Source organism: Jaculus jaculus, chromosome 6 (assembly GCF_020740685.1).
Source record: "Jaculus jaculus isolate mJacJac1 chromosome 6, mJacJac1.mat.Y.cur, whole genome shotgun sequence".
In the NCBI taxonomy this organism is placed as follows: Eukaryota; Metazoa; Chordata; class Mammalia; order Rodentia; family Dipodidae; genus Jaculus; species Jaculus jaculus.
This window is the reverse complement of record NC_059107.1, coordinates 92,432,003-92,502,728: the sequence shown is the minus strand read 5'-3', so window position 1 is coordinate 92,502,728 and position 70,726 is coordinate 92,432,003. Positions and strand designations below refer to the sequence as shown.

General features: G+C 50.3%; 1 protein-coding gene across 1 annotated transcript; it reads left to right on the top strand.

The window, feature by feature from the left end:
• Positions 1-23,387: 23,387 nt before the first annotated feature.
• On the top strand, positions 23,388-67,486 carry Faim2 (Fas apoptotic inhibitory molecule 2). The gene is made up of 12 exons (XM_004649816.3): positions 23,388-23,722; positions 26,290-26,491; positions 30,560-30,663; positions 31,021-31,085; positions 31,932-31,985; positions 42,727-42,777; positions 43,078-43,117; positions 44,575-44,612; positions 45,138-45,225; positions 45,431-45,526; positions 47,299-47,352; positions 65,855-67,486. Exons 1-12 carry the CDS (start codon positions 23,708-23,710, stop codon positions 66,002-66,004), a joined length of 957 nt encoding a protein of 318 aa, XP_004649873.2. The 5' UTR covers positions 23,388-23,707; the 3' UTR covers positions 66,005-67,486.
• Positions 67,487-70,726: the final 3,240 nt, after the last annotated feature.

Below are 70,726 nucleotides of genomic sequence, written 5' to 3'. Positions count from 1 at the left end.
AGCCACCTTGCACGTAAGCTCATCTGTCAGGCCCTCTGGCCTTGCTCTTGACTGGCAAACTCTTCCCCCACCTCCATCCCCTTCGATCCTTCCCTTCTTCCTCCAGCAAGACCAGCCCTACCCAGCCAGCCGGTGGCCCGCGCCTTGCCTCCCTGCCTGGTCCCCGCCGCATCCTCCTTCCACGGCACCTCCAGCCACGAGAAACTGCGATTGTTTGTCTTGTTTGCTCGCTGCTCACACCCCAAGCCTGCAGCACTGACCTGGCGGAGTAAATGCTCACGAAGCACCCGGGTTGAACTTGCTGAACTGCACGTGGAAGGACCTTGGCAAGCGGCGCGCTCTCGGGAGCTTTCCATGGCGCTTGTGAAGACGGACCCAGCGAGTTCCCTTCCCCGGACCCCCTGAGTCATTGCCCCAGGCTTCAGCTAGCGGAATCCCTGCTCAGGCGCAGTGCCCTGGCTGATCTTGCTGAGGTTCCTAGCAGGGTCTGCCGCTGTTCACGGTCACATCTAGGTAGGGGCTGAGTCAGGAATCCTGAAGTTCCCTCCAACCTGAGCTCTTTCTAGATCTTTGAGCCTGGAAACCCTCCGCTCAGAAGACTAATCAGAGGCTGTGCCTGGTGCCATTGCTTTGACCAATTTTGCCCTGATCCAGTGCCTAGGGACAACAAATATTTCTTGGTCTTTTAAAAAAGTTTTTAATCTTTATTTTTTATTTTATTTATTTATTATTATTTTTTGGGGTTTTTTTTTTTGATGTAGGGTCTCACTCTAGCCCCAGGCTGACCTGGAATTCACCATGTAGTCTCAGGGTGGCCTTGAACTCACGGAGATCCTCCTCTGAGTGCTGGGATTAAAGACATGCGCCATCACACCCGGCTCTTTATTTATTTATTAGAGTCAGAGAGAGGGAGAGAACGAGAGAGTCAGAGAGAGCCGCTGCAAACGAACTCCAGACACATGCATCACCATGTACATCTGGCTTCCGTGGGACCTGGAGAATCAAACCTGGGTCCTTAGGCTTCGCAGGCAAGTGCCTTAACTGCTAAGTCATCTCTCCAGCCTGCAAGAAATAGTTCTTTTACTGCTTCCTGTTCCTTGTTAGCAGAGAAGTCTTGAGTGGACCTGGCCATTTTCACCTCCCATTCTCCAATGAAAGAGAGCTGAACAGGGCTAGAGAAATAAGAGCCATAGGCTGTCCCTGACTCTACCAATACCATGAGTTTTGGAGCAATGTCTTGTGGTGACAGCAGCCACAGTTTATCATTCTGTGTCCCACGCAAGTCTCATGCCCATTCAGAAGTTTGTTTCCTAACGTCTGAGATGAACTGACTCCAAGGATGAACAGAGAATTCCCCCGGGTAATGTGTCGCTGGAAGTTCCTTGCAAACTACAGCTCACTATGCAAACCCAAGTCATGCCATTGTAGGCCCACTTAGCGGACACTCCCCTGAAACCCTCTACCCAAGAACAAAGGCTTGGAACCCAGGGCTCCTCCTCAGTGACCCCAGCCCCTCCCTATACCTGCTGCCCCTCCTCTGTCCACACCCTTCCCCATAGCCAGAGTTAGTCACTAGCCTGAGCCCCACAGTGTCACACCTCACACCTTTACACAGATTACCCTCCCTGCTTCCCTTGTCTCTGCTTGACGGGGGAATTGGTTTAGACCTTGCCTGCCTCCTCCCTGCTGAGTGACCTCACACAAAGTTGCTTAAGTCTCTTAACTTTAGTTTCCTCATCAGCAAAATGCAGATGGAAATAAGAACCTTCGTCCCCGCCACTCCTGAGGGCATCGTGAAGATATAGAAGGGCCGGAGAGCTAATGCTGCCACTGCTATCCTGAGGGGTCTTATCAGTGCCTCTAAGGCCACCCAAGAAAGCCCGAGGCAGCTGGGGACTTTCCTGTCATCAGGAAATGGCCAGCCAGCAGAACAGAACTATAATGGCAATGGCAGTGGGTCTCCGGAGAAAGTGGAGGGTGTATGCTCAGGAAGGGGTACAGAGCGCAGCAGCTCAGGGGGAGAGATTGCAATTGCAACAAGGCTGGCCCAGCCCACCCGTGTTCTGCTCCTGAGGGTCCCTGGGACCTGCCCTTGACTCCACTCTGCCAGCTCTCTTGTCCCCTCCCTGCTTCCCATGTAGGTCTTTGTACAGCCACCAGTCACACAGTCAGTGTTGTGGGTCCTGGTGTGGGCAGTAGAGTCAGGCTATGTGTCTGGCATGGTTCCTGGCATGCATCGATACATGACAAGTGATCACCATCACTCAGGAGAATGTTGGGCTTTGGAGTCAGATCACCCTGGGCTCAAGGCCTCGCTCTCCCACTTGCTAGAGTGTCACTTGGTTGCAAATTGTCCCACCACTCTGGGCTTCCCATCTTCCTCTTCTCTAAAACAGGGTGACAAGAATAGATCCTACCCCATCGACCTGATAGGACCAATGCCATCATAGGTGTTTTTTGTCATTGTAGTTGTTTTCCGAGGTAGGGTCTCACTGTAGCCCAGGCTGACCTGGAATTCACTACGTAATCTCAGGGTGGCCTCAAACTCAAGGTGATCCTCCTACCTCAGCCTCCCGAGTGCTGGGATTAAAGGTATGTGTCATCATGCCCGGCTTTTTTGTTTGTTTGTTTTTCGTGGTAGGGTTTCACTGTAGTTCAGGCTGACCTGAAATTCACTCTGTATTCTCAGGGTGGCCTCAAGCTCACAGCAATCCTCCTACCTCAGCCTCCCAAGTGCTGGGATTAAAGGCGTGAGCCACCACACCCAGCTTTTTTTTTTTTTTTTTTTTTTTTGAGACAAAGTCTAAAGTATCCCAGGCTGGCCTGGAACTTGCTACACAGGCAAGGATGACCCTGAACTCCTAATCCTCCTGCCTCTACCTCCCAAGTGTTGAGATTATAAGTGTGTGCCACTATACCTGCTTTATATAGTGCCGAGGATCAAGGCCAGGGCCTCATACACTAGGCAAACATTCTACCATCTGAGCCACTTCTCCAGCCCTTCTTTAAAACATCTTTACATCTTTAAAACACTCAGCACAATGCTTAGATGACTATGAACCTTGGTAAGTGTGAGTTATTACTAACCATCTCCCTACTGGGGGGTCGGGTGGGGTGAGGAAAGAAAATTAAATTACTTGATCCAGACATTCCGCTTGTAAGTAGCAGAGTCGGGATTCCACATATGGACAACTTGACCCAAAGTTAGAGTTCTCTTGACTCTTCCATGCTGCCCCTTATTTTTATTACTTCCAGCCTCTATATTTAAGCCAGGAAAATATTTTTATTTTCATTTTTTAAAATATTTAATTAATTTATTTGTTTAAGATAGAGAGAGGCAATGGGCGCACCAGGGCCTCCAGCCACTGCAAGCAAACCAGAGGATGCTCCACCTTGTGTATTTGGCTTATGTGAGTACTAGGGAATCGAACCATAGATCTTTATGCTTCACAGGCAAGTACCTTAACTGGTAAGCCATCATTCCAGCCCTGTTTTGTTTTGCTCCTTTTTTTTTATGTAGACCAGGCTGGCCTTGAACTTACTATGTAGCTGAGGATACCCTTGAACTCTGATCCTCTGCTTCTGCTTCCCATGCGATGGGAGGTTACAGGTGTGCATTAGCATTGCCTGACTTCCAGAAAAACAGGGTTTTTAAAAAATATTAATTAATTAATTAATTTGCAAGCAGAAACAAATAGAAGAGACAGACAGAATGGGTACAACAGGACCTCTAGCCACTGCAAACAAACTCCAGATGCAAGGACCTTTGTGCATCTGGTTTTCTGTGGGTACTGGAGAGTCAAACTTGTGTTGTTAGGCATGGCTGCTGAGCCATCTCTCCAGCCCTGATTTTTTATTTAATTTTTGTTCTGTTTTGTTTTTTCGAGGTAGGGTCTCACTCTAGCCCAGGCTGACCTGGAATTCACTATGTAGTCTCAGGGTGGCCTCGAACTCGTTGTGATCCTCCTACCTCTGCCTCCCAAGTGCTGGGATTAAAGGCATGCACTACCATGCCCAGCCTTTATTTAATATTTTTAAAATATATTTTATTTATTTGAGAGAGTGAAAGAGGGAGAGAGAAAGAGAGAGAGAGAGAGAGAGAGGGAGAGAATGGGCATGCCAGGGCTTCCAGCCACTGCAAACAGACTCCAGACACATGCACCTCCTTGTGCATCTGGCTTACGTGGGTCCTAGAGACACTAACCGGGATCCTTTGGCTTTGCAGATAAAGGCCTTAGCTGCTAAGCCATCTCTCCAGCCCCCTGCTTTTTTTAATGCTCCAAGTATAATGCAATAAATTGAACATTTCTTGTATGTATTTATTAACCTGGGTTTTTTGTTTTTTTTTTTTCAAGGTAGGGTCTCACTGTGGCCAAGGCTGACCTGGAACTCATTCTATAGTCCAAAGTTGGCCTCAAACTCCTGGCAATCCTCTTACCTCTGCCTCCTGAGTTGAAACATTTCTAAATCCATAATTTATCTGAAGAAACATAATTGAATATTTTAAGAGGGAAGCAGCTCATTATCTTTTACACTGTGAGTTTTTTTTTTTTAATTATTTATTTATTTATTTATTTATTTGAGAGCAACAGACAAAGAGAGAAAGACAGATAGAAGAAGAGAGAGAGGATGGGCGCGCCAGGGCTTCCAGCCTCTGCAAATGAACTCCAGACGTGTGCGCCCCCTTGTGCATCTGGCTAACGTGGGACCTGGGGAACCGAGCCTCGAACCGGGGTCCTTAGGCTTCACAGGCAAGCGCTTAACCGCTAAGCCATCTCTCCAGCCCTTACACTGTGAGTTTTAAAACTGGAGAGATGGATTAATGGTTAAGGTACTTGCCTGCAAAGCCTAAGGACCCAGGTTCGATTCCCCAGGATCCATTTATGCCAGATGCACAACATGGCGCATGCATCTGGTTTGTTTTCAGTGGCTAGAGGTCCAGGTGTGCCCATTCTCTCTGTATGCCTGCCTGCCTCTCTGTCTCTCTCTCCTAAATAAATAAATTAATACATATAAACAAAACTGTAAGTAAAGGGAAAGACAGATACATTTTGCCCTTCTTGAGCAGTTTATAAAGTGAATGCACAGTAACTAAATAGTGAATAGAGGAAATTTATGTTGGTAAAAGTATTTCTGCCACCAAATCCAACAGGAGTGATATAATCTCAGTATTTTGTGTCTCCCTGCTGAAGTGATGGGCCCAGGAAGCAATCCTCAAACTGCCACTTGTCAGCTGATGGAAAAATGTCACAGCCCTGTGGAGTGCTCATTCCAAAGCTGAGCCAGATTTTATCAAGCTCTAGATAGAGGGGCCCAATCAAACTCCAGGCTGGGGAAAGCAGGGAACATGACCTGGATTCCTTGTGAAATAAATTACAAGGGAGAACAAAAAAGAGAAAAAGCAATCTAGTAAAAAAAAAAAAAAAAAGAGAAGGAACCAAAAAACGAAAAAACAAACAAAACAAAAAAAGATTGACACATTAATCATTAACATATATAAGCTGTATTTAGATCCTAGGTTAAACAAATCATCTTAGAAATCAGAAAATGGGAAGATAAGAACAGTAATTTATTCCTTTTGGGTGTAAGAAGATTTTTAAAAAGTCTTCTTAGGCTGGGCATGGTGGCGCATAGTTTTAATCCCAGCACTCAGGAAGCAGAGGCAGGAGGATCACTGTGAGTGCGAGGCCACCCCGAGACTACAGAGTGAGTGCCAGGTCAGCCCAGTTGAAGCTGGGTTGGCTGTGAGTTGATCATCATTGAAGTAGGATGATTCGGGCATGCAAGTTTTTATATCATTCTCTCCACTGTTGTAAATATTTGAAATTTGCTATAATAAAAAGTGAAAGAAATGCCGGCGTGGTGGCGCACGCCTTTAATCCCAGCACTCAGGAGGCAGAGGTAGGAGGATCGCAGTGAGTTCGAGGCCACCCTGAGACTACCTAGTGAATTCCAGATCAGCCTGGGTCAGAGTGAAACCCTACCTCGAAAAACCAAACCAAACCCAACAAACAACAAAAAAAAGTAAAAGAAAATATAAAGCCTATTTTGTCTTTATGAGTATGTCCAGGTCTTACTCCCTGCTGAGCCTGACTTTCCCAGATGCTAAAGAGGCCTAACAATGTCTGATGAAAATCGACTCTGAGTACTCACTCACATGCACCAGGCCTGTTCTAAACACATGACTTATTTTCAGTCATTCAAACAAGAGGATCTAGCCTGTGCACACTTGAAAGCTAAGGAATTAAAACTGAAGACGTCAGCAAGCGCAGGAGCTGCGATCTGGGGTGTTCTAGCTGCAGAGTCCTGGATTCCCATGCTACCGCAGGCTGCAGAGTTAACAGTCTACCTGTCTAAGCCACTCTGGCACACTGCCTGTACACTCGACCTGCAAGGCATTTCAGCCTTGCCTGCTAATAAGCTAGAATGAGGAAGGATGAAAAGATAGGGATGACTGGGGGCGGGTGGCGCATGCCTTTAATCCCAACACTCAGGAGGCAGAGGAAGGAAGATCACTGTGAGTTCAAGACCTCCCTGAGAGACTTCACAGTGAATTCCAGGTCAGCCTAGACTAGTGTGAGAGAGTACCGAAAAATAATAAATAAATAAAAAATGACAGGGACAGTTCAGGGGACACTAGAAGGGAAAAAGCCCCCTACCCTGGGGTCTAGTTTCTTTATTGCTGAGAGTCAATAGACTATCTCATAACTGACAAAGTGAAAGTGCCCAGCAGAGATAATGTGTTTTCCTAAAGACAGCTTAAACAAGGGTTTAAAAATAAGCAAAGTATGCTTACTTAAGGTCAGGATGTTTGTAGCCCTGAGTTTTGATAATATCAGCACTTCTCTCTCATCCCTAGCCCCAGATAATGTACTTCTTAAAAATCACCTTACGGGCTGGAGAGATGGCTTAGTGGTTAAGCGCTTGCCTGTGGAGCCTACGGACCCCGGTTCGAGGCTCGGTTCCCCAGGTCCCACGTGAGCCAGATGCACAAGGGGGCGCACGCATCTGGAGTTCGTTTGCAGTGGCTGGAGGCCCTGGCGCGCCCATTCTCTCTCTCTCCCTCGATCTGTCTTTCTGTCTGTGTCTGTCACTCTCAAATAAATAAATAAACAAAAAATATTAAAAAATATATATATATATATAAAATCACCTTACACGGGGGCTGGAGTGATGATAGCTCAGAGGTTAAAGGTGGTTGCAAAATCTGACAGCACAATCTGATGCACAAAGTAGCACATGCATCTGGAGTTTGTTTGCAATGGCAGGAGGCCGTGGAGTGTCCATTCTCCTTCTCTTCCAAATATATATATATTTAAATCACAAGGTGAGCCGGGTGTGGTGGCGCACACCTTTAATCCCAGCAGAGGCAGAGGTAGGAGGATCGCCGAGAGTTTGAGGCCACCCTGAGACTACATAGTGAATTCCAGGTCAGCCTGAGCCAGAGAGAGACCCCACCTCAAAAAAAATCACAAGGTGCTTGTACTTTAGAAAAAAAAATCACCTTACAGTTTCATTGACAAAAGGAAATTCTTTGAGATAAAAAAGTAATATAAAAATATTTTTAACTTTCAAACTTTACTTAAATTTTGTTTGCTTAGGGCTGGACAGATGGCTCAGTGGTTAACAATCCAAGTTAATTCTCCAGTGCCCACATAAAGCCAGATGCAAAAATGTATCTAGAATTTATTTGCAGCAGTTTGAGGCCCTGCCATGCCCATTCGGTCTGTCTCTCCCACTCCCGCCGCCCTGCTTACAAATAAATATTTTAAAAGATTTTTCTTTGCTTAATCTTTAAACATTGTTTAAATGACATCCTTAGCAGGGCATGGTTGTGCACGCCATTAATCCCAGCACGTGGGAGGCAGAGGTAGGAGGATCTCTATGAATTTGAGGCCACCCTGAGACTACATAGTGAATTCCAGGTCAGCCTGGGCTAGAGTGAGACCCTACCTCAAACAAACAAACAAGCAAAAAAAGAAAAAACACGAAAAAAAAGGAGACATCCTTGGGGCTGGAGAGATGGATTAGTGGTTAAGGCATTTGCCTGCAAAGCCAAAGGACCTCAATTCAATTCCCCAGGACCCACGTAAGCCAGATGCACAAGGTGGCACATGTGTCTGGAGTTCATTTGCAGTGCCTGGAGGCCCTGGTACATCCATTGTCAATCTCTCTATCTGCCTTTCTCTCTCTCTCTCTCTCTCTCTCTCTCTCAAATAAATAAAAAAGTTAAAATAAATAAATAAAATGACATCCTTGAAGCAATGTAACTTAGAAAGCCACAGGAATATATATATATATATATATATATACATTCACACATTATGTAACGTATGTATACATATAGAACCATTGTAAAGCTACCTAAGCACGTCTCTCTTGAGAAGCCAGCACCATGACTTCAAAGTGTACTGTCCCTTTCCTTGGCTGTATCTAAGTACCTAGTGAACTCATTAATTTTGCTTTAGTCTGACTTGTCCTGACATTCCTTTCTATAGCAGTCAAGGGTGCAGCTTGACTTGAGTGGAGGTCCCTAAGAGGGCAGGCTTCTTCAGGCTTTGTTTCCCTGCTGCCTCGGACAAGAAGAGGCTCGCTGAGGGTGGGGACCATGGGAACTTGCCAGTGGGACCCCACCTCGAGAGTCAAGGTGTGTGAAGAGGCTGCTCCTAGGTGTCACTGACCCATGAACTGGCTGAGGGTGGGGCCCAGACTTGAAATGGGGGCAGGCTGGGGCTACTGAACTTCTCTCTCCTCCTTCCCCAGCTGTGGGCACAGCCTTTACCACCCTGGCCTAAGTATGGGGTGCTACAAATCCCCTAGGTGTGCATTTCCCTCTTTTTCTCTCTTGACCTCTTTCTCTGTCAAATAAATAAATAAAAATAAGATGTTTCTAAATTCTGTTTAAAAATATTTTGTTTATTGATTCATTTATTTGAGAGAGAGGCAGATAGAAAGAGAGAATAGGCACGCCAAGGCCTTTAGCCTCTGCAAACGAACTCCAAACGCATGAGCCCCCATTGTGCATCTGGCTTATGTGAGTCCTGGGGAATCGAACTGGGGTCCTTAGACTTCGCAGGCAAACACCTTAACCACTAAGCCATTTCACCAGCGCGCACACACACACACACACACACACACACACACACACACACACATATTTTAAGGCCCAGGCTGGCCTCCAAAGCCAACTACAGGAATGGGAAATCTGCTCTGCTGAAGGGGGCAGAGATAGATATAGGCTATACACTGTGAGTGAACTTGGGGCTTTTTCTGCCTGTTTCCAGCTATCTTCCAAAAGTACATATATGGGTGTAGAGTTTGGCCTCCTGGCTGTCTGGGAGATTATAACCTAAGGGATTTAAAGATTCAAATCTCCAGAAACAGTGAGCCATAGAGCCACCGAGGCTCACCAGTCCTGGCAGCGTCACAGCACAGTTCTGTCTGGGTTCTGTCCCCATCCTAACCCTCACCTCATCATTGACTGTCTGCATGTTTCTGAGTCCTAGGGCAGGCACTGTGGCCCTGCAGATGCTAAGGTGGACAGAGTGTGGTCCTGCTTCTCTCAGATTGCTGCTCACAGCTTAGGGAAGGAAGAGTAATGAACAGTGACATCTGGGCAGACCAGAAAACATGTAGTTTCCCTCCCTTTTCTCAGGGGCCTCCTTAGGCTTAGCTATGTCTCCCATGTCCAGCCATCTCCAGCCTGATCCGGGCAGATCTTATTCTAATGCCTCACATGCCCCGATCTCTTTAGGTCTCCCAGTGCATTCTCTCTTAAAAGAATGGGGAGAGAGGAATGTTGCATTTTACATCAGCTTGGTTCAAAAGAAAGAACTATAACATGAGACATAAATGCAAGTCATGCATGCAATTTAAATTGCTCTAATAGCCACATTAAAAAAATAAAAAGAACAAGTAAAATCAATTTTAGTAATATATTTTATTTAGCCCAACATACCTGAAATATTATCCTTTCAACATGTAATCAATACAAACACTATGAATAAAGTATTTTGCATTTGCTTTCATAGTGTTTTTAAACCGCAGGGTGTATTTTACATTGATAGCACATCTCAATTTGGACTAGTCACACACTAAATGTTCAATAACCTCATGTGGCCAGTGGCTGTCATGTTGGACAATGTAGGCCTATTCCATCCTGGGACTTACACAGTATGCTTTGCTTCAGTTTGGAGCTGTGAACTCAACTCCATTGCACAAGAAACAGGTTTCAGGGCTGGAGAGATGGATTAGCGGTTAAGGTACTTGCCTGCAAAGCCTAAAGACCCAGGTTCGATTCCCCAGAACCCACTTAAGCCCTCAAACCAGAGTACTCCTTAGAGGTCATGCTGCCCAGGCTTCCCCCTTTTTCTCTCTGCCCCTCTCTTCCCTGCCTTTGGGTATCTTGTGTCCACCTGGTTTCAACTAGAGGAGGCCAAGGGGTGTTCAGTTTCCTGGGCACACATACCTCACTCAGGTCAGTTTGCCCTCAGTTCTGTCACAGCTACTCCCTTGGTTTTCTTTTCTGGGTACTCTGAGACCCTACCATGCCTCAGGTGTGACAGAACACTTGGAACAGTGTATATAGGCTGGATGTGAATATATGGAGTCATGCATTGGCTGGGGCCCTCTTTGGGAAATGGAACTCTTGACCAAGGTCAGAAAACAATCTATAAACCTGCCTCATACCAGCAACTATCCGTTGTTCCTCAGGAAGGTCTTTTTTAAAAATGGTGCTGATCAAACACTTGCCACAGGCTTCGAGATCTCTCCCTGGCCTCGTAGTCCATGCGAATGAACAGGCTTCACACCGTCTCCTCTACAAGACTCCACTGAAATATTCACGAGGCTCCTGGCTGAGGAAACTTTGTTCTCAGCTCAGAAGCAAGGGAAGAGACCTGGTACTTGCTCAGTGCCTCCAGCATGTCACACTACACAGGAAGCTTCCTGGCTCAATGGAAGAGCTTCGTTAGCCCCATTTAACCTCAGGGACCCCGATTTCCTGAGGCAGGACTGCATGGTAAGTGGGAGCTGGGTGCCCTGGCTTCTGATTGCTGGAGCCGCCTAGCTGGTTCCATCCGCTTCCAGCTGGGGCAGCCCTAAGCAAGTTACTAACCCTGTGTGAGGCTCAGCTTCCTGTGAAATGGACATCCGAGGGACTACAGGGGACAATCATGGTAGCGCACTCACCACAGGCCTAGCTCACATGGAGCGCTCAGTCGCATGACATGGCTGGACAGTGAAGGGGCTTGGGGCCGAACTGAGGACCTTCACCCAACCACCAGTTCAAGGCTCCAGGAATTGATCTCACCTCCCCTGTCTTCTCCCTCTTCTCCTCCTCCTTCTTTTTAAAAATTTATTTATTTGAGAGAGAAAGAGGGAGAGAGAAAGGCAGAGAACGGGTATGTCAGGGTGTCGAGCAACCACAAAGACACTCCACATGCATGTGCCACCTTGTGCATCTGGTTTATGTGGGTCCTAGGGAATTGAACCTGGGTCCTTAGACTTTGCAGGCAAGTACCTTAACCACTAAGCCATCTCTCCAGCCCGTCTTTCTTTCTTTCTTTCTTTTTTTTTTTTTTTTTTTTTGAGGTATAGTCTCGCTCTCTCTCAGGCTGACTTGGAATTTACTCTGTAGTCTCAGGGTGGCCTCGAACTCACAGTGATCCTCCTACCTCTGCCTCCAGAGTGCTGGGATGAAAGGTGTGTGCCACCATGCCCTGCTCTCTGATTTCTTCTTCTGGTGCTCAAGCCTGGTGCCCTTCTAGCCTTCACCAAATCATAGCCATTTTCTAGAAATTAGCTTATGTACATGAATCTCCTCTGCCTCCTCTGACACTTGAGGACAGTTTGCCCTACAGAAATCAATGGTGTGCTGTCCCTTTTCCGTCATGCAGTAAGAAGGACCTTCTAAAACGGCAGACCTTCCATGGTCACCTCTCCCTTCAGCCCCTTCTTGCAACTCCCAAAAGTTTTCCCTAGCTTACATGGCCGGGCAGGGTCTGCCCACTTCCCAGCCTCTGTCATGGAGCTCCTGTGCCTGGCTTCCCCTCCTTGTCACACTCCCTCCGTCTTGCAGGTCTTTGGAGGCTTTTCTGAACAGCGCTCCCCCCACCCCATCTGAGCCACAGTCATTCTCTCCCTGAAGACAGGCAGGACTTTGCATCAGGATGAGTCCATGTGGGAACAGGCATTCGTGCGGGCTGTTGAGAGCCCGCTTCCTCCTCCACGCTGTACAGTTCACACGAGCCCAAAAGAGATCCCTTGATCACTGCTGCCCTCCTGGCTCACCACATGATACTTGGACCTGATACACTTGGTTGGATGAATACGGGTGTTGGTTGGCAGCCAAGCATGTGAAGAGCAACTCGCAATGCTTCTGGGCCAAGCTGTGCTGGGGAATGTCCTTGTCCAATGCGCTGAGGATCTCCCAAGTCCTTCGGTCCCAGCAGGAAGGGCTAAAGAGGCCTGGCTAAGTGCGGGACAGTCATGGAGCCAACACTGACACCTCTCTGCTTCTTCCCAGCGACCCATCAGTCCTCCCAGCCAAACAGTGCCCCTTTATAGTCAAGATCACACCTAAGGCTTGGCTCTTCAGACCTAGCCTGGCACCACTTTCCCCAGCCATCCCTCAGTGGCCTAGAACCAGTGCTTCTACCTTCTTCCTCCAGAGACAGTTTGCTTACCAAGGGCTTCTTGGATCCTGAATGCTTACCTCGGGGAATGGATTTCTTTTCTTTTTGCTTGTGTGTGTGTGTGGGGGGGGGGGGTTGGATATGCACCTGTCTGTGCCCTTGCCGTGGGTGCCCTATAAGCTTGCCTGCAGCTGGGAGGGTAGGTGCCAACTGCACTGACCAGGGTGGAGCTTCGGGTGGCTCTGATGTTAAGACTCATTCAGTTCTTAGATATACAAATCAGCCAGGCATGGTGGCGCATGCCTTTAATCCCAGCACTCGGGAAGCAGAGGTAGGAGGAGCACCTTGAGTTCGAGGCCACCCCGAGACTCCACAGTGAAATCCAGGTCAGCCTGGGCTAGAGTGAGACCCCACCTCGAAAAACCAAAATCAAACAAAAAATATATATATACAAATCAATACCCAGCCCACCTTTCCACCAGCCCTTCCAGCTCTTGCAACCAGGTGGGACCTCTTCTTTGTCTGAAGCCTCCAAACCATCAGTCATACACAGCTCTGCCTGAAAGGGAGCAGAGGATAGACAGCTGTCTTATCTATACCTGACATTCGAGAATCTGACAGCTCTTTGCAGAATGCAATCCTAGATGGTGCTGGTTATAAGTTTCTGAGCAACAATGAAGATGGTTCCATTTGACACAAAGAAGCATTCGACTGTGGGTCCTCCCACAGCTCCTCGGCAGCTGGCATGGTGCCAGTGCATGGGGATTCTTCACGAATGTTCTGAATGGATGTGTGTGTGTGTGTGTGTGTGTGTGTGTGTGTGTAAGTTTTTCAAGGTAGGGTTTCACTGTAACCCAGGCTGACCTGGAATTCACTATGTAGTCTCAGGGTGGCCTTGAACTCACAGTGATCCTCCTACCTCTGCCTCCCAAGTGCTGGGATTAAAGGTACACATCATCATGCCCAGCAAATAAATTATATATATTTGCAAGCAGAGAGAGATAGAAAGAAGAAAGATAGAGAGAATGGGTGCACCAATGCCTCCAACTGCTGCAGATGAATTCCAGATGAATACACTTTGTTTATCTGGCTTTATGTGGGTACTGAGGAGTCAAACTCAGACCATTAGGCTTTGTAGGCAAGTGCCCTAGCTGCTAAGCCACTTCTCTAGTCCTGGAAAGGATGCGTGTCAAGATTACCACATGCCAGGCCCTGTGCTGAGCCCTGTCCATAGTTCATCTCACTGAGTCCTCAAAATCACTGACAGCCCCTACTTAGGAAGCCCCGTAGGCTGGGACATCAGAATAGGTACTGCTTTATACACCTCAGTGAGTGATCTACAGTAGGTCTTCAGCTAATCGTCACTGGAAGCTGAACGTAGAGGTCATGTCTACAGTCTCAGAACTCAGGAGGCTGAGGCAGGAGGATCACCTCAGGTCTGAGATTTCACTGGTTTCTGCAAGGAAACCTTGTCTCAAAAAAAAAAATTGGCCGGGCGTGGTGGCACATGCCTTTAATCCAGCACTCGGGAGGCAGAGGTAGGAGGATCGCCGTGAGTTCAAGGCCACCCTGAGACTCCATAGTGAATTCCAGGTCAGCCTGGGCTAGAATGAGACCCTACCTTGAAAAACCAAAAAAAAATTATTACTGGGCTGGAGAGATGGCTTAGTGGTTAAGGAGCTTGCCTGTCAAATTGAGGTATGCAGGTTCCATTCTCCAGGTCCCACATAAGCCAAATGCACATGGTGGCACATGCATCTGGAGTTCGTTTGCAATGGCTAGAGGCCCTGGTGCACCCATTCTCTTTCTCTCTTTCTCTCTGCCTGTAATAAAATAGAAAAAAATACCTAACTCTTAAAAAAAAAAACTATTACTTATTTATTTATTTTTATTTACTTATTTTTGTTTTTTTGAGGGTCTCTCTCTAACCCAGGGTGACTTGGAATTCACTATGTTGTCTCAATGTGGCCTCAAACTCATAGCGATCCTCTTACATCTGCCTCCCTAGTGTTGGGATTAAAGGTAATATGCCACCATGCCTGTCCTTATTTTATTAATATATATATATATATATACATACATATATATGTATATATATATATATACATACATATATATTTGAGGTAGGGTTTCACTCGAGCCCAGGCTGACCTAGAATTCACCATGTAGTCTCAGAATGGCCTTGAACTCACAGCAATCCTCTTACTTCTGCTTCCTGAGTGCTGGGATTAAAGGCATGCCCCGCCACGCCTGGCCAAGCCTATATTCTTTACTATTGTACTCTACCAGGTACAAGGGATAGGGTAGGGACTTGAAGATCAAGATACATAGCCTGTACCTTTAAGAAACATTCTATCCGGAGGACAAGCAGAAAGGCACACAAAGCAGCAAGTTACAGAACCCGTGACCATCCCAGGAGCTGGGCAGGGCTGGCACAAAGACCAGGGAAAAGAAACAATGTGTAAGGGCTTCCTGCCAATGACTGGTTCGGCCTGGACTAGAACACGGGTTCCCAGAAAACTTTCATTTGTCCATGATTCTGCTCTGCAAGGGGCATGAGCCAGGCCTAGGAGAGAGGGGAGCAGAGCATGCAGGGCGCCAGGCTTGCTGGACAAAGCCTGAAGACCCCTTTCCTGCTCCACTTCCAGCAGAGCCAAGGCATGGGGTGGAAAGAAAGGCAGGGATGGGAGCATGCACCCACACCTTGCCAGCAATCCCCAGAGTGGTAAAGAGGAAGGCTCAGGATGTCGCTCTTTGCCAGGACCTGGACTTGCAGTGCCCTGCATTTTGGAGACCGTATCTGGGGAGGCAGTGTGTCCTGGGGAGAGAAATGGGGGCCCGGGATGGACTTCCCACATGCAGTGGATGTGCTACCAGGCTGACAGCATTGGAGTTGAGGGTGAGGGAGGGAGAAATGGCTCGTATGAATAATAGTTGGGTGGGGGGAGGCAGGAGCTTCGGGAGAATCACAGCCTTTGAAATCGACAGGGAGCAGCATGGCAAGTATGGTAGTGTGAGCAGGGCACCAGCACCACCTCCTGTGGGCACCCCGCTTCTCCTCCATCACTGGCATCACAAGCACAGGGGAGTGGAGGTGGGGGTGACGGGTGCCTCTAGCGCAGGCTGAGCCACATAATGAAGCCTTGTCTTGAGTCTTAAAAAAAAAAGAGGGGGCTGGGCGTGGTGGCACACGCCTTTAATCCCAGCACAGAGTAGACAGAGGTAGTAGGATCACCATAAAAATTTTTTTTGGGGGGGGCAGGTGTGCCAAGCATTTTATTTTATTTTATTTTTTAATTTTTATTAGCATTTTCCATGATTATAAAAAAATCCCATGGTAATTCCCTCCCCCCCACACTTTCCCCTTTGAAATTCCATTCTCCATCATATTACCTCCCCATCTCAATCATTGTACTTACATATATACAATGTCAACCTATTAAGGATCACCATAAATTTGAGTTCAAGGCCACCCCGAGACTTCATAGTGAATTCCAGGTCAGCCTGGGCTAGAGCGAAAGACCCTACCTCAAAAAAAGGTGGGGGGAATTGGCGAGATGGCTCAGCCGTTAAGGTGCTTGCCTGTAAAGCCTAACGACCAGGTCTCTAGAATCCCCAGTGTCCAAGTAAAGCCAGATGCACAAAGTGGCACACACATCTGAAGTTAGTTTGCAGCAGCCGGAGGCCCTGGTGCATCTATTTTCTTTCAGTCTCTCTTTGCTTGCAAATACTTTTTTATAATTGGAGCTGGAAAGATGTGTTAGTGGTTAAAGCTCATGCCTGCGAAGCCTAAGGATCCAGGTTTGATTCTTCAGGTCCCACAGAAGCCAGATGCACGTGGTGGTGCCTGCATCTGGAGTTCATTTGTGGCTGGAAGCCCTGATGTGCCCATTCTCACTCTCTCTCTCTCCCTGTCTCCCTCTCTCTAATAAATAAAAATAAACCTTTAAAAAGGGGGGCGGGCTGGGGAGTTGGCTCAGCAGTTAAAGGTATTTGCTACCAAAGCCTGCCATCCAGGGGTTAGATTCCAAGTGCCCACCTAAAGCTAGATGCACAGAATGACACATGTGTTTGGAGTTCATTTGCAGTCACAGGAGGCCCTAGTGTGCCCCTCTCTCTCCCTCTCCACCCACCCCCTTTGCACGCAAAAAAAAAAAAAAAAAAAAATTGTGATGGCGCACATACTTGGGAGGCAGAAGTAGGAAGATCGTGGTGAATTCGAGGCCACCCTGAGATTACATAGTGAATTCCAGGTCAACCTGGGCTAGAGTGACACCATACCTCGAAAAAAGCAAAAAAAAAAAAAAAAAAAAAAACCAGGACTGGGGCTGGAGAGATGGCTTAGCGGTTAAGCGCTTGCCTGTGAAGCCTAAGGACCTCGGTTCGAGGCTCGGTTCCCCAGGTCCCATGTTAGCCAGATGCACAAGGGGGCGCACGCGTCTGGAGTTCGTTTGCAGAGGCTGGAAGCCCTGGCGCGCCCATTCTCTCTCTTTCCCTCTATCTGTCTTTTTCTCTGTGTCTGTCGTTCTCAATAAATAAATTAATTAATTAATTAAAAAAAAAAACAGGACTGGAGAGATGGCTTAGTGGTTAAGGCATTTTGCCTACAAAGCCAAAGGATCAATTCTCCAGGACCTACATAATCCACATAAGCGCATTCATCTGGAGTTTATTTACAGTGACTGGAGGCCCATTCTCTTCCTCTCTCTCTCTCTCTTTCTCTCTCCCAAATAAATAAAATTAAATTTAAAAGAAATATATAAGAAGAAGGAAGAGGAGGAGAATAGAAAAGAGCAGAGCTTCTCTCTTCACTTACAGAGTGGTGGGCACTGGTGTGGAGGCCTTGGCAGAGAGGTGGTGCTGAATAACGCTGTGCCACCTCAGAGTCTGAGAACATCCCACCTCCTCTCCCTGCCCCTGGCTGTGTGTGGCTCCTGAAACCCTCTTGGGCAGAATAGAACCTGTTCTCCTTACCCTAGCTTGGCCCCTAGCATGCCATGTTACTTTGGGTTAGCCCTCAACCTTTTGGCCTGGCACTTCCACGTCTGTAAAATGAGAAGTGGCTCTGTCCACACCTTTGTCCCTTTCCCCTCTCTGGCACTGGCCCCAAGCAGAGCTGGCTGGCAACCTGAGCAGAATGTTGAGTGGGATGGGCTGTCACGGTGTGGCCCTGAAAGGAGAGAGGAAGTGGCCAGGGCACACAATCTCCCCACCCCCTAGCAGAACGCTGAAAATCCCGGAGCCTGGTCTGGTCTTTGAGTCTATCTGCTTTTCCCTTTGGCAACTTATTGAAGAAGATGAGGTTGTGGGGGGAGGCCAGTGGAAGGGAAAGACTGCCACTGCCACTAGACTCCCGCCCCACCTGCTGACCCACCTGAGTGCTTGCTTCTCTCCCTGACCGCTTTCTCCAAGGATGTCCTCGCGTACTCTGAGGTTCAGCCGCTGTCCACGCACTAATCAGCCAGATTCCTGAACCCCAGGTCCAGTCTAGTCTGGCTGCCTACTGATTATGTAAGGCCCTCCATCTGGGCTTTCGGGAAGGAAGCCTGTGGCACACTTGCACAGCACAGTGCATGGGTCTTCTCAGGCTGCGCAAGAGACTTCCGGGACGCTCCACCCAGAGACCTGCGCCTTCCCCAGCACCTCTGCCTCCAAGTCTCCATCACTCTGATGTCCCCTGTCCCTTCATCATACACCTAGCCTCCTCCCAGGTCCTGGAAACCTGCCCCAAGCTGCCCGTATCTGTCTATCCTTCTATACTTGGATCACTTATTTGCTTTTATTTAGTGTGTGTGGGTGCATATGGGGACCAGAGAATAACCACAGATGTCTTTCAAGCACTGTCCACTTTTATTTGAGAAAAGATGTCTCATTAACCTGGTGACGAGCTAGTTATTGAGCCCCAGAGATTCACCCGCTACCACCTTCCCAGCACTGGGATTACAAGAATGCACCACCATGTTGCATTTTTATTTATTTATTTATTTATTTGAGAGTGACAGACAGAGAGAAAGAGGCAGATAGAGAGAGAGAAAATGGGCACACAAGGGTCTCTAGCTACTGCAAATGAACTCCAGACTCCTGCGCCCCCTTGTGCATCTGGCTAACGTGGGTCCTGGGGAATCGAGCCTCTAACCGGGGTCCTTAGGCTTCACAGGCAAGTGCTTAACCGCTAAGCCATCCCACCATGTTGCATTTCTTTAAAATAATATTTTTTGCTCATTAAGTTGAGAGGGAGAGAAAGAAGCAGTGAGAGGGGCAGATAGAGAGAGAATGGGCACACCAGGGCCTCCAGCCACTGCAAACAAAATCCAGATGCATGTGCCACCTTGTGCATCTGGGTTACATGGGTCCTGGGGAGTCAAACCTAGGTTCTTTAGCTTTCCAAGCAAATGCCTTAACCACTAAGCCATCTCTCCAGCGCTTTTTTTTCTTTTCTTTTTTCTTTTTCTTTTTTTATGAGTGAGTGAGAGAGAGAGAATTGGCATGCTAGTGCCTCCAGCCACTGCATTTGAACTCCAGACATGTGTGCCACCGTGTGCTCATGCCTTGTGCATTTGGCTTACATGGGATCTGGAGAGTCAAACATGGGTCCTTATGCTTTGCGGGCAAGCGCCTTAACCACAAAGCCGTCTCTCCAGTCCTCATACCTGGCATTTTTAACTGGGTTCTGAGAGTTGAACTCAGGTCCTCATGCTTTCAAGGCAAGCATTTTACTGACTGAGCTATCTCCCCAGCCCCTGAATCACTTGCTTTCCGTTACCAAGCACACATACAGCATTTGTCAAATGTGTGGCTCTGTCCTAATCACCTTACCAATCTTAACTTCCTTAGTTCTCACAACCTTCCACGTCTGTAAAACTGAGGCAGCATCTTGTCTAAGGCCAGGGCTGAGGCCCAAACAAGCTAACTAAGCCTGGCACCGAAATCATAAGAATGTCCATAGGCTCAACCCACCCCTTCACCCACCCCTACCCACTCCTTTCATATGCTGTTCCCAGACTAAACCTGCTTCACCTTCAAGAACAAAAATGATTCCAGCAGCATCATTTTTCTGAACCATGACTTTGTATGTGTCATTACTCCATTCGCTGTTAAGATGTTTGCCTACAAAGCCAAAGGACCTTGGTCAAATTCCCCAGAACCCATGTAAGCCAGAAGCACATGGTGGCACATGTGTCAGAAGTTTGTTTGCAGTGGCTGGAGGCTCTGGCATGTCCATTCTCTCTCATAAATAAATAAATAATTTTTTAAAAAACACCCTTGTGGGGGCTGGAGAGATGGCTTAGCAGTGAAGGCATTTGCCTGCAAAGCCAAAGGACCTCAGTTCCATTCTCTAGGACCCACGTAAGCCAGATGCACAAGGGGCCACATGCATCTGGGGTTCGTTTGCAATGGCTGGAGGCCCTGGCATGCCCATTTTCTCTCTCTCTCAAATAAATAAATGAAACATATTTTTTAAAAAACAACCTTGTGGGGCTGGAGAGATGGTTTAGCGGTTAAGCGCTTGCCTGTGAAGCCTAAGGACCCCGGTTTCTTGGCTCGGTTCCCCAGGTCCCACGTTAGCCAGATGCACAAGGGGGCGCACACGTCTGGAGTTCGTTTGCAGAGGCTGGAAGCCCTGGCGCGCCCATTCTCTCTCTCCCTCTATCTGTCTTTCTCTCTGTGTCTGTCGCTCTCAAATAAATAAATTAAAAATTAAAAAAAAAAAAACAACCTTGTGAGATATAGAGATGGCTTAGCAGTTAAGGCTCTCACCTGCAAAGCCTAAGGACCCAGGTTCCATTCCCCAGTACCCATGTAAGCTAGATGCACAAGGTGGCTCACGTGTCTGGAGTTTGTTTGCAGTGGCTGGAGGCTCTGGCGTGCTTTGTCTCTCTATCTCTTGTTCCCGCTCACTCTCCCTCAAATAAATTTTAAAACTTAAAAAAAAAAAAACTTTGCAATTCCTCTTAATTCCCCTCCTCCTGCAAACAAAATAACACCCATCTCCTGGCTTGAAAATTCAAGGATGGCACCCTACGGCATCCCTAGCACCTCAGGGAACCCCTTGCTGTTTCTCGAGCTTTCCTGCCTTGCCTGCACAGCGAGCGGAGGGGACCTGAATGGAACTGAAGAAGGCTCCTTGAAGAAGGGCTGTGAGTGATCCCTTCCCAGCGTGTGTCCCACAGACAGAAGCATAAACACAACAGATGTGTGAGTGGCCGATGAGGATGGAAGCCAAGGATTTCACTAAGCACCAACGGTGGAAGGAACCCTTAGGGCCACAGCAACAGCTGACACCAGGAGCTTCTTGTTTGCTGGGCGTTCTGTTAAACTTTAAATACAACATCTCTCTGCACGGCTGAGGTCAGTGCTCACCGGCCCATTTTACAGAGGAGGGAGCCAAGGATCTGAGAGAGAAACTCACTTGTTTCAGCTTTCAAGTAGGGCACGTAGGATCGCCTCTGCCGGTGCTTTGACCATCACTCCTAGCTGCCTCCAGACACCAGACAGGTGCACACAATGACACTATCATGTGCACTGATGACATCAAAATGTCTGCGAATGCTGGGCGAGGTGGCGCACACCTTTAATCCCCACACTTGGGAGGCAGAGGTGGGAGGATCACTGTGACTTTGAGGCCACCCTGAGACTACATAGTGAATTCCAGGTCAGCCTGGACTAGAGTGAGACCCTACCTCGAAAAAACAAAAAAGAGGGAAAAAAAAAGCCTGAGAAATATAAAGCTTTTGCCTAATGTACTTTACTTGCCCAAATATTTGTTCACCAACTACATGTGCCAGGCGCTGTTTTAACCCACAAGTACAGACCAGTGTAAGACACCCCCAAAGTAGGCTCCTCCAGAAAAGGCTGTAGGTGATCCCTTCCCAGAGGCTGTTGCTGTTGCTGACATTCTTGTGGAGAGAAAAAGAGAATGAGAGGACAAAACAAAATTTAAAGTCAGAGGTGACAATTGTCACTGAAAAATAAAGCTGGAGGGCTGGAGGAATGGCTTAGCCAGTTAAGACATTTGCCTGCAAAGCCAAAGGACTCAGGTTCGATTACCCATGTTAGCCAGATGCACAAGGGGGCGCACACATCTGGAGTTCATTTGCAGTGGCTGGAGGCCCTGGCATGCCCATTCATTCTCTCTCTCTCTCCCTTCCTCTCCCTTTCTCTGTTAAATAAATAAATAAAAAGAAAGGAAAGCTGGAGCAGGAAAAAAGAACTGTCTAGTGTGCTGGGTGGGGTACTTGGGCCGACAGTGTGCCTGTGTAAGATGAGGCTATGTCTGAGAGCATTAAAGCAAGCCACACTGTGTTCCAAGAAGACCCAGCAAGTGCAAAGCCCCGAGCTGAGTGCGCTTGGCCCTGTAAAGGGGAAGCAAGATGCTTGCAGAGTGAGGAGGGAAGAAGGCACAGGGATCCTTAAGGCATGAACATTCCAAAGACACCACCATGTGAGGCTCCACACAGTAATGGCCCCTATCTGGGAAATATTAACACCTATAATTGATCTAGTGCATTCCGCACACCAGCAGCACAGAAAGCTTTACTAGGCACCATGCTTAAGTCTAACGCAGAGACAGGCCAGAAATTCCACCAGCACGCTGTGACAGAAGCTACATGGGGCGCTCAGAAACCGTGGAACAGGGGAGCAGCCTGCAGGGCTTGTGGAGGAAGGGGCCCTTGAGCCCATCAAGCAAAAAAAAAAAAAAAAAGAGAGAGAGAGAGAGAGAGAGAGAGAGAGAGAGAGAGAGATTGAGAAAGAAAAGAAAAGAGCTCTGAATGCAGGAGAGCTCCTGGAGCCACTCTGGGGACCAGGACAGCTCACGGGAGCAGAGGCTTGGGCTGCAGGGACCAAGGATGAGATGTTAGGGATCAGAAAGTAAGTGGCCACCTCTCCTGGCCCCGGGTGGTGGCTTCGCACCCACTCTAACTCTAATGGGTCCTGACCCTTCTCTCTGCAGCTCACCCTGCACGGTGGGAGACCACACGGAACCCTGCGGTCAGAGATCCCTCAGTCACTGAGCACGCTCTCCCTGGCAGGGCCTCCCGTCTTCAGTGGGCTTTCTACAGCAATGCCCATGGCATGGACAGTCCAAGGAGTGCACAGCCTTCCCCTTCCCCTCCTTCTCAAGGCAGGCACCACACAGCCAGTGAGTGACTGAGTCTCTTGAGACTGCAGATCCCACGGTGGCGGTGACGCTGCCGCAGCTGCAGAAAGTGGGGGGCCGGGTGATGACCGAGCCCCCAAGGAAAGGCCAGGGATGGAGATGGAGCGGCGTTGAAAAGGGGGGAGGGGCTCCGACATAGAAACAGAGACGTCTCTAAACGTCCCAAGAGCTGACAACAACAGAAGCTGCGCCCACCCAGCCATATCTCTGCGAGTCAAGAGTCGAGAGGGCGATTGCTCCCATTTCACAGGTGGGGAACGAAGAAGGAAGAGTGGTTCCAGGCCTGCGCAAGGCCCAGGGGAACACAGGGCCCAGGGGGCCCCTGTCCGGTTAGGAGCAGGCAAGGTAGACAAGCCGTCCTAGACTCTCCCGCTCCGCAGCGGATGATGAAACACACGAGAGGGGTGTAGGAGCTGGGGGCAGAGATCGAGACGCTTCCAGAGAGGCAGGGGCTGGAGCGTGTGGGTGCAGAGATGTTGGGGAGCTGAGGCCTGAGTCGGGTTCCGGTTCCTGGCAGCCTAACAGGCAGCATCAGCTAGTCAGGTGTCAGGGAGTCCCCGTGCCTGCTCCCGCCCGCCCCCACGGACCCATCCACTGGCTGCTCCCCGGCGCCGAGCTCCCCGCTCCCCGGGGAGGGATAAAGGTCCTGGGGAGGGAAAGCGTGGGGGGGGGGTGCACACCTCCGTCCAGCCTCTCGAATCCGCAGCGTCCTGTCTGGTCCGCAGCATCCTCTCACGGCCCTCCCCCTTCCCCCGGAGCGCGGATGGTATGCTCCGAAATCTGCCTGGCCCCGGGGCCCGCAGTGGATGTTGCTAGAACCCACGCGGAGGAAGGAAGAGGAGACGCAGGCAGGCTGTGGTGACCCAAGCGGCCGCCTCTGCCTCAGCGACCCCTTCCCTCGAGAGACGGCACCATGACCCAGGGAAAGGTATGGGGGCACCTTCCCCGCCTGCACCATCCTTCATCCTTTGGGCTCCCCCCACCCCCTCCAATCTCCCTGTCATCCTGAACAAGCTTTCTGGACCACTTTAAGCATCCTCCCCTGGCTCCAGGGCAAAGGTCCTCTGTGGTCCTTGCTGAAGTCAGAGGACCAAATGGCCCATTTGAAAGAATGGGCCAGGTTTTCTTGTCCCAACCCCAAGGCTCTCCTCCCCTGCCTTGTCTCCCTCCCACCTCATGCTTTAGCATCACAAGGCTCTTCACAGGTGCCCTGCCCTTATAAGGAGTCAGCTTGGGTGAGACAAGTGTGTGTGTGTGTGTGTGTGTGTGTGTGTGTGTGTGTCTGTCTGTCTGTCTGTCTGTCTGTCTTAGGGTGAGCCTAGCGGGGCAGTGCCTATGGTTATTCCTCCAGTACCAGATCGAACCACTTTAGGGGCATTTTTCACACACCCCTGCAGACACCCCCAACTCCATGATTCCACATCTGGGTATTTGGATGCAGACCTTATGGTTGGGGGTGACTGGCCACCCTGTATCAGGATGCTCTGATCTTTGTTTTTGTTCTGATGGGAATGGGTAAAAATGCCCCCCCCCCCTTAGTTTTAGGTATGAATTCCAGGGGTGGGACTGGGCAGAAACAAGGCTGGTCCAGGAGGGTTATGTAACATCAACAGCCTGTGGAATTATACAACCACTAGGGCCTAGGGAAAGGGGGGAGGGTCCTCTGGCCCTTTGTTTAGAAGTACTAAGGATTGGGCACAGGAAAGCCCTCCCTACATACCCCTTCTTCTCTCTAAGACCAGCCTCGGAGCCAATAGAATGCCCTCCGTGGGTCGTCGGACCCTCCTCTCTGTCTTTTAAAGCTCTTCATGGCCTCAAAATGATGTCATTGGGTGATACCACCTCCTGCCAATGGCTAAGCGTCATTTGGGAATGCCATGTATGGGTGTCAGGGAAGGTGGGGCCCAGAAGGCTCTGGGGTGGGGGAATGCTGAGTGGCTGGGTTAGGGGCTTCCCAAGGCTGCCTGACAAGGGGAGTGGGCGTCGGAAGGATGTGTTCTTCCGGGCCTGGGCTGCTGGTCTCTGAGGAGGCTGAGCAGCGTGATGAAGTGAAGCCTCCCCTTATGCTCCCACTCCACCCGCCAGCATGAGCCAGGGCTGCCTTCCGTCCTGGGAGAATGGGTTTCTCTGCCCTTGGCCTTCTGTCCTCATCTCCTTAGAGGTTTTCTGGAGGACCACTCGCCTCCCCGAGTCCCGTGGTCCTTGGACTGGTGAAGAACCAACCTGTGGGCCCCTCGTTTGTCCACCTGCAAGTAGCCCCGCTGCCCTCCTTGTGGCCTTTCAGCCCTGGCTTCCTGCGACCACAAGGCCACAGGCCCTTTCTATCACTCTGCTTTCACGCCGTGGTTCTAGGCCATCTTTTCTTCTCTGACCCTCACAGCTCCCCTCACCCAAAAGTAAGCATGTCATTGTGGCTAGGGGTCATTCTCTGAGTGTAAACACACTGGCATTCTCAACCTATCCTGAGTGTGTGTTTTCCTCTGGGCCTCAGTCCCCTGTCTTAAGTGAAGGATGAGACTAAACTAGAAATCTGTGGTCTCTTCCAACAATGACATCCTTCAGTTCTATTCTGTTTGGGAACAGTGTGAGGTTTTTGCAGAATGAGGGCAGCTTGTCCTCCTTCCATCTTACAGGCCCTTCCTTTTTTTCTGCCTTTCTGTGGCACCTTCTCTCCTCCATACCACTCTCTGTAAATTTCCAGCCCAGCAGAAGGCAGTCCATTCAAGTGGGTGGTGCCTGGGCCCTGCAGCCCAGCAAGCCATGTGTGGCTGTGTGACCTTGGGCAAGTCACTTTCCTCTCTGATTCTCAGTTTCCTCCTTTTATTTATTTATTTATTTTTTCTTTGAGGCAAGCCCAACAGACTGGCCCTTTTTTAAAATGTGTGTGTGAGAGAGAGAGAGAGAAAGAGGGAGAGAGAATTGGCATGCCAGGGCCTCCAGTTGAACTCCAGATGTGACAGCCCCTTGTGCACGTGTGTGACATCGTGCGCTTGCATCACTGTGCGTGTGGTTTACATGGGACCTGGAGCGTTGAACGTGAGTCCTTAGGCTTTGCAGGCATGCGCCTTAACCGCTCAGCCATCTCTCCAGCCCTCAGTTTCCTCTCTTTCAGCAGAGGTTGAATACAGTGAGCAAGGTGGCAGGGTGATGAAACAGGACAACTGTCATTCAGTAATAGTCTTGAATATTTCCCGGGGATCAGGCTCCTCCCTGGACTCCAGGAAAACACAGGACCACAGACACCCAGCTTGTTTCCCAGGGGGCCCTGTGGCCACCCAGGGTGGGGCACTCCCATGAATGTTTGGCTTCCTGTCTTTGCCCCAGCTCCACCGTGCACCCCAGCTGGCCTCACTCTTCCTGAGCTCATTTCTGCCAGCTCTCATGTGCACAGGTGAAAGAACACGCAGGAAGGTTCCAGGAATGGAGGGGCTGGTGAGGAGGGCTTGGAAGGCTCTCTTTCCCTGGTGACCGTCTCCCTCTGCCTCCACTCCACAGCTCTCCGTGGCTAACAAGGCCCCGGGGACCGAGGGGCAGCAGCAGCAGGCGGCACATGGTGAGAAGAAGGAGGCCCCAGCAGTGCCCTCGGCCCCACCTTCTTATGAGGAGGCCACTTCTGGGGAAGGACTGAAGGCGGGGGCCTTCCCCCCAGCCCCCACGGCTGTGCCTCTCCATCCAAGCTGGGCCTATGTGGACCCCAGTAAGTCTCTCAGTCATTTGAGGTGGCAATGACAGGGCAGGAGGACGCTACTCAACTGCTTTATGAACCCAGTGGTTGCGCAAAATACGCTGCCAGAGGCTCTGGAGAACTGCTGGGAGTAGGTCAAAGAGGACTCTGGAAAGGGGGCGAAGGAACGTCTTTAGTCAGGGTGCTTCCGACAGGGAAGGGGGAAGGTTCTACAAGTCACTGAATTAGGTTAAGTAGAGGTGATGGATGGGGGACAAGAGCCGAGGTGTTGCCTAGAAAAGCCTACCTAGGAGGATGAGATGCAGACAGGTGATTTGGGGGAGATGAGAATGGTCAAGAAGGGGCAGTTTGGGAAAAAAGTGGGGACTGGGGAGATGGCTTAGCGGTTGAGGCACTTGCCTGCAAAGCCTAGGGACCCAGGTTCGATTCCCCAGTATCCATGTAAAGCCGGGTGCACAAAGTGGTGCATGCATCTGGAGTTCGTTTGCTGTGGCTAGAGGCCCTAGTGCCCACTCATTCTCTTTTGCGTGTGCTCTCTCTCTCTCTCCTTGCAAATAAATAAATAAAAATAAAAAGAAGGACCAGTTTTAGACTACCCTTGCCTGGGTAGGATGCCCTCCAAGTGGGGGTGTGCCATTTACAGTGACTGGTCTGAAACTTTAAGGAGCTCAGATCCTCTTGGAGGCCCCAGGGTTGTTAGCGGCTGAGCCTGGGGTTTTACTTCCCAACCTCTTTTCCATGGCCTTTCTCTAGCCTTTGTTGGGGGCAGGAGGGCATGGTGTGGGTAAGGTGTTGGGAACCATCCCAGTGTCACTTGTGGCCAGACCCAAGTCACAAGTACACTCACCAGCAGTGACAATTCCTAGGGTTGCAGTCATGGGATCTCAGGCTGTTGGCAAAACAGACTTCAGCAACTTTGCTGAGAGCTATAAAGCTGACCTGGAATTCAGTATGTAGTCTCAGGCTAGCCTCCAACTCACAGTGATTCTCCTACCTCTGCCTCCTGAGTGCTGGGATTAAAGGTGTGCGCCACCACATCCAGCTAGAAGATCTCTGACATCCTTAGCCTCTTTAGGGTCATCTCTGTGACCCTCAACCTCCCCTCCCCCACTTTGCCATCCTCACTGCCTGCAGGGTTCTAGAAGGGATCTGGGGACAATGCCTTAGACAGACCTCTGTTTACAAGGAGTAAGTGGCCACCATGGTCCACACCTCCTCCAAGCCCAGAGCCCAGAAGCCTCACCCCAAAGTGAAATACGGGAAGGTCACTAAAGGTGTGGTGTGGGGGAGCCCTGCCCACTGCTCCAGGTCAAGTCCTGTGCCCCCTGCTTCCTGTGGTATAGCTAGTGGGTTGGCAGGGGAAGCAGGCAGATTGTGTGAGATAAGTGGAAAAAGGCTGGGTCTTCAGACCCCAATTTAGGCTAACACAACTGTCCCGCTCCCTTCCCACATTTTTCTTTTCTCCTGTCTTGTTTGCTATGACCACCTACTTTAAGGAATATTCTCCAAGGAACTAGTAAAGGAGGAAGGCCCATCTGCAGTCAGCAGGTGACAAACGTTTACTCGTATGATCCAGGCAGCGTCAGGTCTTAGCTCATTCCGGGGATGCAGAGTCCTGCCAGGGTCTCTACCCTCCAGGGCTGACTGTGTAAATGGACACTGACACTGATGCTTGGAAGATCATCTGCCCCACCTGCCAGTCAGGGAAGGCTTCCTGGAGGAAGAGGTAGCCACCCAGAGCCCTGCAGAGCGCTATGAATTAGTCTGTGAAGGCACAGAAGGGGAGAGGTCCAGGGGCAGACAGGCAGGTAGCTAAACAAATGTACTCAAGCCAAGAAAGTGGAGGGGTGTGCAGGGGGCTGAAGAACTCCCCCCACCCAGGCTGTGAAGCTTTACTAAAGGAACTTGAACTGTGGGGCATCGTGGTCACTCTGTAATCCCAGCACTTGGGAGTTAGAGGCCAAAGGATCAGGAGTTCAAGGGCATCCTCACCTACAATGTGAGTTTGAGGCCAGCCTTGGATACATGACACTGTGTCTTGAGAAACAAACCAAACCAAAAACTACTTGAAGAGGCTGAGGAGGTGGTTTCAGGGGAGAAGCGCTCCCTGGGCAAGCATGAGGACCTGGGTTTAGCCCCCTGGAACACGGGTAAAGCTTGGCGTCGCAGCGCATGTCTGTGACCCCAGTCCTCTTCTTGCATGATTGGAAATGGAGTTAGGAGAATTTCCCAGAAGCTCAAGGGTCAGCCAGTCTGGTGTTCCTAGCAGTGAATGAGAGACCCTGTCTCACACAAGGTGGAAGATGAGCACTCATGTACAGTGTGGCACGTGCACACTTGTACTTACATGCATGGACAGGCGCATACACATCAGACATACACTTAAAAAAATGGAGTGGAGAGATGGCTTCATGGTTAAGTGCACTTCCTGTGCAAACATGGAGGTCTGAGGGAGCCTGAGACAGCCAGAGTTCAAATCTCCAGATCCCACATAAATGGCAGGATGTGACCATGCGCCTGTAACCCCAATCCCGAAGGGGACAGAGAACCAAGAATCATAGAAGTCCCCTCATAAGCTCCAGAATCAGTACAGAGACTCTGGCTCAAAACAAGACTAGGTGATGGGGCTGGAGGTATGGCTTAGCGGTTAAGGCATTTGCCTACAAAGCCAAAGGACCCAGGTTCAATTCCCCAGGACCCACGTTAGCCAGATGCACAAGGGGGCATATGCATCTGGAGTTTGTTTGCAGTGGCTGGAGTCCCTGGCATGCCCATTCTCTCTTCTTCTTTCTCGGTCAAATAAATAAATAAATATAAATAAATAAAACTTTTTTTAAAAAAAGACTAGGTGGAAGAGTGATGGAGTGGGCCACCTGGGCCACCTCAATATCTATCTCTCTCTCTCTCTCTCTCTCATTCATACACACACACACAGAGGCACAGGCCACATCACACAAATACACACACATCACACCACACACTTACACCACACCACACCATACACACACACACACACACACACACACTCACACATGCAAAACAAAACAAAACCTTGAACTTGAATGATGGAAGGGGGAGCCACTGAAGATCTCCAACAGTGCAGTGCCATGGTCAACTCTGAAAGACCAAGATGGGCTGGTGCTGAGGCCAGACCAAGTGGGGACCATGGAGGGAACTAACATAGACATATTCCAGGGCTTGGGAATGGCCCTGAAGAGGGCACAGGGGGGAAAGCAGTATTATCCTCAGCTGGCACAGAGCACATGGGCTTTCCTTTTGATCTCTCTTGGCCCCTGATAAGTGGCCGCCATCCCTGTACCTGAACATACTTCAAGGCTGGTGACTTAACTCAAGGTCACACAGCCCCGGAGGATGATGCTCCACCTGTGGGTCTGTTAGACAATGGAGTCTTTGCTCTTGCAAAGGCAGAGTTCTAGGACCAGGCCAGACCTTCACCCCTACTCTTACCCTTCCTGACTTCCTTTCCCCCAAGCCCTAGTTTCCTACTGGAGCAGCAGGAGACCGGGCACCTCCACTCAGGCCCAGCTCCTGCCCAAGGGCCTCAGAGCAAGCAAGGCCAGCAGCACCTTTGGCCCTGGGATGTGCTGACCAGCCTGGGGAAAGGCTGTCCGTTGCTGATCTTTGGCCAAAGAGAACCAGAGTGACTAGAGAGGGGGTGGGAACACAAGAGAGAAGGGACATACTTGGATGGCAGAACTTGGCCCCCACAGCCCCAGTCATGGGAAAGGGAGAGAGACAGCTCATTCCTGGGGTCCAGAGCAGGGAATGCAAGAAATGACCACAGCCGGGCGTGGTGGCGCACGCCTTTAATCCCAGCGCTCGGGAGGCAGAGGTAGGATTGCCATGAGTTCGAGGCCACCCTGAGGTCATCCTGGGCTAGAGTATGACCTTACCTCACACACACAAAAAAAAGTGATCAAGGAGACACAGGTGGGGTGGGCAGGGTGGACCTGAGGGGGTGTTTAATAATGAGGCTGGAGAAAAACACTTTGGCGGGCCCAGAGAGCGAGGCTGGCTGCAAGGTAGCTCTGAGTAGGACCGGCTGGTGTTTCCATGCAGGCAGCGGATCCGGCTATGACAGCGGTTTCCCTGGCGGACAGCATGAGCTGTTCACCACCTTCAGCTGGGATGACCAGCAAGTTCGCCGTGTCTTCATCAGAAAGGTAAGAGTTTCTTTCCTAGGCTCTGGGACTAGGAGCTCGGTGGGGGAGCCCTTCTGATGACCCGGGGCCAGCCTCTGCCAGCAGATACAACCCGACTCTGGTCTGTTATCCCAGCTGACAGCTCCCCGGGTCCCATGTGGCGGGGGTGAGGGGGGGAGCTTCTGCGGGGCAGACTCTGGAGCACCTTTGCTGCCCTTCAGCTTGTCCTGAGTCTGTCCACTGACCCCTATGAAGGAGGGCAGAGTGCCCGGATGTAGGACTGGATTCAAGTGAGTCCTGGGAAGGAGCTGGGGTCTCTCTGAGCCTCTCTGGGAGCCTCAGACAAGGTTCCTTTAACTGACCGCCTCCCTCTCTCAGGTCTATACCATCCTGCTGGTCCAGCTGCTGGTCACTTTGGCTGTTGTGGCTCTCTTTACCTTTTGGTGAGTTGATGGTATGGACTGGCACCTTCCAGGGGAGGCCATGGCCAGGTGTAGGGGGCAGGGGACCCCATCAGACCTCTCTTGCAGTGTTCACCTGGAGAAATGGGGGCAGTGGATCTCCTTGGGCTGGGAAAGAACACTGAGTGTGTGCTATGTGAGAAGTCCCCATCCGATGTGGAGTGGACGCAGCGCCCCCCAGGTTGTAGGTGTCCGTGAGGCTGTCGGTCAGCTCTGATACCCTGTCTCAGCTTGGCCTGGGCCTTTAGGAACCATGTCTTCTCTCCCTAAAAAAAAAAAAAAATCGGGCTAGAGGGATGGGTTAGTGGTTAAGGCGCTTGCCTGCAAAGCCAAAGGACCGAGGTTCAATTCCCCAGGACCCACATAAGCCAGATGCACAAGGTGGCGCATGAGTCTGGAGTTCACCTGCAGTGGCTGGATGCCCTGGTGTGCCCATTCTCTCCCTCTCTCTTTCCCCCTTTCTCTTTCTCTTAAATAAAGAATTTTTAAATTGTTTTTAAAAATAAATTATTTATTTATTTATTTGACAGGGAGAAAGAGAAGGAGACAAAGGAGGAAAGAGAGAGGGAGAGAATGGGCATGCCAGGGCCTCTAGCCACTGCAGACGAACTCCAGATGCATGTGCTACCTTGTGCATCTGGCTTTACATGGGTACTGAAATTGAACCTGGGTCCTTTGGCTTTTCCAACAAGTGCCTTAACCGCCAAGCCGTCTCTCCAGCCCTTTCCTCCTCTTTGAGTCTGGAGAACCATGTGGTACATGGGCACGTGTAGTAGCAGAAACAGGTCTCGGGCCAGCTCTGACTCTCTGTCCTTTCTTTCTCTGTAGTGACACCGTCAAGGACTATGTCCAGGCCAACCCAGGCTGGTACTGGGCATCCTAGTGAGTATACTTCATCCAGACCCCTTCCTAGAGAAGCCCACTGTGCCTCTGTTGACAGAGCCAGACCAGCGTTCCCCACAGAGTCCTCAGTATGGCCAGGGGAGCCTGTGGGGCTGTTCAGGTCTGACAGGGCAGTGGAAATGGGAGTAGGTTGTAGTGTCTGAGCAAGCTGGGAAAGGGGCAGGGCCATGGCTGCGGAGATCCGGTACCTTGGTCCTATGGTGGGGGGCTGGCGTACGTCAACTCGCACTAATGAGAATGGTACTGCTCTTATTAGCATTGTTATTAATGCTTGTGAAACTATTAATCATAAGAGCCATCACTTAAGGAGTGATAATTAAGGGCTGGGTATTGTGCTTGGTGTACAGTATTGCATTGATCCTCAGAACTACTGGGTATGGCTGGGCGTGGTGGCGCATGCCTTTAATCCCAGAACTCGTGAGGCAGAGGTAGGAGGATCACCGTGAGTTCGAGGCCACCCTGAGACTACATAGTGCATTCCAGGTCAGCCTGAACTAGAGTGAGACCCTATCTCAAAAAAAACAAAAAACAAAACAACAACAACAACAAAAGCCTACTGGGTGGGATTACCCCAGAAAACTAAGGCTCAGAGATATTGAGTCATTTGCCCAAGGTCACACAGCTAGTTAGTAGTGGAGCTAGGATTCAAATTCAGGGTTCAGGTTAAGGCTTGTGCTCCTAATCCCTCTGTCTGGCAATCTCCCTTCACCCCTCCAGCCATTTGGCTCCGGCTAGTCCTATAATACTCTTTCTGGAGCATGGTAGGTAATTTGAGAGACGAGGCTTGAGTTTGTATGTGATTCTGGCTCTCCTTTTTGGGTAAGTAGAGAGTGATTTTGGATAATTCCCAGCCACAGCCACCCGAGGCTCAGAGAACTGCTCTCTCCATAGACTCCCTCGGTTCCCATTGTGAACCTGCTCCATAATGGGCTGCTGGGGAGGAGGCCTGTGCCTGCAGGGGAATCTAGTAGGCGGCTTGGGGCTTGGGTGATATGCAAAGGAGCCAGGGCTCTGAGCCCAAGCACAGGGTGACCCTCATAGGATGGACCAAAGGACTGGCCAGGAGAGGAGTGGTTAGAGAAGAAAGCGTGGGAATGAGAAGAGTAGAGGTGTGTTTGGTACATTATGGGCTGGACTGGCAGAGGGCCAGGAGGACATCTCAGCAACAGGGCCCTTGTGGGGGGTGCTGACCTGGCATAGGCACCCGCACAAGATCCCTGTCATCTCCCTCCTCTGGCCCAACCTGCGCCTGAATTGGAATCTGCTGGGGAGCTAGGCTCAACCCAAAGTCCCCTGGGCCATTAGAGCCCAGAGCGCTCTCAAAATTGGCTTTATAGTTGGTACAAGCTAGCCACAGGTTCAGTGAGGAGACTTCCAGGCTCGGAGCCTTTCCTAGGGCACAGAAACAGGGGTACGCCACGGCCCAGCAGGAGGGCTGAGTCCTGGGGAGTTGAGAGGCATTGTGCGTCTAGCTAATGAGGCCCCAGGGACCACCACCCTGGCCAGCTCACCCAGCAGGTTGGCATGGCTCCTAGCACGTCAGCACCACCTGACAGCCTTGGGCCCCCTGAGAACTCAGAAACAGTGTGCTTGAGGCCCTGATCTGTGAGGGGGTTTGTGGGACTCCATGTCCCGAGCAGATAGTGGCAGCAGAGAGCCCTCAACAAGTGGGCAGACCCCACCCCACGGTGCGCTGGGGGTGTGGGCGGAGGGGAAGGCGGTGAGCATCCAGCCTAGGGCTGGGGAATGAGGCTTCTGGCAGAGAACAGAGGTGACGATGTCTGACTCGATGTCTGACTCCACGGTGAGGGCAGGTGGAGAGGCATAGGCAGTGGGCATAGACTGTGCTCTTCCTGGGATTCCACAAAGCATTAAAAATGCTAGGAGTGTCGGGTGAGGTGGCGCACACCTTTAATCACAGCACTCGGGAGGCAGAGGTAGGAGGATTGCAGTGAGTTCGAGGCCACCCTGAGACGACATAGTGAATTCCAGGTCAGCCTGGGCTAGAGTGAGACCCTGCCTCGAAAAACCAAAAAAAAAAAAAAAAAAAAAAAGCTAGGAGTGAGCAGGACGGGGTGGGGCACACCTTTAATCCCAGCACTCGGGAGGCAGAGGTAGGAGGATTGCTGTGAGTTCGAGGCCACCCTGAGACTACAGAGTGAATTCTAGGTCTGCCTGGGCTAGAGTAAGCCCCTATGTGGAAAAAAAAAAAAAAAAAGCTAGGCGTTCCACCACCGGGTTGCCACCCTCTTCCTGCACAAAGTCTACCTGGGGTTCTGTCCTACTTCTCCTCGCTCACTCCTCCACTCTCTCCATCCTGCCCTTCAGCCCTAGAGGCTCCCTCACCTCTCCCGGAACACCAAGTTCTACTCCCTGAGGGCACCATTCTTACTTCTTCCTTTTGGGACAGCAATGATAACAATGAGACTAAAACACCTCTTTTTTTTGATCTGTGTACAAGGCACTGAGCCAAGTGCAAGGTAATTTTCATCCATCCTTTCAATAACCCTGCCAAGCAGGTACTATTATTATCTCCATTCTACAGATGAGGAAATCAAGGCAGAGAGATGTTATTGCTTCCCGTGCATAGAGCCAGTATTGGAAGCCAGGGCTGTCTGATGGTGAAGTCCGCAAACGTAGCCCCTGCACCCTGCTGACCACAGCACGGGGCGCAAAAGCAGGGCGAGTTAAGGGAGGCCTTTGGGTTTGGCCCCTGGCCGTTCCTTGAGTTCACTCCCCGTCCTGGCACTAAACCGATCATCCCAGGCCCCAGGCTCAGCTGTGACATGTAGCCAGCTGCTCTCTCAACCTTTATGACTCATTCTTAGCCCCTAGGATGCCAGCCCCAACCGCTCCACCAGCCATTGCTTTCTCAAGGTCCCTGTGGTCTCCCTCCTCTGGGTTCTCACCTTATTGTCTGATTGCTCCCTCTGAGCCATGGCGTCCGTGATGAGAGGAAACCAGACGGCGGGGCAGAAGCATGAGGTTAGGGGTGGAGTGGAAGTGAGCCAAGGAAGCTGTGGGTCAGGCAGCTTCTAATGACAGTAAGAGCAGCTCCCGTCCATGAGCTGAGCCCGCCGCCTAGCCCTGCTGGCCCTGTGTCCCCCATCAGGCCTGCCAGAACCAGTGAGCTGAGCTGCGATCAGCCTTCCCTGTTCTACAAAGCAGGGAACTGGGGCTCATCTACTAACATACTTACCCACCGCCACGAGAAGCAGCATGAGGTTCGGATGCGGCTCCACAGTTTCTGGTTCCTCCGTCCTTCTTCCTGCCGCCTTATTTTATTTTTAATTATTTTATTATTTATTTATTTATTTGAGAGAGAGAAAGAGAGAGAGAGAGAATGGGTGCTCCAGAGCCTCCAGCCTTGCAAACAAACTCCAGATACATGCACGCCCTTGTGCATCTGGCTCATGTGGGTCCTGGAGAATCAAACTGGGATCTTTTGGCTTTGCAGGCAGATGCCTTAACCACTAAGCCGTCTCTCCAGTTCCGTCTTTTTTTTTTTACATTTACTTTTTAGTTATTTGAGAAAGAGAGAATGGGCACGCCAGGGTCTACAGCTGCTGGAAATAAATTCCAGACACATGTGCCACCTTGTGCATCTGGCTTACATGGGTCCTGGAGAATCAAACCTTGGTCCTTTGGCTTTGCGGGCAAGTGCCTTAACTGCTAAGCCATATCTCCAGCCCTTGCCACCTTATCTTAAGGGTTGAAGTACTTTGGAAAACAGGAAGGGAGATGAGGTCATTGCCTTGAGAAAGCTTCAAGCCCAGGATGGCAGGACCCACACCACGGGTTCTATTATTTTTTTTTATTTTTATTAGCATTTTCCATGATTATAACAAAATATCCCATGGTAATTCCCTCCCTCCCCCCCACACTTTCCCCTTTGAAGTTCCATTCTCCATCATATTACCTCCCCATCACAATCATTGTACTTACATATATACAATATCAACCAGGTTCTATTATTATCATTATTGTTGTTGAACAAACTGACCAGTGAGACTGCCAGAGAGCAATGCCAGAGTGTTTGTTACTGGTTGATTCTTCTGTTCCACATGGGCAGGGTGGTCAATGGCTGTGGCAACTGGTACCACCCAGCAGCAAAAACCCAGTCACAGGGTCAGTAGCACTAAAGAATAGGAAAGGGCTGGGCATGGTGGTGCACACCTTTAATCCCAGCACTTGGGAGGCAGAGGCAGGAGGATGGCTGTGAGTTCGAGGTCTCCCTGAGACTCCATAGTGAATTCCAGGTCAGCCTGAGCTAGAGTGAGACACTACCTCAGAAAAAAGAAAAAAAAAAAAAAAAGAATAGGAAAGGGACTCCCAGTCAAGATGGTGTCCGCCTAACCACACTTCAGCTCCCTGGGGAATATCAGACAGGAGCAGGACCCAAGGAGATAAACTACCCATCCATTGCACTTCAGCCAGACCCCAGCTGGAACCACAGAGGAACTGGGATGATGAGCAAGAGAGCTGCTTTCTCAGTGAACCTGATATCAGCACAAGGGTGAAGGGGGTAGACACTAAGGACACTCACCAAAGTATGTGGTGAAAACACCTACCAAAGCAGAGATCCAGAGGCTCCTAAGAGCCCCTTACTGAAGTAGACTTAAAAGGCACCTAACATGGCTCAGGGAATTTTGCAGAAGAGGTGCGGAAAGATTGTTAGAGCAGCTGGGCGTGGTGGCGCACACCTTTAATCCCAGCACTCGGGAGGCAGAGATAGGATCACCGTGAGTTCGAGGCCACCCTGAGACTCCATAGTGAATTCCAGGTCAGCCTGGGCTAGGGTGAGACCCTACCTCGAAAAATCAAAAAAAAAAAAAAAAAAGGAATAGGAAAGGGGCTGGGCATGGTGGCCCGTGCCTTTAATCCCAGCATTTGCGAGGCTGAAGTAAATTCGAGGCTAGCCTGAGGCTACGGAGTGAGTTCTAGGTCAGCCTGGGCTAGAGTGAGACCCTACCTCAAAAATAAAAAAGCTAAGCTGGCTGTGATGGCACATGCCTTTAATCCCAGTACTCAGGAGGCAAAGGTAGGAGGATCGCCATGAGTTCAAGGCTAGCCTGAGACTACATAGTGATTTCCAGGTCAGCCTGGACTAAGGGGAGACACTACCTTGAAGAAAAAAATAAAAATAAAGAATAGGGAAGGGTTAAGATGGAGAGGTCCTGTTCAGTAAAACTTGTAGGCTTGTTTCCACCCCCACACTCTTGCACCACCTGTTTTGTTGTTTTGGTTTGGCTTTTTTATTTCATCCAGAAAAAAAAAAAAAATCAAAGCGTGCCTATCTGGTACAAGGTCCTGAGTTAGATGGTGGGCAAAAGAAATAACTAACATATAAGCTGACCCCCAGGTACTGCACGAGAGCAAGGATCAGGGGAGCCGAGCTGGCCCGAGGTTGGGATGCTGTGGCGTGCTCATGGAGTACACAGGAAGCCTCTGCAAGAGGAAGCCTCTGGGGTCCTGTCAGCAGATCCCTTCCAGCAGAAATAGAGTGGTGGGCATGCTTTGAGGGGTGCAGAGCAGGTTGCGATGAGAAGGGCGGAGTGGCAGGGTGGAGTATGTGGTGAGAACAGAAATGAGCAGTGGTGGGTGGATCGTGCCCAGTATTACCAAGTCTTCAGACCCACGATCTGGTCTGCCTGTAATGTGGAGGGCGGTGGGCAAAAGCTGAAGGCCAGGCCGGAGAGTGAAGTCAAAGGGGTCACCCAATCCAGAGGGAGGCGGTGGGCATGGAAGGAAGAGCTGAGATCTGAGCTGCCTGAGCAGGAGGAGGAGCCCGGGTGATTAATTGGGTGCGGCAGGGCGAGCGGCAGCTGAAGGCCTCTGGCTAGGTGGCGTGCTGGATGCGAGGAGCCCTCAGCATTAGGGGTGCGGGAGAAGTTGCAGAGAGAGCGCAGAGCTCGGGTCCTGGGTGCCATGCATTGCCGAAGAGCCGCTTCTGCTCACAGGCAGAGGCGCCAGTCTAGGGCTGAAAAGAAAAACGAAGACCTGAAACAGGGGCTGTGACTCCGGTGGGCTGGCGAGCCCTCCTAGGCAGAGTAGGAAGGGAGAAAGCCTGCTTTGAAGTAACGAGGCCTCTTCAGAGGCTCCTCGGAGAAAACTTAGGAGTGGCCAGAGCTGGAGGAGGGGACCCAAAAGTGTGTCACTGTGGAACCAGAGAAACAAAGGAGTGACCAGACATTGAGAAGTTAGGTGAGGTAAGGACCAACAAGTGGCAATTGGACTCAACAAGGTCACTTTGATGTAGCCAAGCCAGCTCACTGAGGCTAGCTGAGGCCAGGTTTGCTGGGCAGGTTGGGGAGGTGGAGAAGACGCTATGCGGGGAGGCCACTGTTCTGAGAAGCTGGCCTCACAGGGCAGCTGGAGTTGCTATAGCTGGAGCTGGGGAACATGGAAAATGAAGATGGAAAAAGCCTGAGGAGGTTTGCATAGGAGGAGAGGTGTGAGCTAAGAGGTTAAAGCAAGCCATCACAGAGCTATCAAAGGGGTGGAACCCAGAGCCTGGGTTAGAAAGACTGACCTGGGAAGAGGGACGGAAGAGCCCACAGCACCGCGTGAGGTTGGCAGGTGGGCAGGTTAGGAGCCACACCTCATTATCTCACATCTTTCTGGAACACATCAGGCAGACTGTGCAGAGAGTGAGGCAGCCTGGGAAGTTTGGGGACTGAAGAGATTGGAATTGCTGTTTTGGAGGGTAGGTGAGAGACCTAGAAGGAGACTGGGAAAGGATGGCAGTGATGTGCTGAAGGTCCCGTGGCCCATGTGTTTGATGGTGGTACTAACCCTTCTTGGGTCCTCATCGGCCATCTTCCAGTTCCTTCCCTAGCCTCTGCTCTTTTGCTTTTCAGAGAACCCTCAGTGGTCAGCAGTCCTGAGCCACCTCCCCAAGAACATGACCACCGGATGCAGAAATTCACTCCATAGGTGCCACTTCCTGCTGGGGCCAGGTGTGGTCAGGCTGTGCCTGTGCTGAGCCCACAGCCTAGTAGGACAGAACAATAATACAGCAGCTAGTAAGCCAGATGCAAATGGTGATGGAGCTGGGGGAGGGAATGTGAGGCAGTGGTTGTAAGCCTCAGCACCTGGGTTCTAGTCCAGCTTCTGCAGTAAGGTAACTTGCATGACCTTGGACAAGTCTCCTGACCTCAGTTATAAAAGGATGAACATGCTTTATAAAGAAGAGGGAATCATGTTGGTTCATATTTGTTAGGCACTGAAAAACAAAAACCTTTGCCTAGGCTGGGCGTGGTGGCGCACGCCTTTAATCCCAGCACTTGGAAGGCAGAGGTAGGAGGATTGCCATGAATTTGAGGCCACCCTGAGACTACATAGTGAATTCCAGGCCAGCCTGAGCTAGAGTGAGACCCTACCTCAAAAAAAAAAAAAAAAAAAAAAAAAAAAAAAAAGCCTTTGCCTAGCATATAGAATGTCCTATATACAAACTTTTAATTTTATTTCATTTTTTAAATTATATTTTGTTTTTTTATTTTTATTTGAGAGAGACAGACACACAGAGAAAGAGGCAGATAGAGAGGAAGACAGAGAGAATGGGCATATCAGGGCCTCCAGCCACTGCAAACTAACTCCAGATGCTTGCGTCCCCTTGTGTACCTGGCTAACGTGGGTACTGGGGAATAGAATCTCAAACCAGGGTCCTTAGGCTTCACAGGCAAGTACTTAACTGCTAAGCCATCTCTCCAGCCCTTAATTAATTTTTTTAGATAGGACCTCATGTAGCCCAGACTGGCCTACAAGTTTATTACATAACCAGGGATGACCCTGAACTTCTGACTCTCCTGCCTTAACCTCTTGAGTTCTGGGAGTGGGCCACCAGACCCAGCCTGAGCTTTTAAAATAAGTTCTCTTACCCAGGTGTGAGGAGGATCACTGTGAAGTCAAAGCTAGTCTTTGAAATCGTAACCCAAAAAGATCCTACCTCCAAAAACTAAAAAGAAAAGTATAAAGAAATAAATGAATAAGTAAATTTCTCCGAGGCTGCTTTGGAAGAAATGGGAGCTTTTTTTTGTTGTTTTGTTTTGTTTTGTTTTCCGAGGTAGGGTCTTACTAGCTCATGCTGACCTGGAATTCACTATGTGGTCTCAGGGTGGATGGCGATCCTGATACCTCTGCCTCCCGAGTCCTGGGATTAAAGGCGTGTGCCACCATGCCCACCTCCGAGAAGCAAGCATTTTTAACAGTTGAGCCACCCTAGCCCCTCTGAAACCATTTATTACTGCAGTCAGGTTTGCGTTGCTGGGAGAAATCACCCAACCAAGAGTATTGTGTGGGGAAAGGGGGCTGTTTTGGCTTACAGGCGTGACGGGAAACTCCATGATGGCAGGGGAAAACGATGACATGAACAGAAGGTGGGCATCACCTCCTGGCCAACATCAGATGGACAACAGCAACAGGAGAGTGTGCCAAACATTGGCAAGAGGAAGTTGGCTATAATACCATAAGACCACCCCCCAATAATACACTCCCTCCAGGAGGTATTAATTCCCAAAGATCCATCAGCTGGGGACCTAGCATTCAGAACACCTAAGTGTATGGGGGTCACCTGAATCAAACCACCACATTCCGCCCTTGGCCCCCCATTAACTGATACATGATATAAAATACAATGCATTCAGTCAAACTTTAAAAGTCCCCGTAGTTTTCGTCAATCCCAATGATGTTCATATATCCCCATAGTCCAAGTCTTTTAACTGAGCCATAAAAAAAAAAAAAAATTCCTGCCAGGCGTGGTGGTGCACACTTTTAATCCTAGTACTCGGGAGGCAGAGGTAGGAGGATCACCGTGAGTTCAAGGTCACCCTGAGACTACGTAGTGAATTCCAGGTCAGCCTGGGCTACAGCGAGACCCTACCTCAAAAAACAAACAAACAAAACATTCCCCAAAAACCCATAATGGCACAGAATAAACATTCACACTGCAATAGATGGCAGTGGACATAGCAAAGAAATATTCAACCAATACAAGATTTAAACAGGGCAAACACCAAACTCTATAGCTCCAGGTTCATCATCTCTAGATAGTAAGAAGTCTCCAAGTCTGGTAATTTTTTTTTTAATTTTATTTATTTATTTATTTGTTGAGAGAGGGAGGGAGGAAGAAAGACCACTGCTAAGAACTCCAGCTGCGGGCACCACCATGTGCATCTGGCTTACGTAGGTTCTGGGAGTCAAACCTGGGTCCTTAGGCTTCACAGGCAAGCACCTTAACTGCTAAGCCATCTCTCCAACCCCAAGTCCAATAATTCTAACCAGAAACAAGTCTCTGGAGTTCCAATTCCACCCCTCCAGCTAGGCTACTCACAGTCCCGAAAAACTTATCCAGTGCTGGTAGCTCTCCTTGGCAGCCATCCCATAGTCCTGGCATCTCCATTGTGTGTCTACTGCAACCCACGGTCCATCCACATGGCTCCATCAGGCCTACACGCAGGTAATCCAACAAGCCTGCTTCACACTGCCCATGACCATGTCCAAAATACAAGTCTGTGTTGCAAATTCAATGACCCTCTCTTTTGTGCAGTTGTTATACTCCATAATGCCAGCTGGGTTGCCAACTTGTTAATCCACAGGGGAATAAAGCAGACTTTGAAGAACAGCACACTCCTTCAGCATTCAGACCCCTTCCAAAGACTGCATTCTTCCTGTTGTATAAATGCAGGTCAGCTGACCCAATCTTAATGGTTGTATTCTCTCAACTCCAGTTGAATGGGAAGATTTTGGGCCCAAAGATTTCATTTCTTTGCCATATCCCTCTGCTCACATCAGTCTTTCTATGCAATGCAACCTTGCACAAGTTCTCAGGACACGGGCATAACAACAAGTTTCTCACACAAACTGCTTCTAGCCCAGTCCAAACAAAGCTCTTTCTCACCCCCATAAGCCTAACCTCACAGTCCATAGTTCTTACTGCATTCAGGTCTTTTAACTCTGACCAGAATGGCCCATCAAGCTATACTTACATCCCTGCAAGACATCTCTTAGGCCAAGATTTCAAATTCATCTACATTCCTCCACAAAGCAGTTACAAGAGGCCAAAGCCACAGAATCAGGTTTCTAGCAGTAACAATCCCACTCCTCTGGTACCAGCTTTACTTTTGCAGGCAGGTTCACATTGCTGGCAGAAAACACCTGACCAAGAGCATCTTATTGGAAAAGGGTGTTATTTTGGCTTACAGACTTGAGGGGAAGCTCCATGATGGCAAGGGAAAATAATAACATGAACAGAGGGTGGACATCACCTTATGGGCAACATCAGGTGGACAACAAGAACAGGAGAGTGTGCCTAACACTGACAAGGGGAAGCTGGCTGTAATACCCATAAGCCCGCCCCCAACAATACAATGCCTCCTGGAGGCTTTAATTCCCAAATCTCCATCAGCTGGGAATCTAGCATTCAGAACACCTAAATTATGGGGGATACCTGAATCGAACCTCCACATGTATGAAGAACCGCTGTCCCCTAGCACCTAAGATTCAATATTGCTAGAAGCAGGCTTCTTCTACCCACATCCTCTCTTCTGGAATGGGACCAGCACTCTGGCCACTGTCCGGTTCTAGGATGCCCACACTCTTCCTGTTGCCCCTGCCATCCTGCCTGGTGCTGTATGTGCAGGGGTGAGAGTAAGATGAACGAGGACTGGGAAGAAGGCCACTGGGAGGGACCAGCTGATGTGTCCACTTGTGTCTCTCACAGCGCTGTGTTCTTTGCAACTTACCTGACCCTGGCTTGCTGTTCTGGACCCAGGTATGATGTGGCTTGAACATCTCCTTGTCGAAATATAAGTAGGACCTTGAAAGGCCTAGTCCCAGTACTGTCTGCCACCAGGATGCTGTGTGCCCCTACAATTGATCAAGTGGGCCAGCCCCTCTGTCTTTCACAATCCACCTCTGAGGTGGGAGGAGGGTGGATGGACTGACAGGGGGGTGCATGGGGGTTTTGGATAAAGGAAGAGGCTCCAAGGAGGGTGCAATGCAGTGCACAGAGCCCCGCCCCCTCCACCCCGCAGCAGTAACTGTCCTCTAAAACCCATGGCTTGCCTTACAGGAGGTACTTTCCCTGGAACCTGATTCTGCTGTCCATCTTTGTAAGTCAATGCGGTGGACTTGGGGATGCTTTTGAGGGCCAGAAAATCTGGACAGGAGATGTCCACTGTGAAGTCTGTAAAGAAGCAAAGGTGTTGGATTCACCCACCTCTTCTACCAGGACATTGCCACCCTCCCTTTCTGTTTTTATTTTTATTTTATTTTTATTTTTATTTTAGAGAGAGAGGGAAAGAGACAGAGGGAGAGGCGAGAGAGAATTGGCCCTCCAGGACCTCAGCCACTGCATTGGAACTCCAGATGCTTGCACCACCTAGTGGGCATGTGTGACCTTGCGCTTGCCTCACCTTGTGTGTCTGGCTTATGTGAGATCTGGAGAGAGATCAAACCTGGGTCCTTAGGCTTCACAGGAAAGCGCCTTAACTACTAAGCCATCACTCCAGCCCCTTTCTTTTCTTTTCTTTTCTTTTCTTTCCTTTCCTTTCTTTCTTTCTTTTCTTTCCTTCTTTCTTCATATATTTTATTTATTTATTTATTTGAGAGAGAGAAAGAGGTAGAGAGAGAGAATGGGCACGCCAGGGTCTCCAGCCACTGGAAACAAACTCCAGATACATGCACCCCCTTGTGCATCTGGCTTATATGGGTCCTAGGGAATCAAACTGAGGCCCTTTGGCTTTGCAAACAAATGCCTTAACCACTAAACCATTTCTTCACCCCTCCTTTTTTGGTAGATAATTAATTTTTTATTTTTGTTTATTTATTTGACAGAGAAAGAGGGGAAGGAGAGAGAGACAGAGGGAATGGGCACACCAAGGCCTCCAGTGACTGCACACGAACTCCAGATGCATGCACCCCCTTGTGTATCTGGCTAATGTGGGTCCTGTGGAATTGAGCCTGGGTCCTTTGGCTTTGCAGGCAAACACCTTAACTGCTAAGCCATTCCTCCAGCCCAGTTAATTAATTAATTTATTTATTTGAGGGGGAGCAGATAGAGTGGGCACACAACAAATGAACTGCAGACGCATGTGCCACCTTGTGCATCTGGCTTACATGGCTCCTGGGGAATCGAACCTGGATCCTTTTGCTTTGCAGGCAAGCGCCTTCACCGCTAAGCCATCTCTTCAGCCCTCCATCCTCCCTTTCTAAATGGGCTGCCCCTCCCCCCACCACACACACAGTCTGTTCATTATAGTTGAGGTTCATATGGGAGCCATAGAGCTAGGATAATGGAGAGTCGAGGTTCTCACTGGGCTTGGGGCTGGGGAGCTGCAGGGCTGCCTAAGAGAGAAGGGGATGGCCGACCTAAGGTGCCTGCAAGCTGGCAGGGTGGGGGCAATGCCACCGAGCCAGGCTTGGGTCCTGAACATAAACCCGTGTAGGTAGAGAAAGCTCAGCATTGAAGGAGCCGGGGAAGGGGTGGAGGCCTGGGGTAGACCTTGTGGATATCTGGGCCCCCAACTCTGAGTTCTGGATCAATCCCTTACCCTGACTCTCCTTTCAGACCCTGTCCATGGCCTACCTCACTGGGATGCTGTCCAGGTAAATGGGGCAGGAGGAAAGAGAGGAGAGCCCCAGACAGGCTTGCAGTCAGGGTCCGGATATTCCTAAGGGGAGCCACCCTGTCCTTCCAACCAGTGCTTGGATGGTGGAATGGATCAGGCGGGCAACTGTGGCCTAGAATCCCTTCCTCGAGGACTACCTGGCCAGTGGCTCCTGGACCTGGCCAGGTCAGTAGGATTTGGGTTAAGGGATAGTAGGGAACAAGCTTAAATGACAGCTTGAAAGCTCCAAACTCCTTATGCTGCAGTTATCTGTAACCTGCTCTCCAGGCATCAGCACGGACACCCAAACTCCACTCTTGTGCCTATTTGAAATCCTTCCAATACAGTAGTGAGTGTCCATGGACAGAGCCTGGGGCAGAGAAATCCTGGGAAGGCTGAGAAGGGAAGGGTCCTGGGGATGGAAAAGCTTGGAGCCATGGCTCACAAGATCAGCTTCTGGCTGGAGAGGGAGGGTTGGGGGAGAGCAGAGCCGTACTCACCCCCTCCCCCACCATGCCCTCAGTTACTACAACACTACATCTGTCCTGCTGTGTCTGGGCATCACGGCCCTCGTCTGCCTCTCGGTCACCATATTCAGCTTCCAGACCAAGGTCAGCGCTAGAGCCTATGGGTGGGGGTGTGGGGGGGGGACAAGCATGTGGGGTAGGGGAGCATCCAGGGCCGGGGATGGGGATGGGGAGAGGTGACCCCGGGTCTGAGGAGGCCACACTGGGTGGCGGGTGTGAGTGCAGGAGCTTGGGGGGGGGGGCCCAGTTTGTAGCCCAGTGCTGATGGCTGGCCTCCTGTGTCCTGCAGTTCGACTTCACCTCCTGCCAGGGTGTGCTTTTCGTGCTTCTCATGACCCTGTTCTTCAGTGGGCTCCTCCTAGCCATCCTCCTGCCCTTCCAATACGTGAGTGTCCAGCTTGGAAGCCCGTGGGGAAGGCGGGCAAGGTTCACTGCTAGGGGTGCCATGCCCTCTCATCCCCTCCAGGGCAGGCCCGGGGCCAAAGCCTCATGGTCTGCCATCCTGTCCAGCCCTCCTGGCACCTGCCCCAGGCGCGTTGGCAGTGTACACTGGCAAACAAGGAGGCTTTTCTTGGCAGGTCTGGGCACCTGCCCAGCTCTCCAAGCAGCATCCGGCTTCACCTTTCCCATCCTCCCCTGCAGGTGAAGTGGGGGGAGGGGAAGGCTGAAGCACGGGAGGACGTACTGCTACTCCAGGGGACCTAGTAGGTCCAGAGAATGTCCTTAGGAGATCAACCAAGGCCAGAGAGGCCGGATGTGGCTGGCCAGGCAGGCAGGGGGTGAAACACCAGGATATGACGGGTGGGGAGCCTTTTCCCCACTTCACAGCCAGTGCACCCACCCACTGGAGCTCACTTCCCAGCTCCCCTAGTGGCATCCCGCCTGCCTGGGAGAATGCCAATCAAGACTTTGCAGGGGCTGAAGCACACTGGGGACGCAACAGGAGTGGGGTGGGGTTTGAATACTGAGAACCCGAGAGAGGGGAGGAGGGAGAGAACAAGCCCTTAGACCCCTGCTGAGAGCTCCGTAGCCATGCCACCAGCCAGCCACGGTCAGCATCTGGTCTCCGGTTGTCCTTTGTCTGCTGGGGCTGGGATGGCATCCCCCATTCCCTCTAACCCACCTCCAGCCTGCCCAGCCCCAGCCGCTGGCACTTGGCACCAGTCTAGGACATCAAGATTGGTTCTGGCATTTCTTTGGCTCTTCCCAGGATCCTGTTGACAAAGGGAGGGGCCGGAGCTGGCCTGGGGGCCCTCTGTGTATCTAGGATGGGGAGGGGGTTACAGGAAGGGGCCCCAGAACTTCAAAGAACCCTTTATTTACTCACGTTGGGCTGATGGGACGCCTTTGTATCCAGACATCTTCGGGGAAAGCTTTCTGGGAGGGCCCCAAACTGGGCACAACTTTCACATGCAAGTGAATCTTTCACATGCAGTCAGGTGGCCCTGCGACCTGGAGAGGGGAAGTTTTGGGGAAACAGAGGTTAGAAGTGGTCCTGCTCTGGTCTCAAGAGCCTGGGCCAGTATACATAGCTGGCAGAGAGTTGAGATACCTTCCCCCCTCCTCCCGCACACAGTTCTGGCTCCTTTCATCCAAGCCCTTTACTCATAAGGCAGTCAGGGAGTTTCCTGAAGTGGGGAAAGACATACCCCAGACGAGGCAGGGACAAACAGCCACAGCAGAAGCAGGAGCAGCCTGGAGCCAGGCCCAGGCTGGGAGGAGGATAGGCAGATAGGATGAGTCACCCTTGGCCAGCCTGAGCCCGGGGCTGTATGTTGAGGCAAAAAGTTTCAAGGCTGTTGGGAACTCAGCCTATGAATTTTTGTGGGGTCCCCTCACTGCATCACCATCAGCACCTAAAAAAAAAATCATCCAGGGGTGGTGGCACATGCTTTAATCCCAGCATTTGGGAGGCAGAGGTAGGAGGATCGCCATGCATTCAAGGCCACCCTGAGACTACATAGTGAGTTCCAGGTCAGCCTGGACCAGAGTGACACCATACCTTTAAAAAAAAAAAAAATCACAAGCGCTCTCAGTCCTGGGGCTTCTTTGCTAAAGAGTGCTAGCTCACATTCTCCATCCACTGAACTGAATCCTTACCCTGGCCCCTCTTGCTGGCTACGGCTGCGTCTTAAACCTATCCTTCCTCTCTCATAGGTGCCCTGGCTCCACGCGGTGTACGCCGTTCTAGGCGCGGGGGTGTTTACATTGGTGAGTTTGGTCTAGCTTCTTTCTGGGGGCTGCTTTCTCAGCTTTGTGATTCTCTGTGCATGCCCTGCCACCTGTTTTTCTTTCGGGGCACTTGAGGATGGGGCTGGCACACTGCTTCATTCAGGGAATTCTGTTGACTGTCCAAGACAGACTAGCTGAGGGTGGGCTGAAACAGGAAGGAGTTTACAATAGGGTAGAAACTACAGATGGGGGCAAAGCTAAGAAGAAGGACTCTTCTCTCCTTGGCAGGAGGCAGGGGAATATCCTGCACCGTGGACCGAGTTAGAATTGTTCTAAGGCAATCTGAGAGGGCTGGGAGCCAGGGAGATTGCAGGGGCCTGGTGAGAGACACTGGGGGAAAGATCTTGTGCTTAGATGTTTCTCACCAAAGTGAGAGTGCTGATGGTGATGACAGTTACATTAACAGTTAATATCTAATTTTATTTACTTATGTACTTATTTTGTTATTTTTGTTGCTGCTTTTTAGAGGTAGGGTCTCGCTCTAGTCCAGGCTGACCTGAAAATCACTGTATAGCATCAGGGTGGCCTTGAACTCAGGGCAGTCCTCCTACATCTGCCTCCTGAGTGCTGGGATTAAAGGTATCTTATTTGGCTTTTTAAATTTATTTATTTATTTGAGAGAGAAGGAGACAAAGAGGCAGATATATATACAGAGAGAGAATGGGCATGCTGGGGCCTTCTGCTGCTGCATACAAACACCAGACACACGCGCCACCTTGTACATCTGGCTTATGCGGGTCCTGGGGAATTGAACCTAGGTCCTTTGACTTTGCAGGCAAGCGCCTTAACCACTAAGCCATCTCTCCAGCCCCTTATTTGGCTTTCTGAGGCAGGGTCTCACTATGGCGCTCAGGCTAGCCTCACATTTGAGATACTCTTGCCTCCGTCTCCTGAGTTAGAATTATAGATGTGAACCCCCGTGCCTGGTGCAGCCCTGGCTTTCTGTGTGCACTGAATTCTCACCCCAAGTCCATCGGGTATGTTCTACTGTTACGTGATCGAGATGAGGAAACGGAAGCTCCAAGATGGCAGACAACATTCCCAAAGCCACTCAGCATCCTAGAAAGTGCAAAACTAGAACCTGGACATCTAGTTCCAGAATCCCACTCAAGGTCAGAGACTAGAAGGGAGGTGCCTGGAAGTAGATGCCAGTGCCTGGAAGTAGTGACCAGGAACAGACACTTGCCCCCTCTCCCGAGCAGCTCAACATGGCCTCTCACTCAGGTGGGCTCCAAGTACCTGAATCTTGACAGCACCCCAAGATGCACCCACAAGGGCAAGCTGGTACTGGTGATATCTTTGTGGCGAGGCATCAAAGGAGACTCATTGCCAGCCTCTTCTCCCTCTCTGGCACGTTCAGTTCCACTAAGTGACCAGAGTTTCCAGCTTAATCACAGTAGGCTCATAGGTGTCCACTGCCACCCAGAGACAGAGAGAGAGGCAGCATTGATGTAACAGTTGTCTTCCTTCCACGTGACATGGTGGTGCATGTCTGTAATCCTAGTACTTGAGAGGCTGAGGCAGGAAGATTGAGTTCAGTGCCACTCTGAGCTACATGAGACCCTGTCAAACAAAAAACACAAAAGGAGAGCTGGGTGTGGTAGCGTACACCTTTAATCCCAGCACTTGGGAGGATCACCGTGAATTCAAGGCCACCCTGAGACTACACAGTGAATTCAGGTCAGCCTGGGCTAGAGTGAGACCCTACCTTGAAAAAAAAAGAATTTCCTTCCACATTACAATCCCTGGTGTTAAAAAGCTTATTCCAGGGCGTGGTGGCACACGCCTTTAATCTCAGCACTCAGGAGACAGAGGTAGGAGGATCGCTATGAGTTCAAGACCAGCCTGAGACTACATAGTGAATTCCAGGTCAGCCTGGGCTAGAGTGAAACCCTACCTTGAAAAAAAAAAGCCATCTGACTACAAGTAAGGGGCAAATCTGGGACAGACTCATGTGTCCTGTGTCCACCTCGGTGCCATCTCCAGTGCCTCTATGGAAGTCCTCAGAGAGGACAACTTATGTTGGTTTGAGCTTGGGTTGAGGATGGGGAAGGATCTCCAGCAATTCTCTTTCTCTTGCATCATGGGAAAAATGACATGGGTCACAGCTGTGAGCAGAGGTTTTGGGGGGTTAGATAGAGAATCAAGGCAGGAATGGGAATATGCTATGCTCATATTAGGATAATTCCTTTCCACAGTTTTTATTATTTAATTTATTTATATGAGAGACAGAGAGAGCATGTGTATGGGTGCACCTGGGCCTCTTGCCACTGTAAACAAACTCAGGCGAGCACCTTCACCACTGAGTCATCTCGTCAACCCCCACACTCAAAATACATGTGCCACATGTGCATCTGGCTTCTTTACATGGGTACTGGGGAATTAAACCCAGTCTGTCAGGCTTTGCAAGCAAGTGCCTTTAACCGCCGAGCCTTCCCATGGCCTTTATTGAGCACCTGCTATGTGTGAGGTGCTGTACTTTGTGTCTGAATGCTATGGTCAGCAGAAGCCAAGTGCCTGGCGCAGAGTGCATTCAGCGAATATGGTAGAAAGAACCAAGGACTTCCAGCCTTGGAACCCGAGGACTGGCAGGGCTTCAAGCCTTCCTCTTACGGAAGAAAAAACCATGTTCCAGAGAAGTTAGGAGACTGGTCCACATCTCCTGGCAAATCAACTCAAAGTGTGACTTCCAGCAGATCCCAATCTACCTGAGATGCTTCCGATTTCATCACTGAAGTCCCACTTCTCAGGGGAATCCTTAATTCCCTCCCAGCCATGCCTGTTTGGTGATGATTGGAACTGAACCCAAGGCCTTGCCCATGCCAACTACGCAAGCGCTCTGCTGCTGAATGGCATCCCCAGCCCCTCCCCACAAGCCATGCCTTCCAAAGCAAACAGCAACGGGGGCAGGGAAACAGCCTGGGGTGAAGGCAAGGGGCAGCATTGGGGCAGCAAGCTGAGCAGGGCCATCAGGAGGTGTCAGAGGGCAGCATTTGCCAGGAACAGAAGGCATCAAGCCAGAGCAAAGGGAGCTGGTGGAATTGGGGGAGGGTGAGCAGTCGTGAAGGGTCAGGGTGTGGACTTTGTGGCTTCCCAAGGGTCAGGTCACAGCAAGTGTGAGAACTATGCAGGGAGGCTGTACCTACAGGTATGGCTGGGTAGATGGTAAGCCCTTCAATCTGTTTAATAATCCCTTGTGTTATTAGAATAATAAAAATAATCCCAGCCATCCATCCCACCCGTTACATTCTGCAGAACACTTTCACACCAAGAACCTCATTGGCTGCCCACCATGATCCAGAAAGGGAGGCAGGGCTGAGGTCCTTAGAACTGCCTGGAGCACTGGAAGTCCTGGGTGTTAGTTACGGGGCTGACAGAGTTTCGTGGCCAGTGAGCATCAGATCTGGGTCCAAAACCTAGGTGCCCTGTGCCCTATCTGGCATCCACAGCACCTCTGTGGTTATCCTTACCCTGTTGGCTGGAGGCTAGGAAAATCCCTCTCTCTCTCTCACGCACACTCTGCTTCTTTCCATGAGCGTATATGTGCAGATGTGAGTCTCTGTTTTGTGTGTATGCATGCTTGTGTGTCTCTCACTATTTCTCGTGTGTATGTGTGTGCGTACATAAGTTCATGTGCATGTGACAGTGAAGGCACATGTGTGCCAAGGGCAGAAGACAACTTTCATGTCAGTTCTCGCCCTCCCACCTCATTTTGAGGCTGGGCTTCTCTGTCCCTCTCTCCGTCTCTCTCTCATGCTGCTATTGTTCCTTGCTGTGCAAGGCGGGCTTCCAGCAAATTCCAGCAAATTCTGACTCCACCTGTCATCTGCCTGTCGCTCTGTCAGTAGTGTGTGCAGTGTGCTGGAATTACAGAAGCCTATCTCAGTTTCCGGCTTTTTACATGGAATGTAGGGATTAAAATCCGGTACCCAGGCTTGAGTGGCAAGCTCTCTCTCCATGGAGGCGTCTCTCTGGCACTTACACACCCACTGTCTCTCTCTCTCTTCCTGTCCCTCTCTCTCTCCCTCCCTCCATTGTCATCTATCTCACTACTGACAGGATTGTTCCTATTAGCATGGAAGCACACTGTCATTTCTCCCATCTGAAGAAAAATAAAGAAATAAACCAAAGCACTCTTGACCCGCATCCCCCTAAAGCCCCTCCCCCATTCTCTGTTCCCCAAAAGTAGCAAAATTTCCTCAGAAAGAAATCTACACTAGTCACCCATAACTCCTCCCTCTCTCCTACCTTTCCCTCCTCCCAATGGGTCTGATCCCATTCTGCCTGTGTGCGTGCGTGCGTGCGTGCGTGCGTGTGTGCGCATGTGTATTGAACCCTTTTGCATGCTAAGCGTGTGCCGTGCCGCCTAGCTCCATCCCCAGCCCGCTGACCCTCCTCCCTCTGCAGAATGCTCTCTGGTCCAGATCCCAAGTGGCCTCCAAGGTGCTAAGCCCAGCTAAACCCAGCTGGCAATCTCGTTCCTCCTCTTGCCTGAGCTCAGCAGAGTTTGACGCAATGGTTCATTTCTCCCCTTAAAGGCATTTTCTTCTTTGGTGTCCAGACCATCCCTCCTTGGTCTTTGTTCAGCCTGCCCCATCTTGCTGCTCACCCTGACTCCTCCAAGCTCCTCTCTAGGAGCTCAGGAAAAAAAAAAAAAAAATTAGGCCAGGTGTGGTGGCACACGCCTTTAATCCCAGCACTTGGGAGGCAGAAGTAGGAGGATCATCACAAGTCCGAGGCCACCCTGAGACTACATAGTGAATTCTAGGTCAGCCTGGGCTAGAGCAAGACCCTACCTCAAAAAAAACCAAGGAGCTCAGGTAGCCTCAATTAAAAAATATATGTTTATTTGAGAGAAAGAGGGAGAGAGGGAGAGAGAATGAGCACACTAGGGCCTCGAGCCACTGCAAATGAACTCCAGATGCATGTACCCCCTTGTTCATTTGTCTTACATGGGTACTGAGGAATAGAACATGGGTCCTTAGACTTCACAAGCAAGTGCCTTAACCACTAAGCCATCTCTCTAGCCCAAGCCTCAATGTTTTCAATACTGTTCTTTGTGCTGATAAGTGTAAATTTATATCTCCCACATGGTCCTTCTATTGACTTCTAGACTAGAACATTCTGTTGCCTAGTCGGGGTCCCCATTTGAAATCAAACACACTCCAACCTAACATGTGCAAACAACCTCCTGCTCTTTTCATGGGTTCCTCTACCTCCCAAGGTCTTCTCCACCTTCCAGCCACTCAGGACCAATGCCTTGGCAGTTACCTGCCTTTCTAACACCCCAGATATCAGACCCAGCTGCAAATCTCCTAGTCTGCCTCCTATCTGGAAAGTGAGAACTGGGCCTGAAGACATGACTTAGTGGTTGAAGCGCTTGCCTGCGAAGCTTAAGGACTCATGTTTTGTTTTGTTTTGTTTAATTTTTAAATTTTTATTAACATTTTCCGTAATTATAAAAAAAAAATCCCATGGTAATTCCCTCCCTCCTCACCCCCACACTTTCCCCTTTGAAATTCCATTCTCCATCATATTACCTCCCCATTACAATCACTGTACTTACATATATACAATATCAACCTATTAAGTACCCTCCTCCCTTCCTTTCTCTTCCCTTTATGTCTCCTTTTTAACTTACTGGCCTCTGCTACTAAGTATTTTCCTTCTCCCGCAGAAGCCCAATCATCTGTAGCTAGGATCCACACATGAGAGAGAACATATGGCACTTGGCTTTCTGGGCCTGGGTTACCTCACTTAGTATAATCCTTTCCAGGAAGGACTCATGTTTGACTCTCCAGGTCCCATGCAAGCCAGACGCACACTGATGCAAGCCCACAAGGTCGAACATGCACACAAGGGAGCACATGCATCTGGAGTTCGACTAGAGTGGCTGGAGGCCCTGGCATGCCAATTCTTTTTATTTGTTTGTATTTCGAGGCAGGGTCTCACTCTAGCCCAGGCTGACCTGGAATTCACTGTGGAGTCCCAGGGTGGCTTCGAACTCACGACAATCCTCCTACCTCTGCCTCCTGAGTGGTGAGATTAAAGGCATGCGCCACCACACCCGGCTTCCAATTCTTTATCTCTTTCTCCCTTTCTCACTCTCACATTTGAAAAAAAAAAAAAAGGGGGGGAGGGGGGAAGAAGCAGTCTGTTGCACTTGCCTCAGAAAAATAATTTACAAAGAACCTGAGAGCTGCTGACTACTTTCATGGCCTCCTTAGTATCTATCGATCACCGTTACCTCCCACTGTGCTTACTGCCGTCCCCACCCCCGCAGGCTGCCCCTGCTGGGCCCACAGTCTCTGCTCTGCAGCTGCAGGAGTGAGATCCAGAAACAGTGGTTCAGAGAGTCCATGAGCGGGCTAATCTGGTCAGAGGAGGGAGGGCAGGCTGTTGGTTGCCATGGTTCAGGAGAAAGTTATAAGGGATGTTCAGATGCAGTCTGTTCTAGTATCAGGGGTCAGGCCGCCAGTTGCCACCCCAGAACCAAAATCCCCGCACCTCCTCATTCCCCTCCACCTCAGCAGCTTGCTGCGGCTGTGCAAGGCCCCACTCCGGTACCATCTCTCCTGTGGTGTCTCCCCCTTCTTGTCCTAGCCCAGCATTACATCATCTCGCCACTAGCCTTGGGAGGGTTCTCGACACAGGGGCCGGGGAAGACTTGCAGAGGGCACTCAGCGCACCCCTGCCCCGCGTGTCATGTCGCCTCGTCAAGGATGTGTGAGAAGGGCATGAAGAGACATGTCAGGTGGAGCCCCGGAGTCCCAGTGGGAACTTCACTCCTAAATCCTACCAACATTGGAAGACTCAATACGTTTCTTTCTTAGAAACTACAGTCTCAGTGGTGGTGCACGCCATTAATTCCAGCACCTGGGAGGCAGAAGTAGGAGGATCACTGTGAGTTCGAGGCCATCCTGAGACTACATAGTGAATTGCAGGTCAGCCTGGGCTAGAGTGACACCCTACCTCGGAAAAAAAAAAAAGAGAGAGAAAGAGAAAAAGAGAGAGAGAGAGAGGGAGGGAGGGAGGGAGGGAGACAAAGGAAGGAAGGAAGGAAGGAAGGAAGGAAGGGAGAAAGAAAGATAGAAAGAAAGAAAGAGAGAGAGAGAGACAGAAACCTCAGTCTCCACCCTGAGAGATTTTGCCATCTTGCAGGGAGGATACCCAGCTGGACTGGCTGCACCTTAGGGCTGAGAAGCCAGAGCTGCTTGGGGCTCTGGTCCAGCCTTGAGGAAGAGGTCTCTCCTAGGCCTCACCCACATTTAGCCTTGGTGCTTTGTCAGGAAGTCTTACCCCTGCCCCTCACTGGATGCCAGAACTGAAATGCCAGTAGAAGTGGGTGAGTCAGCTGAGAGGCAATGATTCTCTGCCAGTGCCCCGTGTCTTTTGGTGCTTATTGAGGGAGAAACTCATGAGCTGGCCTAGGGTGATGGACAGGGTTGTGGAACTAGGCAGGAACGGAGGGGGCCAGGGTCAAGGGCCTACCAGTGGGTTTCTAGCAATATCTGAGCCTCCAAGGGTCTCCTGCCTAAAAAAGTCGCTTCATCTTGTTGGGCCTTCTAAGGAGAAGTTCAAGGCCACTCAAATCAGTAAGCCAAGCCCCATAGATCCAGGGAAGAAATTAAATAAGGGACTTAATATTTAAGCCTGCTGAGACCAGAACTTTCCCCTCCCTGCCCAGTCTGTTGAAGGATCTTGGGAGCTACTGGGAGTGGTCAGGAAACTTTGTAATCACACCTTGGAGAAAATTAGAAACCAAGTAGATCGGCCAGAGGCTGGGTGACTGATTGAGACCACCACTATGGTGCCAAGTTAGGGTCAGGGTAGCAGGAAGAAGTGTGTGATCAAGACTGAATCCTGGGATGCCTGATGGGTGACCAAGCTGAGATAGGATGCTCGACCGGGACTGGGCCTCCAGGGCTGACCCTGGGAAATACTATCTATCTCTCTCTCTCTCTCTCTCTCTCTCTCTCTCTGTCTCTGTGTCTCTCTCTCTGTCTCTCTTTCTCTCTCCTGTGTGTGTATGTATGCTCACCGTCACACTGGATGAAGGCCCCACTTTATTTTATTTTTTTTTATAAAATTGTTTTCTATTTATTTATTTGAGAGAAAGAGGCAGATATATAGAAAGAATGGGCATGTCAGGGCCTCCAGCAGCTGCAAACACATTCCAGACACATGTAAGGCCCCACTTTCTTGATTCAGCTGTGTCCATTTTACTGCAGGGGAAACAGGCCCAGCCAGATGTGTGGCACATACCTTTAATCCCAGCACTCAGGAGGCAGAGGTAGGAGGATCTCTGTGAGGCTGCCCTGAGACAACATAGTGAATTCCAGGTCAGCCTGGGCTAGAACAAGAACCTACCTCAAAAAAAAAAAAAAAAAAGAAAAAACAACCACAGGCTTAAAATGTCTTTCAAACCCAGGCCCTCTCAGCCTATCACCCACAGGGGAGGCTTTCAGCATTTACTTCTGCCCAGCTTACAGAGAATCTGTACCTGGGCTGGAGAGGTTGCTCAGCAGTTAAGGCACTTGCCTGCGAAGCCTAAAGACCCATGTTCAACTCTCCAGATCCCACTTAAGCCAGACAGGGATAAGGCATGCGCAAGGTCACACATGCCCACTAGGTGGTGCAAGCATCTGGAGCTCGATGGCAGTGGCTGAGGCCCTGGTGAGCCAATTCTCTCTCTCTCTCTCTCTCATAAAAATAAATGAGAGCTTAACTCAACCCACAGCATCCAGGAGGATTGAGAGGGAACATTCCAGTCTCCTCCCCAACCTCCCCTTCCTTGGATCCTCTAGTGGGGAGCAATGATGTAGACTCAGCCTTCTCTGAAATCAGGACACCACCAAAAAGTGAAAAATGGTGGCGCAAGTCCCGGGTCATAGTGTGAATCACGGAAGTCATGATTTTCAGAGATTTTAGGTTCTTTTGCCTCAAGGGTTGGTTCATGCTAGCCTCAAAGATTAGTGAGAACCGTCCAGTCTGCCACCTTACCCTCTGCCAGAGACAGCACTGCCACCTCACGTGAGCCACCTGGAAGGTGATTTCCACCAGCTCTGGGGAAGGCTGGGGTGTGCTCTGATCACGCTGAGGTTTCCCCTCCTGCGCCTCACCTTGGTCTCACCTTCTGCCACACTGATCCTCCATACCCTGCTCAAACCTGGATGGTCACAACAGTCTGACAAGGGAAGGTGAAGAAAGCTTCTGACCCCAGTGCAGGGGCATGCTGAGGGTGAGGGTGACTTGGACTCCTGACACCTGCCAGCCATGCAGGACAGGGCAGGGCATCGAGAGAGGAAGCACTGCTCTCCAGAGAACAGGATGTGGTTCTCGAGACAAAGCCAGGCAGGGAACAATGGGCAGGGTCAGCGGGCATGTGAAGGGAAGTAAGCTTGGCTAGGACACCCCATCAAACCACACCTGAGACCCTGCTCAGCCTTAACTTCTGCACACCACCTGGCCTGTCTGTGACTTAACTGCCTGTCTTTAGAATGGAGCCAATATCACTGTCTTCACAAGGCTGGTGTGAAAATTATTTGCCATGGAGAACAAAAGAGACAGCCTAATGCCTGGCACATGGTGGGTGCTAACTCTTCCTCTCAGAAATGTTAGCTCTCTTGGCAGGGTTTGAGAGCCACAGTTTTGGGGGTAGAAATTCATCCACATTCTAGCTGTGTGGGTTGGTTCAGTTAGGTAACACTACTGGGCTTGTGTTTCTTTCTTTCTTCCTTTCTTTTTTGGTGAGGTAGGGTTTCACTGTAGCTCAAGCTGCTATGGAGTTCACTATGGACTCTCAGGGTGGCCTCGAATTCACAGTGATCCTCCTACCTCTGCCTCCCCGAATGCTGGGATTAAAGGCGTGCGCCACCATGCCTGGCTTGATTTGTTTCTTTCTGTACAGTGGAGGTAGTGATAGAAAGCAACCCTTAGGTTACAGTGACTTTGAAATAAATTGGTTAGGTAAAACAGGAAGTGCAGGGGATGTCTACCTGCAAGGCTATCACAAGGACTCCTTCTTACCAGTGAGTAACAGAGGACAGCTAAGGACAGAGCCAGGCTTTGGGTCCACCTAAGCCCATGTTCTGTTTCTTTATTTTATTTATTTATTTGAGAGAGAAAAAGAGGCAGATAGAGAGAATGGGCACACCAGGTCCTCCAGGCACTTCACATGGCCTCCAGCCACTGCAGAAGAACTCCAGACACATGTGCCACCTTGTGTATCTAGCTTATGTGGTTACTGGGGAATCGAACCTGGGTCCTTAGGCTTGACAGACAAGCACCTTACCTGCTAAGCCACCTCTCCAGCCCCATAGCTTGTGCTGTTAAGCAGTGTGTTACACCTATACCCTGTCTCCTATGGCCACTAGCAGGCACATTTATAAGCTGTTTTCCTTGCATCTTGCATCAGGCTTGCTAGCTGGAACACCTGCCAGACCTTCTTCCTTCAGGGACCTGTCTGGGGGTGCAAAGGTTGTGTGGGCCATTTAATTCTTCTGATACCCATCATTAAGGAAACAGGCCTTCCATTGTTATCGGGTAACCAGAGGGGCCCAGGCCTCCACTCAGCAGCCTCACACTGGGCTACGTCTGATGATGGCTGGTGGCTCCCTTGCTTTTAGCATTGGAAGCCCAACAGATGTGGTGGCACATACATGTAATCCCAGCACTCAGGACACTCAGGAGATAGAGGGAGGAGATAAGCCTAGACTGCTAGCAAGATCTTGTTTCAGAGAGGGGCGGGGAGAAAGAGTGAGAGATTCCAAAGTCCCCCAGCTCACTTTCCAGTTCAGAAAGAGGTGGTAAATTACTAATGGGCCAGGCCTGGGGGCACACACCTTTAATCCCAGCACTCGGGAGGCAGAGGTAGAAGAATCACTGTAAATTCGAGGTCACCCTGAGAATACAGAGCAAATTCCAGATTACCCTGGGCTAGAGTGAGACCCTACCTCAAAAAACAACAACAACAAAAAAGGGGGGCTGGGCATGGTAGCTCACGCCTTTAATCCCAACACTCAGAAGGCAGTGGTAAGATGATCACTGTGAGTTTGAGGCCAGCCAGGGACTACAGAGTGAGATCCAGGTCAGTGGAGGCTAGAGTGGGACCCTACCTTGAAACAAACAAACAAGACACCAAATGGGTCCAGTGCCCTATGTGCCATCCACCCAGGAAGCCTGCAGAGCCAACAGCTGTGTTTGATTCTTGTCCATCTTATGTGAACACACACACACACACACACACACACACACGTACATGTATGCACACCATGTTGCTTATCTTGGCATCTGGGGTCAGTGACACTGAGGGCAAGTCATTTATACTCTGTGCTTTAGTCTCAGCAAATAATGGAGATAGTAATGTGACATCATAGAGACATAGTGAATATTTAAAGAGAATTACAAGCTCCTCTCTTTTGTTACTTTCATCTTTCTATTTGTATTTCTAAGTCATAATATGTGAATGTATCTGTTCAAAATTTAAAAATATTAAATATTAACCAGGCATGGTGGCACACCCCTTTAATCCCAGCACTCAGGAGGCAGAGGTAGGCGGGTCGCTGAGAGTTCAAGGACACCCTGAAAGTATATAGTGAATTTCAGATCAGCCTAAGACCCTACCTCAAAACAAAGTTAAATATTGGGGCCAACCATGGTAGCACACACCTTTAATCACAGCACTAGGGAGGCAAAGGTTGGAGGATCACTGTGAGTTCGAAGCCACCCTGAGACTACACAGTGAATTCCAAGTCAGCCTGGGCCAGAGGAGATCCTACCTCAAAAAAAAAAAAAAAAAAAAAAAATTTAAATATTCAGGGGTTGGAGATTTAGGTCTGTGGAAGAGCTCTTGCCTAGTGAGCACAAGACCCTAGGTGTGGTTCTCAGCACCAAAAAAAAAAAAAAAAAAAAAATTTTAGCCATGCATGGTGGCACACTCCTTTAATTCCAACACTTGGGAGGCCAAGGTAGGAGGATCACTGTAAGTTTGAGGCCACCCTGAGACTACACAGTGAATTCCAGGTCAGCCTGGGATAGAGTGAGACCCTACCTCAGAAAAAAAAAAAAAAAAAAGAAAGAAAAGAAAAGAAAAGAAAAGAAAAGAAAAGAAAAGAAAAAAGAAATCTTAAATCTGGAGGAAGCATATCTAGCTTTAACTATATCACTCTCTAGCTTTAACTATATCACTCCTGGCCTTCCCCAATGGTAATCGCAGTGGGCACTTGTCTGTCCTTCCAGACCTTTGCCATATAAGCTCTTAGGTCATGTGTGGTTTTGTACAATCTGATGAGAAAGACTTTTCTGCAACTTGCTTTTCTCTCGTGGTAACAAGAATCAGAGATGGCTCTGCGTCAGTTCCGGCGAATCACTGTTCACACCGGTGCCGCAAGAGCAGCCCAGGGCGTGCCTTTATACACGGTGTGTACACACAGCATGTATACACTGTGCTGCCGTTTCCATAGAATGGACGTAGTTCACGGGTTCCTCTTTATGCCGGTTTCACACATTACAGCCCCAGCCCTCCCAGAATGCCTCGGCCTCACCTTTGAGACCCTCTTCTGGATGGGGTCTGAACACAGCTGGGTTATGGCAGCTGTGTGGCCTTGGCAAATGAAGGAACCAGGGTAGGTTGCCTGGGTGCCTCTGCTCTATGCAGGCCTTTCCTATACATGCTCCCCGTTAAGCCCACCCTTTCCCAGCTCCACCAGAACAGGACTGAAGATTAGTTTTCAGTGCTAGACAAGTGACTATTAGCAAGTCACTTGCCTCTCTGAGATCCCTTGTCTCAAAGGCTAAACAGTGACAGTGCCCACCTCCCAGGACAGATGGCAAGAGTGAGCAGAGACAAAATGATAGCATTTGGCCGGGCATGGTGGTGCACATCTTTAACCCCAGCACTTGGGAGGCAAAGGTAGGAGTTATCACCACGAGTTCAAGGCCACCCTGATACTACATAGTGATGAGCTAGAGTGAACCGCCACCTCAAAAAACCAAAAATAAATAAACAAAAATAAAACAACAATAAAATGGCATTTGTTTACAAGGACGATTCAAGTTAACCGTATCACAGCCCTATTCTGCCGCGTCGGCTTCTGCAGGGTCTTGTATTCAGCTGGCCACTAACCCAAGTGCCTGTTATCATGTTGGGTATCAGCAGTAGACTTAAATATTGACTATAACCATAATAATCTGCTCTCACTGAGATACTAGTTGACGAGAGCTTTCCACCACCCAGGGAGACACTACCCAGCTACTTTCCCCTGTAACGAATCCATACTCATAATGGAATTTCTGCTCATGTCTATTGCTCTCATTAAACTGTCAGTTCTATGAGGGCAAGTTGCCTGGCACGTAGTAGGTGGTCAGTAGATGTGGTTGAGCACACATGAGTGAAAAGCTTTCGGTTGACTCACAGGCATGAGGCTGAAGCGATGGGCGGTAGCAGGCAGTGAGGTTGAAATTTGGAGCAGGCCATCCCTGATAGCACCACATAGATAAGCATCCATGGCCCAAGGCCAAGGGCAGGAGCAGCCATCATTCCATTCTGCTCTAGGAGGCCCCTGGGCCGGTGGGTGCTCCTTTGAAGGGGACACCCCCAGACCTGATCAGGTCCAAGCCTTCGAGGTTGAGAGATTCGATTTCATGAGCTCACCCAGGGGTGACCAGGCTCTGGGAAATCAACCAAGCAAGCCACCGATTGATAAGCCAGCTCGGCGATTTATTAACTTCTGCTGGCAGGTGTGCCTGCTAGACAGCTTGCAGCAGGTGAGCTGCTCCCTCGGCTTGCTCGTTCTCTTTGCAGAGGAAATTTCACTGAGGAATCCACATCTAATTCAGCCGAGTGGGACGAAGTAAAATGACTATAAAAAAATAATAGCTGATGCCACTGTACACCGTCATAGACGGTGTGGGCATTATTACTATCCCCATTGTGTAAATGAGGACACTAAGTTAACTCCTGAGGGACGGAGCCAGGACTCAGAACAAGTCCTTTCAGCTCCAGCCTGTGTTCCTGGGGGCTGAACTCTCACTGCTGCTGAGCTCAGGAGCCTGGCCCATGCACTCAAAGGGTCCCTTTAGCCCGGCCACGGCTCCCTGTTTTCTTTCTGTTAAGACCACACAGGTTTCCCTCGGAACATTCTGCCTCCCTGATGAGATGCGGGAGCTAATGAGACTCAGGTATCCTGAGTCTCATTAGTAGTGCCTGCCTCTTCTTGACGAGGGCATTTCTCCTCCTGCAGACATAACAATAAAACCCCGGCTCCGGCTACCATTCATTAAGTGCTGACCGTGGGTCAGGCCCCGTGCCAGGCACCCTGCACGTGGTGTGGTGATTGCACTCTCATGACAGCCTCACAGGACAAGCACCTTCTCCCTTTCATTTTTAGGGACTCACAGGCTCAGAGAGGCTCCACGCCTGGGTCCTTCAGCTAGCAAGCAACAGAGCAGAGACTCCAAGTCCAGCTGACGTTAAAGACTCAGCTCAGGGGCTGGAGAGATCGCTCAGTGGTTAAGGTGCTTGCCTGCAATGCTTAACGACTCAGGTTCCTTCCCCAGTATCCACATTAAGCCAGATGCTCAAGGTGGCTCATGCATCTGGAGTTCGTTTGCAGTGGCTGGAGGCCCAGGTGCGGCCATTCTCTCTCTCTTCCCCCGTTGCAAATAAATAAAAATCTGTTTGCAGCCAGGTGTGGTGGCATACGCCTTTAATCCCAGCACTTGGGAGGCAGAGGTAGGTGGATTGCCGTGAGTTCAAGGCCACCCTGAGCCTACATAGTAAGTTCCAGATCAGCCTGGGCTAGAGTGAGACCCTACCTCAAGAAAACAAACAAACGGGCTGGAGAGATGGCTTAGCAGTTAAGCGCTCGCCTGTGAAGCCTAAGGACCCTGGTTCGAGGCTCGGTTCCTCAGGTCCCACGTTAGCCAGATGTACAAGGGGGCGCACGTGTCTGGAGTTCGTTTGCAGAGGCTGGAAGCCCTGGCGCGCCCATTCTCTCTCTCCCTCTATCTTTCTTTCTCTCTGTGTCTGTCGCTCTCAAATAAATAAAAATAAATAAATAAATAATAATAAAAAGAAAACAAACAAAAAATTCTGTTTACACTCTTTTATGAAAAAACAAAAAAAAAAAAAAAAGACAGGGCTGGAGAGATGGCTTAGTGGTTAAGGCGTTTGCCTGCAAAGCCAAAGGACCTCAGTTCTATTTCCCAGGACCCATGTAAGCCAGATGCACATGGGGGCACATGCTTCTGGAGTTCATTTGCAGTGCCCTGGTGCACCCATTCTCTCTCTCTCTCTCTCTCTCTCCCTCTCTCTCTCTCTCTCTCTGTTCTCTTACTGACTCTTTCTCTCTTGCTCTCTCAAATAAATAAATAAATTTTTTTTTTTTTAAAGTCTCAGCTCAGAATGACCCTCCGCCACTGTATCTCATGTCCCACAGGCTGGACTTGCTTCCTGTTGGAGAATGGTCCCTGAGCTCTGGAAGCAGTGGCTGGAGGCAGGGATCTCCCAGTGTTCTGCGGGGCTACATCTAAAGCATGTCCAAGAAGCCTGGGTCCTAGGAGTCAAGGAGTTGTTGGCAGGGGTGAAGGAAAGAGACTAGGGCCTCCCTCAGCCCAACTTTGGGCAAAGCACAAGCATCAAGGTCAGGCAACAGCCCCTTTGTCCCCTCTCCCTTCCCACGGAGCTCCCACCACAGTGAATTCTTCCTCACTATTCACACCAGGCCCCCAGAGTTACCCACAGTCTCCCCAGTCTGGTCAACTCTTCCTCATCCTTCATGCCCCAAGTAAAATGTCACCTCGCCTGGGACACCTTCCTCCTGAGCAGTCAGGAGAGCCCTACTCCACTGCCCTAGTTACAGCATGTCCTTGGGTCTCATATAATTACTTGGAAGTGTCCCCCATTAAAGTAGTAAGTCTCCCCAAAGCAGATACCTTTTTTCTCCAGCACTAGCAAGTTTTGGGCATGCAGCTGTCACCCGACATATAAAATTTTTATATAGGGCTGGGCGTAGTATTACATGCTTTAATCCCAGCACTTGGGAGGCAGAGGTAGGAGGATCTCCATGAGTTTGAGGCCACCCTCAGACTCCATAGTGAATTCCAGGTCATCCTGGGCTAGAGTGAGACCCTACCTCAAAAACCAAGTTATATAAGTATATATATTTTTTGGTGTTTTTTTTTTTTTTCGAGGTAGGGTCTCACTGTAGCCCAGGCTGACCTGGAATTCACTATGGAGTCTCAGGGTGGCCTCGAACTCATGGCAATCCTCCTACCTCTGCCTCCGGAGTGCTGGCATTAAAGGCATGCGCCACCACGCCCGGCTAATTTTTAATTGACAATTTCTATACTTACAGCAGCAAACCATGGTATTACCCTCCTCTCTCCCACTGTACCTTCATGACTCTGTTCTCCATTATTTCCTTCTCTCTCTCCATTAGTCTCTCTTATAATTTGATGTCATCATTTTTTTTCTCCTATTATGAGGGTCTTGTGTGGGTATTGATAGGCACTTTAGGGTCTTGTATATCAAGGCCAAATTCTGTCTGGACAGTTGTATGTAGGGAGTGGTACCCTTCTTACATTCTTTCTGCCACCTCTTCCGCAATGGACCCTGAGCCGTGGAAAGTTGCCCCATGCCCTAACAGATTTCACATGCTGTTTGCAGGGACTTCTGTTGCCAAAATTAGACTCCAGAGGAAAGCTGTGAGGAAGAAGGGGTGTCCTGTGAACAATGGGAAGGCCTGGTAGGGAAAGTGAGGCCAGAAAGAAAATAAGGCTAAGAGAATCTGCAAAATCCATCCTGCACTCCAAAGAAAGAAGAGCCTGTCTCCCAGGAAGAAACAACAGCCCCAGAGGCAGCTAACAGTAGCAGAGCAGAATGGTTAGGTGTGGGGGTGCTGGAGCCAACCTGCACCCAAGGCCAAACGTTGGGTTTCCAGGGTTGAAGAGATGGCACAGCTGTCAAGGCGCTTGCCTCAAAGCCTGAGGTCCCAGGTTTGACTCCCTAGTACCCACATAAAGCCAGATGCACAAAGTGACCCATGCATCAGGAGATCATTTGCAATGGCTAGAGGCTCTGGCATGCCCCATTCTCTCTCTCTCTTTCTCTCTCCTTGCAAAAAAAAAAAAAAAAAAAAATTAAATAAAAAACTTGGGCTGGAGAACTGTCTTACCGGTCAAGGCATTTGCCTGCAAAACCTAAGGACCCAGACTTAATTCCCCAGGACGTAAACCAGATGCACATTATAGCACATGCATCTGGAGTTCATTTGCAGTGACTAGAGGCCCTGGTGCGCCCATTCTCTCCCTCCCTCCCTCCCTCCCTCATTCTCTCTCTCTCTCTCTCCCCTCTCTCTCTCTGTCTGTCTCATAAATAAATACATTAAAATTAAATTAAAAAAAAAACAGCTGGGCATGGTGGCACACGCCTTTAATCCCAGCACCCAGGAGGCAGAGGAAGGGAGATCACCGAGAGTTCAAGACCACTCTGAGACTACAGAGTGAATTTCAGGTCAGCCTGGGCTTGAGCAAGACCCTACCTCAACAAATAAAAAATAAAAAAAATTTGGGCTGGAGAGATGGCTTAGCGGTTAAGCGCTTGCCTGTGAAGCCTAAGGACCCCAGTTCGAGGCTCAGTTCCCCAGGTCCCACGTTAGCCAGATGCACAAGGGGGCGCACGCGTCTGGAGTTCGTTTGCAGAGGCTGGAAGCCCTGGCGCGCCCATTCTCTCTCTCTCCCTCTATCTGTCTTTCTTTCTGTTTCTGTCGCTCTCAAATAAATAAATAAATAAAATTTTAAAAAATAAAAAATAAAAAAATTTTAAAACATTTTGGGTTTCCCAGCTATATAAACTTGGACAAATATTTTACACTTCCAGCCCGATTCCTCTAGGGATAAAAATCCTACTGACAGAGGATCTTAGTACAGTTATGCGGGGCTGATGCCTACGAAGCACGTAACAAGTGCTCAGTCAGTCCCTGCTTGTCACCTGAAGCATTCCTTCATCCTCCAGCAGAGAGCCCAGGGGAGTGGCCAGAAGACTGGCCCAGCTTGCAGGCCCCCTCCTTCAGGGGCTCCCTAACTCCTGCCACACTCGCTCACATAGAACTGGCTCCTTGTTATTACCACCGCTACCCAGAAAGCATTAGGCATTTCTTTTGGGTTACACTTATCTCACTAATGCTTCCCACTGCGCACTCAGCTCTCGGAGGGCAGGGCTCCTGTCTCTCGTTATTCTCTGCTGTATCCCTGTGTCTGGAATGTAATCGGAGCCCAGTGAAATAGGTACTGAGTCGAGTTAGGGCTGGAAGGTGTCAGGCAAGTTCGAGGGTCTGGGCTGTCACAGGAGGGTCACTGAGCAGCTGGGCGGTAATAAGTAAGGCTATAAAATCAGCAGTGGACCTGTGTGGGCAGCTTAGGCCCCTCAGGTTCACATTGGCCAGCTGTCTTGACTCGTTGCTCTCTCCTCTTCCTACAGTTCCTGGCATTTGACACCCAGTTGCTGATGGGTAACCGGCGCCATTCACTGAGCCCTGAGGAGTACATTTTCGGAGCCCTCAACATTTATCTAGACATTATCTACATCTTCACCTTCTTCCTGCAGCTTTTTGGCACCAACCAAGAATGAGGAGCCCTCCTCACCCCCAGCTTCCTCCAGAGAATACCCCTTCCCAGTCCTGCAAACCTTCCAGTGATCCCGCAAGGCCAGACATAAACTCGCTGCAGCCAGCCTGTGAGCTCCGTCTGCAGCCTGTACACACGCCATCCTTTGGAGCCCCAAGGAACTGAGGCCACATCATACCCTCTGCTGCACCTTGGCCCCTATTCCATCTTCCAAATGGGACAGTCAAGGCTGAGGGTCCCTGAGGAGTTTAGGACCCAAGGAACAAGTGGGAGGAGCCCAGAAGGACCTTAGCATCACAAAGACCCCAGGAAGCCTGGCTGAGACTGTGACCCCAAGACTTCTCCTAGGGCTGCCGCATCCGGGGACCCAGGGCCACGCTGTCCTGAGCCCAGCTTGTACCTTCCTCTCTGTGTTCCACACTGTGAGGAAGGGATCTGAGAGGCCATGGCTGGAACATGAGGGTGGCGTGCTGCTCAGTGAAGATGAAACCATCCCAGGCTTAGGCATGACTCCCTTCTAGAACCATGGCTTGTTCTGGGCAGCTGGGCCCCAAGGCTAAGGAAAGGGGCAGGAAGCCAGGCCATCTGCTTCTGGCCTCAGTTTGCTCTCCTGGGTCATGAGACAGGGATCCTGATGTTCCTGGTCTTCCAGGCAAGTGATGAAGAGGGAGCTTACTGGGGAGGGGGGAGGGGCTGAGTTCAGCAGCATGGGCAATCCACCAGACTGTATCCCCGGGAAAGGCACCTGTGGTTGCAGGACTAAAGCCCTCATCTTCTCTCTTCCATCCTCACCACCGCCCCCCACCCCATGCTGCTCCCACAGGACTGAGGAGGAATGGCGGGGAGGCTTGGAGGCGAAGGGAAGCAGATCTAGCTGTGAGAGCAGCCCTAACCCAAGATAGCACCAGAGTCCCTTCCACATCTCTTGTTTTCTAAGCCCTGCCCCATCGGCCTGCCACTTGCTGGCGTATCCCCAGCCAGGCCTCCTGAGGCCTGAGGAGTTGACAACACCCACGTCCCTTCCCCCAACTTCCCTGACCACTCACTGAGCCCGCAGTCACCAAGCCCTTATCTACGTATCTCTGCAGTTTGGAAGTTGTCCAGCTAATGCTCACAGCCAGGGCCAATCCCTTGAGCCGGTCCCATGTGATGATGCCAGGGCTCCTTATCAGCCTCGCGGCGGCTGGGATCTCAAGCACGGCGTGCCCGTGTGCCCGTGTGCGTCAGCCACCCTGTCCTGGCCAAGTGCCTGCTGGAGAGAAGACCCGTGGGGGCCACACCTGGGGCACCATGCAGCCGGCCTATGCACGTGTCCAGCTTTGGGCCAGTGGAAAGTTACCGAGTGGAGGCAAGAAGGCTCTGAGTGGAGGCTGGGGGCTCTGTTGGCCCCTAGAAAAGTGAACTATGTACCCCACTTATCTATTCCTGACCCCGTTCCTCAGCACCCCTACTTCTAGCTTTCAAGAAATATTGCAGAAGATCTGAAGTTCTTGTTTCGTTCTGGGCGTTTGGGGAGGGAAGAAACCAAGAACCAGCGGGTGGAGTGCGTGGGGTGGGCAGTGGGGGTCGCGGGAGGCAGCAGTCTCACTGCGGGGGCATTGCTCAGCACGTGCCCATTGCAGAGGGCAAAGCCAAAAGGTTCCAAATGGCTTGGTGTTGAGTCTAGAGTCTGCCATGGGCCCGAGGTGCATCCCCACAGCTGCCTCATGTAAAAACGCATCTCCCTTGCCTTGGAGTCTTAAGTAAGAACTAGAACAAAACTGTGGCAACCCAGGTGTCCCTGGAGAAGTTGGGTCCCAGTATCACCCAGCCTTGCATCCCCAGTTGTTGAGCCTCCTGGGCACCACTGGGAGGCAGGATTTCTAGTTTTTGCTTCCTGTCGGTGACTCACTTTTCCTATCTTCAAGATGGAAGTCCCCAGGCAGGGAGAGGCACTGGGATATTTCCACTGACTTCCTCACCCACCTGCTTCCCCTCCTTTAAGGCCTCTTGAGTTCCTCTCCTAATCTCTCCTTTCAGTTCTAGAAAGGTTTACAACCCCTACCCCCCTACCCCGCTTTACACTGGCTAGCTTCCCAGAATCCACTTGTCTAAGCCCTCCTCTTCCTGGGATAATTTATGCAGAGACAAGGGTTTGAGAAATTTTTCCAAGGCTTAGTTCCAAAACCTTGGGGGAGGGGCAGGCCCTCAGCCATAAATAATGTGGCCTGGACACAAATCACAAGTGATCGCAGAGATGGAGGTGCGGAGGCTCAGCAGGGGACGCTTTGGTCTCCTGCCTCCGGCACCACTGAGCTGGCAGCGATGCCAGAACGGAAGCCTGTGTGTTGACCTCTGACCCACGTAGTGAGGAGCCCTAAGAACACCTGGATGGGTCTTAGAAGGAGGAAGGGTGGAGGAAGCAGGAATGCAGGATTACCAGAAATCAAAGCTGGGCAGGTGCTGTAGGGGAGGAAGGGCGCCAGTTGGCCCCTCACATTTTTCACCTGGGTGGGGCTGGACCTGTGAAGGGGTAGGATGGATTTCATTAAGCTAGAAGAAGACAAAACCTCTGATGAGGGGTGACAGGGAGATCTACTCCCTAAAGCTGCAGATTGGGCCCAGGAGGCGCATTAAAGTCCCCTGCTCTTTCACACCTGTACCTAGGCCCATGCACGATTCCTTCGGTATAGCCTGGGAAACCTCGAGAACTTTGGTGTTTCCACTCCCTGCTCTGCCTCCTAGGGGAGCAGGGATCAGGCAGACCCCTTTCTTTATTCCAAAAGGCTGAACGTCTCCCTCCCTGGCCTACCTGGAATACATTGGGATTTTTATATAAGCACCTTGCTGCCACCCTCTGGCGGACTGAGGAAATGCAGCTCGGGTTCTGCGGCCAGAGACCTGGAGAACCACTGTGCGCATGGTCAGGGGCTTCAGGCTGTTTCCAGCTGTTTCCAGCTGTTCTCTTCAAACCTCTCGCACCTGTCTCCTCAGCAGCCATTGGCTACACATTTTTGTGCAATGATTGTCATCCATCAGACTGTCAACCTCTCTGCCGAAAACCATCCCCCCAAAACCACCTGCCCTGAGTTTTAACGGAGTGACTGAGAGCAGAGACTCAGCACCAGGGACAAGCACTCTGCTGCCACATCCTCAGACCCTGCTGCCTTTCTGGCCTCAATTCCTCCACATTCCTGGTTGTCCATCCCTTGTTCTCATCCCCAGCTTCACCTTTCTGGGGGTCTGTGACTGGAGGTAACAATAAAAGCAATTACTAGGGCACCTGGGTTTTTTCCTGTACCTGCCTGTTGCTTGTGGCCTTAACTGGCTCATGGAGTACATAACTCAGTGCCACTTTTTTTTTGTTTTGTTTTGTTTTGTTTTGTTTTTCGAGGTAGGGTCTCACTCTGGTCCAGGCTGACCTGGAATTAACTCTGTCATCTCAGGGTGGCCTTGAACTCATGGCGATCCTCCTACCTCTGCCTCCCGAGTGCTGGGATTAAAGGCGTGCGCCACCACGCCCGGCTCAGTGCCACTTTTTTAGGTGCATTAAATGCCCTCTGCATTAGAGTCCCACCTTTATTTTCTTTTTTGATTGTAATTTTTGTTTATTTTTATTTATTTATTTTGAGAGCAACAGACAGAGAGAGCAAGAGGCAGAAAGAGAGAATGGGCACGCCAGGGCCTCCAGCCACTGCAAATGAACTCCAGATGCGTGCGCCCCCTTGTGCATCTGGCTTACGTGGGTTCTGGGGAATCGAGCCTTGAACCAGGGTCCTTAGGCTTCACAAGCAAGTGCTTAACAGCGATCTCTCCAGCTCCCCACCTTTATTTTCATATGGAAAAGGTGATGGGTCTTCTTGCTCAGTAAACCCTTTCCTGAGGCTCTTGGGATCCCAGGCTGCAAGGAACCCTTGAGAGGCTTCCACTGAGCAGAGCTCACCTGGTCCATGGGAGCCTGCCTCTTGGTGGGACCTTCTGTTCCAAGTTTCTTCCTGGGTTTAAGCCAAAATGTTTCCCTAAAATGAAAGCCCAAATAGGACCTGGACATATTCCCCAATCTATAAAACTTGAGCTCCCAGGAGCTGTCTTGTTTATCTCAGATCCTTACCATTTATGTCACATGGGCAAAATAACTGAGGAAGAGAGAGAGGAAAAGATAAAAGAAAGGAGAGAAGAGAGAGGAGAAATTCTCCAACCTTTTAATTTCTTTTACCTAGGAGGACTCTCGGGAGCAGAAGTGGTAACTTATGCACAAACTACTGACTGGGAGAAGGAAGAGAAGGCATATACATTAGTGATTACAATGCCGGGTTCTTGTGGGAATCTTGGGGCTCAGGTAGGTGAGGGTGGCATCACACAGGTGCGGGCGGCATTTTCCTTTTTCGCTAGCAAACTTTGGGTGTAAACTCAGCTGGAGCAGGGAGAGCAGACACAGGACCTAGGGGACAGTGGAGAATCACAGTAACTGTGTGTATCTTCGTGTGTGTGAGGGTGGACGTGAGTGCACCACGCCACATGCATGGTGGTCAGAGGACAACCTCAGGTGTTGGGCTTCACTTCCCACCTTGTTTGAGGCAGAGGCTCTCATTGTTCAGCAGGCTAGCTGGCCTGTGAGTTTCCAGGGAGTTCTCCTGTCTTCACCTCTCATTCCTCCAGAGGCATGCTGGAGGGGCGCTCACATGAGTCATCCCGCTTCATGTGGGCTCTGAGGATTAGAACTCAGGTGTCCTGCTAGCATGGTGAG

Coding starts and splice junctions, on each gene's coding strand:
- Faim2 (XM_004649816.3), top strand. Junction 42,778..43,077: donor GCTTGCTGTTCTGGACCCAG/GTATGATGTGGC, acceptor CTTGCCTTACAG/GAGGTACTTTCCCTGGAACC. Junction 43,118..44,574: donor TGATTCTGCTGTCCATCTTT/GTAAGTCAATGC, acceptor CTCTCCTTTCAG/ACCCTGTCCATGGCCTACCT.